This window comes from Mercurialis annua, linkage group LG4, assembly GCF_937616625.2.
Source record: "Mercurialis annua linkage group LG4, ddMerAnnu1.2, whole genome shotgun sequence".
NCBI lineage: Eukaryota > Viridiplantae > Streptophyta > Magnoliopsida > Malpighiales > Euphorbiaceae > Mercurialis > Mercurialis annua.
The window spans coordinates 34,100,587-34,172,675 of NC_065573.1; the positions used below are offsets into that span (position 1 = coordinate 34,100,587).

The 72,089-nt window shown below is 30.1% G+C and overlaps 7 protein-coding genes across 10 annotated transcripts in view; 5 read left to right on the forward strand and 2 right to left on the reverse strand.

Annotated features, from left to right (window-relative positions):
- Positions 1–1,790, forward strand: part of LOC126676128 (transcription factor TCP13-like) — a 3,292-nt gene extending 1,502 nt beyond the window's left edge. For 2 of the 3 annotated variants that reach the window (XM_050370256.2, XM_050370257.2), the window contains exon 2: positions 1–633. This exon is cut by the window's left edge. In XM_050370256.2, the coding sequence (XP_050226213.1) occupies positions 1–322 (322 nt within the window). In that variant the 3' untranslated portion in view covers positions 323–633. Of the gene's footprint in view, positions 634–1,177 lie in introns of those variants that run through there. The other variant, XR_008790628.1, reaches the window with a different exon arrangement.
- A 4,811-nt stretch (positions 1,791–6,601) lies between these two features.
- Positions 6,602–8,656, forward strand: LOC126676390 (transcription initiation factor TFIID subunit 8). The gene is made up of 2 exons (XM_050370581.2): positions 6,602–6,886; positions 7,182–8,656. Exon 2 carries the CDS (start codon positions 7,284–7,286, stop codon positions 8,424–8,426), a length of 1,143 nt encoding a protein of 380 aa, XP_050226538.1. The 5' UTR covers positions 6,602–6,886; positions 7,182–7,283; the 3' UTR covers positions 8,427–8,656.
- Positions 8,657–11,675: 3,019 nt separating this feature from the next.
- LOC126676389 (protein LONGIFOLIA 1-like) lies at positions 11,676–16,686 on the reverse strand. The gene is made up of 5 exons (XM_050370579.2): positions 15,937–16,686; positions 15,190–15,236; positions 13,109–15,097; positions 12,878–13,025; positions 11,676–12,610 (listed from the first exon to the last, which is right to left on the reverse strand). The coding sequence occupies exons 1-5, from the start codon at positions 16,091–16,093 to the stop codon at positions 11,817–11,819; spliced, it is 3,135 nt and encodes a 1,044-aa protein (XP_050226536.1). The 5' UTR covers positions 16,094–16,686; the 3' UTR covers positions 11,676–11,816.
- Positions 16,687–28,448: 11,762 nt separating this feature from the next.
- LOC126679018 (uncharacterized) lies at positions 28,449–33,201 on the reverse strand. 2 transcript variants are annotated; one of them, XM_050373954.2, is made up of 7 exons: positions 32,883–33,201; positions 30,345–30,947; positions 30,172–30,253; positions 29,939–30,005; positions 29,315–29,500; positions 29,147–29,207; positions 28,449–28,978 (listed from the first exon to the last, which is right to left on the reverse strand). In XM_050373954.2, the coding sequence occupies exons 2-7, from the start codon at positions 30,760–30,762 to the stop codon at positions 28,794–28,796; spliced, it is 999 nt and encodes a 332-aa protein (XP_050229911.1). In that variant the 5' UTR covers positions 30,763–30,947; positions 32,883–33,201; the 3' UTR covers positions 28,449–28,793. The 2 variants fall into 2 exon arrangements, with proteins under 2 accessions (XP_050229911.1, XP_050229912.1); XM_050373955.2 differs by having other exon boundaries at positions 30,639–30,947; positions 32,883–33,195.
- A 24,143-nt stretch (positions 33,202–57,344) lies between these two features.
- On the forward strand, positions 57,345–62,524 carry LOC126679053 (putative methylesterase 11, chloroplastic). Its single transcript, XM_050373988.2, has 5 exons — positions 57,345–57,962; positions 59,354–59,590; positions 60,237–60,380; positions 61,038–61,169; positions 61,862–62,524. Exons 1-5 carry the CDS (start codon positions 57,597–57,599, stop codon positions 62,141–62,143), a joined length of 1,161 nt encoding a protein of 386 aa, XP_050229945.1. The 5' UTR covers positions 57,345–57,596; the 3' UTR covers positions 62,144–62,524.
- Positions 62,525–64,917: 2,393 nt separating this feature from the next.
- Positions 64,918–66,159, forward strand: LOC126678171 (protein SPIRAL1-like 3). Its single transcript, XM_050373062.2, has 3 exons — positions 64,918–65,040; positions 65,487–65,752; positions 65,881–66,159. Exons 2-3 carry the CDS (start codon positions 65,510–65,512, stop codon positions 65,959–65,961), a joined length of 324 nt encoding a protein of 107 aa, XP_050229019.1. The 5' UTR covers positions 64,918–65,040; positions 65,487–65,509; the 3' UTR covers positions 65,962–66,159.
- Positions 66,160–70,421: 4,262 nt separating this feature from the next.
- Positions 70,422–72,089, forward strand: part of LOC126677829 (uncharacterized) — a 4,219-nt gene continuing 2,551 nt past the window's right edge. The window contains exons 1-3 of the mRNA XM_050372626.2: positions 70,422–70,661; positions 70,845–70,980; positions 71,933–72,071. Coding sequence (XP_050228583.1) covers positions 70,569–70,661; positions 70,845–70,980; positions 71,933–72,071 — 368 coding nt within the window. The 5' untranslated portion in view covers positions 70,422–70,568. The remainder of the gene's footprint in view (positions 70,662–70,844; positions 70,981–71,932; positions 72,072–72,089) is intronic.

Genomic DNA, 72,089 nt, shown 5'->3' on the forward strand with positions numbered 1-72,089 from the left:
AAATTTTCCATTTTCGCATGGATTTACAAACCAAGACAATGATCTACACAATCTAAATGCTATGCCATTGCCATCTACATTGTCTCTATCATCTGGCTCTCAAATTTTAGTAGCACCACAACCTTATTTTCCTTCAGCAGAGATTGATCCAAGACAAATGAATCATTTTCAAATGTTAGCCTCAACTACTCAAAACCTCTTCACACCAAATCCATACTCCATAAATCAATCTCCGAGACCTTTACATTTCAGCTTAGCACCAAGCCTTTTTCATTCCCTAAATAATGAAAATCATCACCCAGCAGATAATAAAGAGCAGTAGTATTTTTCCTTCTAAACAAAGACATCATCAATGGCGATACGGAGATTACAAGACAGCAGAATCAAATTAATAAGCTCCAAATTTGAGAAGGCAAAAAGGTAATGTTTGTAAACTTTTTATGTTCTTCTGTTGACAAGAATTGTGATCCTCTACTGTTTTGTTTCTTGCTTTTCTTTTCTTATTGATAACTTTGGTTTGGTTGGTTTGAAACTTAATTATAAGAGGATTTTGATATGCCATCTTTATGGTGAGTTTCTATTTACATTCATTAACCCAAATAAAAATGTAGCTATATTTATGATTGTCACTTATATTTGATGTTTAGATTGTTTAATGAGTTTTGTTTTTTTGGTTTAAAGGGATCTACTATAAGATGTCATTGACAAATCAATGTTAAATTTGAAGTTTTCAATTTCATGAAACTGGATATGATGCTCTTTCTTTAAGGAAAATAATGTTAACTATATACAACTATGAATACATGCATTAACATAAATAGTTCTAAAATGTAATCTCAATAGTCTAGTTTGTAAATTTTGCGAACATCAACAATTATATCCAATTTTTAATTAGAACGTATTTTCTTTGAAATAAATTATTTATGTGCATATTATATGTATATTGCTTATTGGGGCTCAATATGTATATTAAAACACACTTTTTTTAATTTGCACTATAGATCATCATTTGTTTACTGAAAACACTAATAATTTATTCATATGGTTTAGGAAAAAAATATGACATCTTTCTTAATCTGCACACAGAGAAATAGTGTGCATTACACTGATTGTGAAACGTGCGTGAGATTGAAAACTATTATGCATTTCTTTAATTTATTTATTTTTTATCATTGAGGGAGGGGAGAGCGCTTGTGGGAGGAATCGAACTCACAACCTAGCAGATTGCTGCCCATCGCTTATATCATTTGAACTATAGTTCATTGGTGCATTTCTTTAATTATATCTGGTCTCTCTTTAAATAGCTAGTAGCTGTTGAAGTGGGAATCCCACATTAGTTATATGTGTAAATGGACATGTATTTAAATATTGGTTGGGCACCTCCACTTAATACCAATTGGTTTTAAGATGGAATCTAACAATAGCTTCTTAAAGTCAAGAAGTAAAACCCTAGAAAGCATAAAGAGCAATAAACAAGGTAATAATACCCTTTAATTTATCTGTACAAAAAGTCTGTTGCAAGGACTAGGACAGGTCCCAGCAGCTTGAATCAGGCTAATAATTTTAAGCTTGAGGAAATTAAGAAGAGAAAGTAAAGAGGAAGAAGAAGAAGAGTGACGTGTTAAGTTGACACAAGATCCAACAAAGTAATGTATTGAAGGAATAGCAGCTTTAGATGGTCAAGAAAGACACTGATCGAAAGTTGCATCCAATTGAAAAATTAGAATCTGTGGTCCTTGGCAAACACACACACATATAAGGTAAATCGTTTATAGTTTGGATTTTGGAAATAGGTCTATGATTTCTATTCTTTATTTTTTCGGATAAAAATTTGGCTTATTTATAGATAGTTGTTTCTTTTTATCCACCATAAACTTCATTGATATATAGTTTTTTTGCCAACAGCTAATAGATGTTTTAATATTTTTAATTATTTAGACGAAATTATCTCTAATAGAATTTTTTTAATACATAAAATTATTTAAATTATTTTAAAATACTCTAATTATTTATAATTATATAAAATTATTTTACTTACTTTAAAACAACTATAATTTAATAATTTTTAAAAAAATTTATTATAAATTTATCAGAAAAATGTATAAATAAGTTTAAATTAAAAATTACTTCTTATAAAAAATAATTATTAATATTTCTATTAAATAATATATGATATAATATAACTATAATTTAATAAATAAAAATAAAAATTATGTCTTTTTTATATATAAACAGCTACAGCTAATTAAATTTCACTAAACACTTAGCTACCCGCCAATTGCTAACAGTTGTTAGCAACAGCTAACAGCCACCAGCTATAAGAAACAGCTGAACCAAACAGGTCTTAAGTTAGCTTAACAGCTAGTTGAACTTTTCAAATCTGTTGTTAAAACAACTTCGGACAAAAGCAAAACAAAAAAGATAAAGTATCTTTTATAATTTTCAAAATTTTATGACCATCAATAAGGTCATTACATTTTCATAAATTTCTAAAGTAAATGAAGAAATAATATTTTTATGCATTTTAAAAATATGCCAAATATCACTCTAACATCCTAAGAGCATCTCCAATTGGATGTTACTTTTTATGCTAAATTTAGCATGAAAAAATGGTAAAATGCTATAAATAGCATAGCATTTCAAATTTTAATCCAATGCACAAAGTTAAAAAGAAATATTATAATTATTTATTAAAATAATTATCTCTTAATTTTATTAATTGCTAATTATTTAATAATTTTTTTAATTAAATAGTTCAAACTAAAATTTATGTAATATTTTTTTAATTTTAATAATGAGCTTTTCAAAAGATATAATTAAAAAAATCGATGAATTATATAAAAATAATTTATTTAATTGTTTTATTATATTGATGTATGGTCTACTATTAAAAAATCAAATCGATGTTGTAAAATTAAATAGAAGCACAAAATTTAAAATGAAAAAAGTAAAATAAAATAAAAAAAGTAGGTTAAAATAATAGATGCAAAAAATGACCGTGGTAAAATTATAATTAATAGTGAATTGCTATTGGTTGTTGTATTTAGCATATGCTATCTGTGCTAAATTTAGCACGCGATATAGTATATGCTAAATTTAGCACAAATTATAGCACTGTATTGAAGATGCATTTTAAAATTAAATGCTAAATTATAGCATTAGCACTTCATTTTAAATTGCATTGGAGGTGCTCTAACTCTTTTGTCAGGCATATTCATGTAGATTGAACAAAATATTCAAAATCCTATTAGACTTTCTCTTGTCCATAAGTACAACTTTAATGTCCACTTTCACATAGGTAGAAAAGCAATCACGATTGATTTACACATATGTGATACGAGCAATATTTGCATACCATTTTAAAGCTCGTAGAATTGGCCTTTTTATGAGATTGTTTAATTAGTTACACCTTCTTCTTTGCCTTCTGATTTTGTTAATATCAATACCAATATTCATGCTAATAAATTCATGTTGATACAATTTGGTAAAAACATAGAAAAATACAGGAATACCAACCAAATGTTACTGATTGAGTTGCGGATTAGATCACTTCTTTTTAAGACGTTTCGCAGCTCTGCCTCTCTGATCGAAGTAGTCTGCCTATCACGTCGCCTACAAAATAAAACAGCCGATAATACGTTAAGTATTGAACTATATACTAAACGCTCGATTACATTCTTTCTTAATTCGGAAAATTTTGCTCAAGAACTTTAGTTAAAATATATTGTTCGAAGTAGTATTTTAAGAGAAAGACAAAAGTTGTATATATTGTGGTAATGAATTGAAACATAAATTATAAAATTAATGTTGTTATTCATTTGTATGACTTTAAATGCAGGAGTTACAAGAGTTACACAGTTGAAAGGTTTTCTGAATACAAATTACATGTAAAAACAAATCCTCGAACTCAACCAACCTAACCGAGCCGGTCGAAAGACGATGCGTGTGTGGTTAATTGGGAGAGAATTTAACTCTTTATTCATTCACAAAACGAGGTACTCCTTGCAGTACAAATCTAAATGGAAAATCGCGAGCTTATAAATATATTGATTGGTTTATTTCCAAGCACACTTATATTATTTTTCAATTTTCACTAATATTACAACAATTCACAGCTGCGCCACTTAGCTAATAAGTTATTTGATTTATCGTTAATGTCATATTGATATTCGGTTGCCAAGTTCAAGACTTCTTGATCGTGTTTGGAGTTTTCAAATCATAGCAGACTTATTAGAATGTAAAATGAAATTATACGCCAGAGGCGGAACTACGTATAGACTTAGGTACGCTTCAGTCCGGGCCGTCATCGGAGAGTCAGAAGTCAGTCATCATATGTAATCCGGCAAAGTATTGGTTAATTTACTGATGCCGCTGTGTAATGTCTTTTGCGTTTAGCCCTGGCTCATGCAGCGAAGAAGACCTAATTTAATTATTAGGATTATCATCTAATTTTATTTTTGTTTTATAGTTGGAAAGGCCCCCATGTTTGACCCATTTGGTTCTTTGGCCCGTTATTATTTTTTAAAGGCCTTATTTTTGTTTTAAATTAAATTTTTGCATCTTTTGTAAATTTCGATCAAATTTTTAATTTTTATAATTTTATTATATTTGAAAGTTTTTTTGTAATTATAATAAAAATTTTAAATTTTACTTTTAAAATTCAAACATTTGCATTTTGTATCGATTGCAATCAAATTTCAAAAAATAAATAAATATTACTTCTACAAAGAGTTAATATAGATATTTAGTGATAATTAATAAAAAGAACGGAAAGGTTGGAATTTGAAAAATAAATTTTTGATTATAATTGCAAAAAAGTTTTAAAATTGGACATAACTATAAAAATTAAAAGTTTGATCGTAATTGATAAAAAAAAACGCAACAATTTAAATTTTAAAAAGGCCTAATGTCTTAAAAAATTCCTGACCTTTTATTTCCTTTTCAATCCTATCCCGACGTTGTAAATCAGTCAATTTTGCCATATTTTGTATTTTTTTTATTTCAATTGTACCCTAAAGCATAAAATTAACCTTTTTTTATTTGGTAAAAATTCTCTAAATTGACCCTTTTGTATTAGATTAACTTTTTATATTAAATTGACCATTTTTGAATATTTTTTTTGAACTTTTGTCAAATAAATAAATGTCAATTTTATACTTTAAGGTTCAATTGAAAATGCAAAATAGGGTAAAATTGACAAATTTTCAATGTAAAAAGGGATGAAAGGTCGATATTTTTTTTAAGTCATTAAGCCTTTTAAAAATAGGTAGGTTTTTTTAAAATTATATGGGATTGCTGCTTAGTGTTTTATAATGATTTTTTTTTGTGAAATGTCTCTTAGTTTTTCTTATCCAATTCTTTCATTTTTTAAGTTTTTTTTTTCAATTTTCACTTATTAAAAAAAATTAATCCACAAGTACAACTTTTATTTCAAATTTTTAAATTTAATATTTTAAAGTACTTTCCAACTCTCTAATCTAATTTCTAAATTCTTTAATTTTAATTTCTTTTAAAATAAACTTTTTAACAAGTTATTAATTAATAATAATTTTTTAATGTTTTCTCTTTCGAATCAAATAACCTTTAATTTTTAATTTTTATTTTTGTATTTTATTCATATAAATTAATAAATTATAAATATCATACTGAATTTCACAATGAATTAATAGAGCATTTGTGAAGTGGAGGCAAGGCAACATAAATGTTGAATTATGCATGCGTTAATTTTAACTTTTTTTTATCATACTAGTTTCGCATTACGTGCTATGCACGTGACTCGTAACGTAACTCGTCAATGAACATATTAGTAAATTTAGTATAATTATATCAAATTTTTATTTATAATTAATATTAAATTAGTTAAAAAAAATTGTAAAAGTAAATATAACAAATTCGGTTATAATTTTTTTTTTCATATTGAATTTCTTCGATTTTATAATAATCATAATTAAATAATTAACTTAATTTTATTAATTTATATCTTTAAAAATAATAAAATAGAAATTTAAATAATAATATATTAACAAAATACAGTATTTTAATTTTGTATTTCAATCAAACTAAAAGATAGGTATTCCTACTAATTTGGAGACAATTTAGTTATTTTTTAGATACTAAATACTAAATTAGAGATAATTTAGCTACCTATTCTAATTAGGACTTTGATTACAATAGTGATTAATTAAATAACTAATTAGTTAATGACTACAAAACTTTTATTTAGTTTAAACTGAAAAGGATTATTCGGTAAATTTGTCTGTCCCCCCCATCCGTGCTTTTATACTAAATTAGAGATAATTTACCTACCTATTCTAATTAGGACTTTAATTACAATAGTGTTTAATTAAATAACTAATTAGTTAATGACTATAAAACCTTTATTTAGTTTAAACTGAAAAGGATTATTCGGTAAATTTGCGTGTCCCCCCCCCCCATCCGTGCTTTTATAGATAGATAGATAGATAGATAGATAGATAGATAGATAGATTAACTTAAATAAATTAATTTCCTCAAAAAAAAAACTTAAATAAATTAATATAATATTTAGAGTAAAATGATTGAAAAATGGAGGGACAGCTGTCAAGAAGAAAGTGGAGATTTAAGGAGACTTTGATCCTCGCATGTGTGAAACTATCTTTGCTTTGCAATTTCCCATGTTCTTCCAACGCTCCAATTCAAATTATCGAATCTATTTCTCTTCCGATTCATTTTTCATGACCCAAATTTCTAATTAGGGTTTTACTAGGGTTTTTCGTTTCTAAATTCTTAACCCTAAATCCCTAAATCCCTTCTATTCAATTCTTGTTCACCTCGCTAGGGTTTTCATTTTCTTGATCGATTACTATATTTCTCTTTCTTTTTATGGGATCATCTAGAAATGCTAACGGTAAGCGTGTTTACTTACTGATTTAATTTGAATTGCTTTGTCTAGGGTTTGCTCGAATGTGATTTGGTTTATTATATGCTTTTTGATTGATAAAATGTCTCTCTTTATTTTTTGTTTATTTTATGTGTTTCTTTCTTTACTGTTTACTTTCTGGGCATTCAATTTTGGATGCAAATTTGAATTAAAGAATGCAAATTTGAATTAAAGAATGCAAATTTAAATAAAAGAATGCAAATTTGAATTAAAGAATGCAAATTGTTAATTTTGGTTCTTCCTTTGTTGATGTTTTGTACAGTAACGGGACAATGTGGGGGTGATAGAATGGCGATTCATGGGTGAGAAAGAATGGTGTTGTCGGATGTTTTACGACTGGGTGAAGTGATATGAAGTGTTGAATATGAGCCATGGAGGCGGGGAGAGTGGAAGAGTACGTGATAATTCACAACTTGTAAAGAGAAAATCGGGTTCAAGTGGTGATGAGTTTGCCCAATCAATTGCAAAGATTGCTGTAGCACAAATATGTGAAAGTACTGGGTTTCAGGCCTTTCAGCAATCTGCTCTTGACACGCTATCTGACATTACTGTTCGGTATATACATAATCTCGGAAAGCTTGCGCATGGTAATGCTAATTTAGCGGGTAGATCTGAGGGTAATGCATTTGATATTATTCAAGCATTGGAAGAGCTGGGTTCTACCCTGGGATTTGCTGGTGCATCTGATGTTGACCATTGTATTGCCAGTTCAGGTACAGTGAGGGAACTTACTCAGTATGTTGGTACTTCAGAGGACGTTGCCTTTGCCTATTCTCTTCCTTCATTTCCTGTTTTTAGAGAAAGGAAGCCATTTCCAAGTTTTCTGCAAAGTGGTCTGGAGCCTCCCGGTGATCACATTCCAGATTGGCTGCCTGCATTTCCTGATTCTCAGACTTACCTTCAGCTGCCCACACTGAACGAAGGGACTACTGATTCTAACTTGCTGAAGAGTGAGCAAACAAGGCCATACCTAAGTACAGATAGATCTTCATTGAACTTGCAACAGCCATATGCTTCCAACGGTTCACAGGCGCCTCCTGCTGGTGCATTGGCTGGTGGTTTAGACAGAAAAATTGTAGTTGAAGGTAATCCATTTCTTGCTGCTCCTTTACAGTTCGGACAGAAAGAAGTTTCTCATGTTGCTCCTCCAGCTAAACTATCAAATGAAACTATTGTGAGGAATCCTATCGAGCGAGATCATCTTTGGGGTAACCAGGTGTCTGTGCTGGATACATTTGCTCCAGCAATTGAAGCAATGAAAAGCAGGCTATCTGATTCTTCAGAGGGCCAGGAGAAGGTTCTTTCAAATCAACGATCTGCTGTACAATTTAAGATCGGGACTAGAAAGAAGTCTTTGAGTAGAGCAGTAGAATGGAGATCACAGAAGGGTGATGAAAAGATCAGCCCATGGTCTGGAAAGGATACCGATAATGATGACAAGAAGAGGAGAGCTGGGGAAATTTTAAAACAATCTATGGAGAACCCCGAGGAATTTGCTCATTTGTAAAATAGGTTTGGTTAGAATCTGTACAATTGTTTAGAAAACTAGCAGCAGAAGCTGGTTCCAGGTAGTTAAAGTCAGAGCTTGTGATTGCCAGAATATGGCGCTAGAATGGGTTACAAACTATAAAGGGAATATTTCCCACTTTAACAAGTTTTGGAGGTATGTCGGTTAGTTTGTGATTATACATCCATGTTACTGAATGATTCTTTTTAGTGGAAATTCTAGTTTTCTTACGTTTTGCTCATTTATAATGAACTAATACATGGTTATTATTGCCATTTTCTCTAGTTCTGAACTTCTTTCAACATCATGAAGGCTAACATGCATTAAGGAAGCTGAATCTAAATCATATTATTATGGCATCTGAATTAGGAAAATTATTATTGCAGAGCTAGGTAATTTGATACACATTAAATGACTGTCATGGGATGGTTTTAAGCATATAACGTGAATATCATCTGAAATTTTTATTAGTTGTTATTTTAGTGCAATTTTACTTTAGGTGGCTATGTTGAATAGTTTAACCATTGGCTTCTTGGACTGTGCAAGCACTTGGTTACCAACTTGAAAAATGCAAATCTTATTAGATTTTTCTTAATTTCCTTATTGCTATTATGCTAAGTAAACATGTGTTATTAATTTTGCATTAAGACGTGTCTAGTTTTTTATCAATTAACTTTTTTTGTCAAATCGGAAACCAATGATAGCGATCATTGACTTTACATCTACTTTCTGCATTTGAAAGGGATTTTCTGTCTATGCTCCAGTCTAGAAGAAAATAAGTAAAGTTTTCAGTTTTCATTATATGAAATTTTAAGATCAGGAAGTTTTATTTTCTTAAGAACTATTAGAAATCGCTGTACCAGGACTGCTATTTTTTGACATTATTATATTGAAGGTAAAATAAGCTAAGTTCAGAATTTGTGTTCAACAATTCCAATATGAGGGTGTGCATGTGTTATCTTATTTGGGAATAAGCGCATACATGGGGATTTTACATTCTTAGTACAATGTTAATTTACCATGTCTTCCAGAATTATCCCTGTTACATATATCCCTTGTATCTTTCTTAAATTTTTGCTGAGGTTTTGCGCCTCTTCAAAGGGCGGTTTTGCTGATACTGTAAAACTGGGTACTGCTATAATGTAAGCTCAAAGTGGTCATTTGGGCCGGGAATAAGAGTAACAGGTTTGGTTGGTAAAAGGTATGGAGCATTGCAGTGCATACAGGCCACAATTTGTATGTAAAAAAATCATAAACTGTCACATCTGTTGTTTTTGTGGTCTCATTTTCATCTGTTCATTAAAAAACTAAATTTCAATTTTTCTGTTGTTACATTATATGTTTCTCAACATATTTGGGATTTGATGGTTAAGTTAGCTGACACTTATTCTTAGGATGATCAGAAGATCTTTCAACTGGTTCATAACTTTGATTCTTTGGTCCATTAAGAGTTATTTATCATCAGGACCTAAAATTGGTTTGGATTCTCTACAATATAATTTTTTGTGCTTGATATGGCAGTTATAGTTAATTATGGTGACATGCAAAATGGGTCGGTGAAAAGGCTGGATTTAATGCTGAACATTTTAGTAATTAACCCATGTATTAATTGCTCAAACGACTTGTGGGTGTGGTTTCTATTTTCATTGCTCAGCCATTTTTATTATTCGAATGAAGTTCTATTGTTTTGAAAATTGATTTGCCGTAATAAATATTGAGAAATAGTTATGGATTTACTCGAAGGGTATCACATCAGAAGGAAGGAAGATTATTGAAATCGCTTTAGTTGCTATACTTATATCTTGTTTAAACGGAAAATATTTACAGAATTTTTTGGACTGGTGTGTATTCATGCATGTTATGGTGTTTGTAAAGTTGAGATGTTATCTAATGGAAATGGAAGGCTTCATGGAGTTTGCTTATTTGTCAGTTTAGTCTACTACGTTTTCTTTTTAAGATGATTCCTTACCATCCTTCTGTATTTGCAGTCCTTTTACATATCTATATGAATATGCCTGTAATATCCTCCAGTTTAAGAAAATTTCTTTCGGTGTTTCCTTCTAATTAGGAAAGCCTTCATTAATTGCATGTATAATTTGATTAATGGATCTGAATCTGGAAGTTTCACTGCATAGTTTGGAAGCTTAATTTAATTATCAAATTTGTGAACAGAACCATCTAACTAGCTGTGACAGGGAACATTTCTAGGAAAGTTTCTTTTTTGACATCTGATTTATTGATTAGCATTTAGCAAGATGCCATGTGAATTGATGATGAATTTTTGTGAGTTTGAGCCTTTTATGTTCTGTATTCTGTATCTGTTATTGTACCTTTCACATCTATTTATAAATTTTTGCTCCAATTTTCACATAACTACCCATCTTTACTTTAAATTTTGCTTCCTAAGAATATTTTTGATCCCAAATATAACGTTGTAAGATAACTACCCTGAAGAATGGGCGTGCCCCTTCTTGTATACCAGAAGTGAAGAAGACTCCACAAGGGCATATCTGTACTATAACATTATGAGCTTGTCAGCATTTATGTTCCTCGGAATAGTATGTTCAGAAATATTTGCCTTTTGATTCTAATTTGTGTTTAAGATATAACTATTGTTAAATCCCCACCCAACAGCTTGAGCTTGAGCTTTTGGGTGAATTGGTTATTTGACATTGTATCAGAGTCTCTATGACCGAAAGGTCTAGAGTTCGATCCTTGGCAGCTCACGTTTGGTTAATTAATAGAAAATAATTTTGCTGGTTCGTTCACGCTTCAAGTCTAGTGAGCATGAAGCGTGCGGGGGTGTGCTAAGATATAACTATTGTTAAAGCCTCACCCTGGTTATTTGACAATTTGAATCATGCAAATGTAGTGTACTGGTGCAATGTTTCTGGCTGTTAGATACGTACTTTTAGGATGTGGTTGCACTGATGTTACAAGCAGCTTTGGGTACAGACTTTCACTGCTCGAAGCAAATGGGTGTGCTGTGATCAAGTGTCGTAAAAAAAAAGGTTCAGCTGGTTCAATCCATCCTGTATTGGCTGGGGAGAGGAATGTTCCATTTCATTTAACAAAAATATTGATAAATCATGATGTGTGTTCCAAAATGACTATTAGGTGAGCAGTTCCATGAGCTTGGTTGAACTGGCTGTAAGCAGCATCAAAGGAGGTAAGAATGCTAGATATATATTGGCTGTATTATTGTTTATTTATTTATTTGTTTTTGTCTAAGTATCAATAAGATATAAATGCTAGAGCTAATTGTTACTTGATAGATTATTTTGTTTCTATTCATAAATAAATGAAGGCTGGAACAATCCCCTCGATGGGTTCGGGGTGGGGGAGCCTGAACTGTTGTGTGCTTCTGGCGAAACAGTTCTATTAAAAGTACTACTTGAGATACAGTTGCCTGCCATGCCCAGCAGATCGCATTGGCAGACCAAGTGCTTCACCTGTAACAGTCTCGCTTATTAAGTCTTTGAATATCAAGCGCTCAATGTCCAGAACTATTCCTGGAATTTCGCTACTACAGGCTGTCCAATTCTTTGACTGATGCATCAAATCTGCCCGTAAGACGCCTATCAGACTATCTTCTTCATCATCTAAGCTACAGTTAGCAGCATTACCTTGCAATCTGTCTACTTCTGAGCACATTTCTTCCCTTAGAAGCTGTTCTCCTGGTCTTATATCTGCCAATTTGCTTGGTGGAAGTCCATGGTTGAAAGAACTTTCCTGGAGTATCTTGTGGATTAGAATTTCGTTCACAACATCAAACAGAAGTTTCCTATGGAGTTTGCTTTGAAATTTCGACTTTGAGATCTTTGTTCGACTGTCTTTGTCATTTGAAATCATAGTGCTTGCCCTGGCTTTTTCTAGAGATAGGAATATAGCATGGTCGATTGGGTAGCCTGTTTGATGGAGGTGATTGGTTGCAAAGGCAGATTCAAAATCCTTCAGTAAATCTGATGCTGATAGGATTTCCGAAATGTATTGATGGTCAGGATTTGTGCTATAGTAGAAATTTGTGATTTCAGGTGTCTCATGAGCAGATAACTTTTGTGTGATCTTCTGAATTAATAGGTTGATGCTCTCCACTTTTTTATGACTAATTGCCGAGTTGAGACTGGACTCTGTGCTGCAGGATGAGTGATTTTCATCCACTTGATTCCACTCGTCCTCATCATCTGTACCAAGAAAATTCTGTGAGAATTGATATTGATGGATTTTCATTATAGTATTACTGTAACATCTTACCCTCTTTCAACCTGCTATTATATTTCTAGTATTTATGGAAATGATCTGTGTTTTGTTCTTAACTTCTAATTTATACTGTCAGTGTATAAACTTTATCTGTGTCAATCACCAGTATGTTTTTTAATGTAATGTGGTAAGAGTAATCCAAAATAATAATCAGGTTAGACCAACTATTAGAGAGAAAATGGAATATTCACCTTTGAAGGGGATTGATCTCTTCTTGATAGGAGATGGTAATTCATCACTGTAGAATGCTGCATCAAGAACAGAAACAGGACTTGGTTGTTCTGAGGCTAACACTGGTTCTGCCACTGGTCTGTCTTTCATGGGTCCTGCTACTGGTTTCTGAATGAGAGAATGAACATGTTAAACATGTTAAGTAGATTGTATAAGTGAACGAACAGGTGAAAGAGAGGAAGAAAACATACTTTTGGTTTCTGGTGAGTGAGCTTATAAGATCTATCAAGGCTTGAGACTTCTTCATCAGCCTGTGAGGCTAAGCTCATATGACTCTCGGATTGCAGTGATAAGCCATCCCCATGGTGGCTCAAATCTCTCACATCACTGCTAACATCACTCAATTCATCATCACTTGGCTGCAAGTTGGAAACTCTTGATCTGGGATTTCTGCGAGAAGAACCTGATTCTGTCTGTTGTCTACTTGCGTGCCTCATGTTCCTGATTGAATCTGATGATGGACTTTTCGGACGAGTTTGTTTCTCCATCCCAAACTTTTTCGGTGGGTGTGTTTGGTTCAAGGTTCCTGAGCTCCTCGCTAATTTGGTACTTTCTCTAGTAGACTGTGTCTCCTTCAAAGAGTGTGGCAGTCTTGCAAATTTTGCAGCAGATTTTTTATCCATCAGAGAAGAGGATAGACTGGATTTTTCTCTATAAGCATTAGATCTAGGAGTTAGATCTTGTGCAGTTTGTTTGCCGCTTGATTCTTTTCCACCATCTGAGAAGTCGGCAGTCTGAAGCCTCTGCGGAACAAAAAAACTCTCAGTTGGGTTTACCAAGGAAGCAGAATTGCGGGTATTCTGCATGAGTTTTGCTGGTTTCATAATTACAATGGGCGATTTGAAATTGTTTGGCGAACTGCTACCCCTGGTGATGGTGGAGATTGGGCTCTCATTCTGTATGTTACACAGGTTTGATGACTTTGAGTTGTTTTGAAGGCTGCTGCTACTGTTGGTTTGAGTTTCTGATTTTGGAGTTTCGGTATTGGTCTTTAATATATCTTTAGTCTTCTGCATTGCTTCAAGTATTTGTTTAAGAGCTCTGAGATCCTTTCCAGACTGTTTGAACTCGAGTTGTGCCAATCTTTTCTCTATTTCGCCATAAACAGTGAGAGGGGTGTCTGGTACTTTTGGTTGAGCTACCCGATTCTTCAAAGCTGGTGTATGATTACTTCTGTTTCCATCCGGTTGCTTCCATGGTGCTGGTTCTAGTGGAAACCTTGAATTTGGACTAGGCTTCTTGATTGAATCAGCATTTCTTGTCCGGGGTGAGACTGGTTCCTTATGAAGATTTCTTGGAGATCCAGGAACTCGACTCTGCTTGTTATCCTCAGTGGTTTTTGGCGATCCCAGGAAGCGATGGCTTTCAACACTAGAGTGTGCTGTGATATGTCTTGTCTGATTTTCGTTGGCTGACATGGAATCTGGAAGGGCTTCTAATCCCATCAATTTGGCTACAACATTTGACAATTTTGTACGGCTTTCAGGTTCTTCTTGTTGATTTGAGAAAGTATCCGAGTTCCTATCCCTTCTTTCCAAATTTCCTAAAAGATAATTTGATTTCATTTCAGTAGTGGAGCCCTTTATTGATCCTGCTCTGCTGTCCAGTGATAATCTTGGGAGCTCCTTCAGCTTTATGGTGGTTTTGGAAGTATTTCGCGACTCCCTTCCGTCACAAGAGACCCGCCGGGCATCTTTTAGTGCAGAAGGCAAAGAAGCTCGCCTCTCTTCATTGGATTTCCGAGGAACTTCTTGAAGCTTATGAAGAACTTGAAATGATTCTCTCAGATTTGGAATTTTGGGATTGGGTGATTTTGGGTTCTGCATGGGTCTGGGGGAATCAAAGTATTTCAAGGTGTGGCCTCCTGAATCTCCTTTGGTTACCGTTTTAACCAATAAGCCACGGGCTTCTCTGTATATCGAATCTTTGACTACATCTCTAAGATCATGAGACTGCTGACTTGACCGGAAAGAAGCCTTTAGTTGGTATATGGGTGATTCTCTGTCATGGGTTTCAATGGCAGTAGTTTGGTTAAAAGAACATGGTTCTAGCTGGGATGCTCTATTATTGCATTCGAACGATGATAGACTAGAGGAACAAGAGGAAGATGAAAACGATGTTCTCGATGATTCAGTGGAGATTCTTTGTTTCTCTTTAATGGCCTTCTTCTGGTCCTTTTCCTGCAATTGTAAGTCAAAAGTTTTCTTTAACCACTTTTCATTCTTTATTAAATATGTCTCTACTTAAGAACTGATCAAGATTGATTACTTACTGTTGTTTTCTGTGATGAACTTTTGGTTTGGTTGTTGCCATTCTCACCTGGAGAAAGCTAAATGTTAGTCCTTAGGTATAACTTGTAACTTGTAAGAAACTTGGAACATACATGATAGACATAGAGAGAGCAAGTTGGAAAACTAGATAATGCAAAAACTTGACTTAATTTAAGTATCAATTTGCTCCTTGAACTTGCATGAATGGACAATTAACACCATAACTAATTTTTCATATCCGTTAGTCCCTTGAACTTCAATCTTTACCAGTTAGACCGAATTTATTAATTCTTAAAACAACTGTTAGAGGCTAAATGACCAGAAGTTTGGATTAATTGATCAAAATTTGGACTAATTAGTAAAAATTAACAAGTTCAGGGAATTAAGTAACAAAAAAAACCAGTTTGGTGTTAAATGCTCATCGTGTACAAGTTCGGGGGTCAAATTGATTTTAAAGTCCCAAAAACTTTAATAACTGTAAGGCTGTTTGATTAAAGTGATATATAGTTTTGTCTATGCAACTAACTACATTTGGAAAATGTACTGAAATGTAATAAAAGTCTATAGTTAGAAACTATAAGCATTGAAAAACATTAACCTTCTAAATTATGATAACCTTACCAATGTACTATGTAAATGCTGGAAAGTTAACTACAAAGTATCAACTGTTCATTTATTTACATACCTTTCTTATAGCCACATTATTTAAGTATATGAAAGTGATTGCATTAAACATAAAAAAAAAGTACCTGATGGCTGCTTCTTGTGGTTACTTCCGGTGATTTGCCTACGGCTACCGAGGAAATGACCGCGTTCAAAGAGTTGAAAAATTCCATTCATACATCCAATCTGCTTCTGCAGATCTGGGTTTTCATCGGATAATGTATGGATGAATTTTGCAGACATCTTTGCGTCTCTTGATATAAAACCAAAAGCAAAAGACAATCCTTTCTAAGAACACTTATTTAGCATATAATTCTCTATGCCTTTTTAGTTGCCTTTGAACATTTTACTACCTTCGAATATCTCTAACATAGTCACCCGTTTGCCGGATTTTGTTTGCATTGATTACTCACTGGATATGTAGTTATTCTAAAAGGTGTTTCTGGTTTGAAGGAATCTTGGAGAAGCAGAATGCAGAAGGGCTTATTTAAAGATGAAAAGATAGAAACAAAGAACAAATTATTATTATTATTATTTTTACAAATGTAGAATAAGATATTGATTTTCTTGGGTTTCACAGAATGAGAACAAACCAAAAATGTTGTGCCAGAAAATGAAAAGATAGGGAATAAACAGGCAAGAGTTTCAGTTGGCACTATATTATTAATATTTTGCAAGGATGAAAATGCTGCAAATGCAGAGGAAGGATAGTTGTGCAGACCCAAGAAGAGATGTTTTTAAGTTATCTTAGAGAACAAAACAATGCTTTGTCTTTTGGCCCTCTCTAGGAAATTTAAAGTGCAGCAGCTATCCCAGGACTGGAAGGATATATATGGTGGTATATTTTTAGTATTATATATATATATATCCAAAAGCCTAGCTATAGGTGAAAAAACTGTATTGGATAATTATTAAAAAGAGAGCGTATAGTCTAAATAATTATAATTATTAGATATGAGAGTTTGGGGTTCTATTTCTCATTTTATTTTATTGCTGTATATAGGTAAGAGGGATGTGAGATGTGTGGGTCAAATCTGGTGTGTGATGAGAGAGAAACAAGATAAATAATTGAGTAAACTTCATGCCTGCTACATGAATGAGCTTATAATTCTGTAGAAAATACTTATTACGAATCTATTTACCGCAACGGGTGGAATTAACGACGGAAAAATATAGGCAGACTTTGTCAACCACGTCATATGTGGACAAATTTGTTAACAAAGTTAATGTAAACTGTTAATGATGATTTGTTAATATTACATATGAATAAGTAATTACTAGGAAAAGAGGAGGTAATAATGAAAAAGTGAGAGAGAAAGAAATGTGTTATAGTATAGTGAATGAGTGGGTGAGATGTGGAATGGTGATTTTCTTGTAAATTTCATGTGGGCAATAATGGTGAGGAGGTGGGTCTGTGGAGGTTTGATTGCAAGAGCATGTGGAGTTTGTCAGTAAATGTATAACAAAGTGGATTTATGTTCTGTAAAGCCTCCATTTCTTCTATTTCCCTCTTTTTTCCTTCTCTGCCTTTGACCTCACTTATTATGCAAATTAAGAATACTCCAGGAAGATTAATTATTGGTTGTCACATCTAGTTTTCTTTTGTATTTGTTTTGGGGTAATGGGTATTAATTAGTGCTAACTCTTTGTTTAATTAATGTCTGATTACCATCCAACAAAGAAACTCTGATGCTTTCTTGATTGTTACTAATTTTTTGGCCTAATGGACCACAAAATTCTAACATTTTCGACCTTATGTAATTCTAATTAAAGTTTAAAACTTTGCAACTTTAGTTGAATTCCAAATGTTTGCGAAGATTTTAGCCAATTCGGTCAAATCAGACTAAAAAATGCAAAAAACAGAGCTTTGGTTAAAATTACAAAAGGTTTTAATAGCCGTACATAGATTATTTCTACATTGGTATGATTCTTTGACATTATGGAGGTCATGTGGGATTGAGCAGAGTCTATTAAATTGATTGGAGAGAATTAAATAAAATCGCAACAAAAGTTTGAAATTTGGCTAAAATTGCAAAGTTTTAATCTTCGATTAGAATTATAAAAAGTCAAAAAAAGTCTGAATTTTCTGATCTGTTAGGTCTAATTTTTTTTATTACAATTGAGAAGGTAAAGGTTTAAATTTAAGACTGCTGGAATATATCATCCTTGCAACTCTATAAACAAAAGCGAAATACTGAAACGCGGAACTCGACAAGTTTGTGTGCTATACGAATGCAAGAATTATGAATTTTTCTATCTTAGATTATCAATCTAACAACTTTTTTTTCTCCATAGGTTCATCACTTATATGTGAAGTTTAGCATCTTCCTAGCTTAGATGTCTCTTATTTCAACTTTTAAACGAGCAAATGAGCTTGAAATTTGGCAACATGTACGTTTATAGACACCTTTAATTGTAAGACAAGTTAGGTGACCAAGAAGGCTCTGTCTTTACCATTTCTAGGGCAAATGTGATTAAACAGTTAACTAGAATTTTAGACGGTAACGGTAAGATTGCTCCTTTTTGACAGAAAGATAACGGATTCAGTTATGCAAGGTAAAAAAAACTAAATTGGAAAATGTTAGTTTTATTTATGGAAATTTACAACCTTTTATTTTACTTTTAGTACATCTCAAATTTATTGATAATACAAAGTATACTTTGGCTATATCTGCCTTAAATTTGTAGATATAATAGAGCAGAAAATGTGGTCCTTGATATATTGGTCACTAGATTTTAGTACAAGTCACAAGTAGTACTTGTAGCAAGTGTTTTCGGATGATTAAGTACAATTAGTGTGATGAAATAGTAATATAGGACTTTGTTTTTGTTACTTTAATAGTTACCTAAGACTTGTATAGTACTTGGACATGTTATTTAGAACAAATATGATCATTAATTATTGACCTATTCATTTTAATTGGCCAAAAACATCTATTATGAACTAAAATTTGAATTCGAAATTTTATAATGGCAAGAAAAATTGGAAGAGAATTAAATTTCAATCTAGCATTTTTACTTCAAGTAAATAAACAATAATTATTGTATAATTTAAATACATTAAATAATTATTTTCATAATTGAAGTAAGCACATTCTCTGATTAGATCACATAACATCATTAGTTAACATGTTCTATGCTGCATGCACCGTTAATTGTTTAGATTATTATTTATGAATCCATTATTCTTTAAGTACTTTTGTTTTGATTTTATATTAAACAGTACTGTGGCACTTGATTAATTTTCTGATGATTACGTCTCTTAAGCCAGAGGTAGCATGTTTTGTTGTTTTTATTCTGAATTCTATGGTATAATTAAGTCCCATCAAATGTATAACATTATTGAATGGGATTTGCAATTTATTTTGAAAAAATGATTTAGATGAAACATTCACATGTTTATATTTCTTTTCTTTGATTTGGAAAATACATGTTTAAAAATGATTTATGTATTATTGCTATATTTTTTTATTTTTAAAAAAATGAAATTTTGTAAACGGAAGATATTTTATCGTCATAAAATTATTATTCAAATAAATTATAATTGTGAATTGAAGTTTAGGCGCCGAAATGGAAGAACAAAGAAGTTTAACTGCAAAAAGATTCAGTTAATTAATTGAAATTTACTCATCAACATAACTGCTATCTATTTTACTATTCTAAAAATAAAATGAAAAGATGGTGTGGTTTTAATAATTTCACTAGCACATTTTTATTATATGTTTATAGTTTCACTTTAAATGTGTTTGATCGTTGATGTAAATATATCTCAAAAGTCTATAAAATCTTAGTTAAAAATTCATAGAATTTACATTTTTTGTTTTTCTGGATACATTTGTAATTCTGTTTTATTTGAACTTTTATGAAATTAGTTATATTTGGTTCAACTTCCATCAAAATTAAGAATTTTTTAAATTAATGTGAGAAGTTGTTTGATAAAGATGTATATTTAATACTACAAAAAAATATAAATATGATACATTCAATAATTTTTCTCATTTAATAAGATATTGAGTTAACTCGCAATTCCAATAAATATATAATATTTAATTTAAAATGGATTATATACTTATGTTTTAGAATATCGGATGTAATAATTTATTTATACATAAAATTTACTTAAAAATAAATAAATGTTAAAATGGAATTGAACAAAATTCTATGTAGCTGTTCTTTAGATAGAGTTAAGAAAACAGAACAATGGGGAGCTGTTCTATATAAAGAGTTTCTGAACAATATAAAATATATATTAATTTTATGTGTAGCACTTAACTTACATTATATAATTATTTGAATAAACTATCTGATAAACAAAGCTAAGGAAGCATGTCACGTGCTTTGCTGATTAATTCCTTGTCACAGACAGGCTGCATTTTGTTTTTATTTTAATTAGTGGTCTTCAATAGGTATTTATAAAATAATTAGTATATAATATCTTTTTATTTCAAGTGGGAAAATAAATAACTTTTCAAAAAAATTCTAGCAGAAAAAAGTCAACAATGGGATCTAATATTACAGGAAAGAATTTCAGAATTTAAGTTTTAATAGAACTTTAGGAGGGGATGAATTGAAGAAAAATATGTCTTAGTATAAATAAAAGCTGGCTGATTTGATTAATTAAATTATTTAGTTTAGAATTACTTTTGATAACAAAACTAATTGAACAATATGTATATGTATAATAAAAAGGAAATAATGTTACCAACTTGGCCCCTATTATTAGTTGGCTATGTGGAAATGCACATGCAAAAATTGGGTGGTATAGACTTATATGCTAATAAAACTGGGTAGATATATCTAAGAAAGAGCATAAAATTAAGATTATTAATTTATTGAGATCCTTCGTTTTCATTTATATGTAATTGAATATGGTATTTGAGTACGAGAATTTGGAGTCATTGACAAACTTGCTTTAGAGAAATGCATTCTAGACCTATATTAAAAAAAAGGCTTAATTCCTTTAAAAAATTCCAGCTTGTATTTTTTTTCCGTTTATACCTTGACCTTATAAAAACACCATTTGTACCCAATTTTAAGTTTTTATATTTCATCTATACCCAAAAATATTTTTTTTGTACTCTTTTCATTTGAAAAAGAATTTAAAACAATCTTTTATTTTTAACTTATACACTAATTAGATATTAATGTTATTAATAGTACAAAAATACCATCTTTTTCAAAAAAAATAGAAATAATAATAATTTTTTTAAAATTTTTAAAAAATATTTCCGATTTTGTTTAAATTTTTTTAAGAAATATTTCAGACAAAAAATTAAAAATAATAATAATTTTTATTAATTTTTTTATTATTTTATAAAATTAAAAAAATTAATTAATTATTTGGATGTATTTGATTATTTTTTAAATTTAAGGATTTATGTAAAAATAGAAAAAAGTATGTTTTAAACTCTTTTTCAAATGAAAAGAGTTCTATTTAATATTTTTGGGTATGGATGAAACATAAAAGTCCAAAATTGGGTACAAATGGTGTTTTTATAAGGTCAGAGTATAAACGAAAAAAAAGTACAAGATGGAATTTTTTTTAAAGAAATTAAGCCTAAAAAAAAGTAGAATGATCACATGAAAAAATAAATACACTAAACACATATATTTGTGAGAAGTACGCATTTAAATTACTTTAGATTATCAATTAACCAGTTAAATTGCAAGTATTAATAAATTAATATAAAAATCAATTTGGAATTTATCATTCGAGCAAAATATTGTATATTTTAAATTAAACTAATAATAACATATAACTTTTTGACAAATAGTAGGGTAAATGGACTAAAAAATGCAAATATTTTTTAGTTTTTCTAATCCTAACCAAAGCTCTAAAACTTTATATTTTTAGCTTAATTTCAAATGTCACGTCGAATTGAAAAAATTAGCCTTGATCTATTTAATAATTTATGCTCAATTCCACATAGCATTACTGATATAGAATTCGTGTTTTCCTTTTTGATCTTTTGCAATTCAAATTAACATTTTAGTTTTTATAATTTTGGCTCAATTAGAGTGGATTGGCTAAAATCACTGTAAATATTTGAAATCAGGCAAGAATTTTAAAATTGTAAAGCTTTTTTTAGATTTATCAATAGTCAAATGCCAATATTGAATTAAAAAAATAGTGTTATTAATTTCATCTCTAATTTTAAATATTTCAACTGCAAAAATAAATAGAACAATGGGAAATAAAAATGTAAATAAAATAGTAGGGATTGGATTAGTATGAAGTTAAGAAATGGGAATGTGATTGGAGGGGTGATAGTGATAGTTAAATAGAAAAAGAGGGTGCAAAAGCACATGCATAAAGTGGAAGGCATGGCATGTTCATTGGGCAAGCACCAACTCACCCATCTCTATCATTCCCAAACTAAGTTCCAACAATACATTACTTCCATTAGCCCACATCATGTCTCCTTCTTATGCCCCAACAAATCACTAATTTTCATTTGTGGGGTTTCCTAAGTCAGCATGATAGATTGCATATTTTCTTCTATAGTTTTAATTAATTAATCATATAAATACTTGGTTACTCTAGTTTTGAATAAATCATGTATGAAAATCATCAATTTAAGTATTCATGTATTTTAGTTCTAAACACATTCTAAATACTTAGAGAGAAGTGGCATTTCGATATGAAAGTATCAGGTTCGATCTCTTTCATTTCATTCTAATAAAATTGAGTTTTGTGTATTTTGTTTTTAATATAACCAATGGATAAAAAATATCTTCACAATTCTATAAGTGTCATTATTTTTAAAATTTAATTAAAATTGTTTAGAATGATGGTCTTGAATTTGAACATTAAATATGAATAATTTTTATCAAGATATCTGACATTTTGACATTTCTTTTTTAGAATGCTTAATATAACTAGATTTTGCAAGAAAGAAACTAGCTCAAATAAATGATTTTTCAAAATTTGTCTTTAATCTTCATTATACATAAAAATGTATATTCATCTTCCAATATGTTTGATAAAGGTAATTCAACATTGTGTGACCATTAAACAAGGAATAGTTGCATGATAAGTATAGATATAAATTATAATAATTCAAAAGTAGGGCTAAGTCAAGATTCATACTTATCCATTTTCACATGAAAAGGGGATAGATATTTGGATCTTGAATATGCTATAATGGCAAGTGTTCCATCAATTTCAACATCATTCTTTTAAATTTTCCATATTCATCCTCCATAGTTACAAATTAAGCTTTTATTTTAGGTCAATCTTTTAGTAGTTTAAGGAAGAACATGGTAATTAATGAAAGCTGGCTTATTGCCCAAGAATGGCACCCAATTAATAATGTAGCAAACCTTGTGGAGAGTGGACCCCCCAGATGATGCATTTGAGTACGTAAAGCCATTAATATATTACAATTAACTAGTACTACAAAATACTTAATAAATTACTTGAAATTAGTGTCACGCGTCTATACAAGCGAATTTGTTGCTAAGGAATCCATTTGATTTTGAATCTAATTAAGCATATTTGATTACTTAATTGTTAATAATTTGATTGACAATCGAGTAATAAAACTCATAAAACAAACATGCAATCAAACTGCCAGTTCATTAGAATCGCAACGTATACATTTTGCACATGACAAAGTTGATCTTATAACAGGCTTAGCATATATGGTATATTTTAGCAATAAGATAGAAGCTTCAAATTTGCTACATCACAATAATTTTATCTTTGTTTAAATAAAACTTGGTAGCTTCTGTGATTTGGTTTCATAGAATATTAAGATGCTAAACTGCTAATCGATAACTAAGTTTGATTAATTCATTAGAGTTTGTATATGGTTGATTTTTGAATTACGTGACGGATTCAAATTAAAAACAAAGTCTTTTTAGATAATATCAAATTTATTGGTTAAATTTGGTTATTTAATTTGATTTGAATTGTACACATTTTAAAAATAAATTAAGTTTTTGGTTCAGTTTTCTAACTCGTACTTCTTGCAATTGAGCGCTTTTTTATAATAATTCGAGCAAGATTATCATATTTCTTATGTAATTAAGAGTATGCAAAATCAAATCAAAAATAATCCCAGTTGGGATTTAAATTTTAAATTTTTTGCTTTGATTTTGATAGTATTTAGTTTTGATATAAATTGAGCCATAGATTAAAACCGATCAAACTAAAAATATCAACTAGTTCAATTAGTTTGGTTTGATTTGGTTTGGGATTACATATTCCTGTAAAATCAATTTAAACTATAAAATTTGTGTTTGGTACCGTTCAGTTTGAACTTATGCATACTAATATGGGACAAAATCTGTATTGAATTGGTGGTCGCCGATTAATATTTCAACCGGACGGTCGTCTCGTTTTCTTTTATTTTAGTTTTTTATTTACATCTTTCATATTTGGTTGTTTTTTGCTATTTTTTGCTTCTTATTTTATGGTTGTTTTTATCTTTCCTTCTATGGAATTTTCGTAAAAATCTTTATATTGCCCTTTATGGGATTTGATGTTCCCTTTGTGGATCTTCTAATCCAGTGCAAATTTGAATCGTTTATGATCGAATTTTTATTTTTAGTTTTTCAATCAGATTCATTTAAATATATAATCCAGTTGAACAATTCAGGTTGAAACTACCAGAGATGCAGATTGTATTTTTGATAAAGTGCACTTTGAATTTAATGCCCAATTGACAAAATCTATATCAGTTGCTTACAGAAGACATTGTAATGCCTTATCAACAATTTGCAATTTTTGATTTCATATTGCTACCATTGGAAATTTTTATCTCATTGATTCGTATAAGAGGTTTGCAGTTTTTATTTATTTGTCTCTTAATGTACTCGCAAGAAGTTATATGATTGAATTGTAATACTTTTTTTGTTCCGCAATAAAGTCCACATTTTTTCTCAAAAAATTTGAATTGGTGGCTACGCCAAATAGCCAATTGGTCGATGGGGATTATCGAACCGATTCAATCGGTCAGTTTAATAGGTTTGTTAAACAGATATTGTTTTTAGGCCATATTATTTTTTAAATTAAATTTTTCTAATTTTTTTATTATCAATTACGATTAAACTTTTCAATTTTTACAACTATATACAATTTAAAAGATTTTTCTTTTTTGCAATCACAGCCAAAATTTTATTTTTATTTTTTTTTTAAAATCCAAACCTTTAATCTTTTATCAATTACGACTAAATTATCATAATAAATCTTTTTAAGAGTTGGTTATATTTGTAAAATTTCATCGTAATTGATAAACAAAATAAAGGCTTGGATTGGAAAAAAAATTCATATTGAACATGATGTAAAAATTAAAATATTTGGTCGTAATTGATAAAAAAAAAACGTAAAGATTTAGATATAAAATAGTTTGGCTTTATATTTATATTATGTTCATTTTTGAATTTTTTTTTTAAGTAAAAATAATTTTTATTAGTTTAGCGAGTCGTTCAAGTCAGTTGAACCGGTCAATTTAAAAAAAATGTAGCTAATGAGTTAAAATTTAAGCTAAATAAATTTTAAAATTATTTCAAGACATAAATTTTTAACATGTAAAACTTATTTAAAAAAACAATTCAAATCCAAATTAATACCATTTTACACAATCAAATAAAAAAAATTAACTTAAATCCGAACTCAAATCCTATGCATCAAAACATACATAGCATCATAGTCCCATAGCAGCCACACACGTCGTTTGGTGCGGTTGGGTACACAACTGACTTGGTGATGATGTTTTGGGAAAGTGGGGAGAAGACAGTTACATTACATGTCCTAATAAAATCATCATATGTATCTCCGAGCTGCCATACCATTTTACACTACCCTACAGCACTGCGCCATACCCTTCTCTAAATGGTGACCGTAGACTGTGATGTTATCTATGATTACTAAATTGTCTCTTATTCTATGTATATTCACTAACAAACTCTACACAACATTTCTTGTCGAATAGGATCAACAAGAATGGGCATTGCAATTCAAATACCTCTATTGATAGTCAATACCAAATCTTTGTGCATACAAATACTATATAATAAAAAAATTGAAGAAATAATGCGGAAAATTTTAATATTCGTCGTTTTTATCAAATGTGATCAAACTTTTTAATCTTATCGATTAAAGCATGGATTGAAGGACTCTCTTTCACTAGTATTCAAGTTCGTCCAAATAAATTAATTGTAGTATTTGGTTTTATTCAAATGATAGCTATCGATGGCGGAGTTAGAACTTTTTTTAGCTCGGACCAAAAACATGTGACTAGTCTAATTTTGACACTCGAGCAGATCGTGCTTTAACACTCTAATCTTGACTTCACTACACCATACATCATTCTCTTTAAAATTTCCAAATAGCAGTCCCAATTGGACCTATCCAAATACCTTTTGCCACTGAATGATTTCATAATATATTTATCTTTTTATATTCAAATGAGCTGATTTTTTAAAAAAATAAACTGAATAAATGTCATGTGAATATAATCATATTTAACTTATTCAATTAGATTTAGCTACAACTAAAAGGAACTTTTAAAATTTATTAGAATTTTAGATTGATAAAAACAATGACGTTAAAGTTGTTTGAGTCATTAGCCTAAGCAGATATAATAGGCAGAGTAAAATCAAGAGGTAGAATGAGCAGTCGTCGACATGACTATCAATCATTAGTTATTTCTCATCGTTTTTATATTTCATCCGATATTACAATATTCCATTAATTATCTCATTCCGTCTTATTTTAGTCATCGGACTTTTTTTTTACTGTCTCCCCCTCTCATTAATCCCGTCACGCATAACGGCAATACAGTAGTATAATGCAGTCAGCTAGTTTGTCATAATTTTTGGGGTTGGCCTTGGTGTTTAGAAATACGGATGCAATGTTACATTTATGAGTATCATGTGGGCTTATCCTGAAAGTGACACTCTATAGAAATGGGAGCAACATTTTGTTTACTCATCTCCATAATTCCTCACTTTTATCAATTTTTGTTATTATTATCTTTTTAGCTATTATTGATGCAACTTGATTTTTCATTTATTAGCATAAGAATGAAATCACAGCTTTTCTTGATTAGATTAGTGGCTAATTTTATCTTATTTTAAATGGTATATATAATATACGAGTCTCATAAACGCGTATCAAAGTTTCGAACTGCTTTTTGAATTGACTTGAAAAATACAATTGAAAAAATTAATTCTATTATTTATTATAAGGCTGTCGTTCTCATGATCTTATCAACTTCAACACAGGCATTTCAATTTTCAATGCTACATAATTTTGGGGCATTTCCCATTTACATAGTACCTAATTGTCACGCTTGGTCGACTTACAAAAGAAAATAATTAAGTGATGAATGGTTTTGTAATAATTTTTTGGTGAACAATAATCAATTTGTTTTACATTTTTGTCATGTCAATTTTGGTTTACACCAAAGAAATTGTCCTTGGATCTTATCATAATTATTCTTCCAATACTCTCATGTCAATTACATGTACCCCTCCATTAGCCATGAACTTTGCATTATGCAAGAATGTGCGAAATTGAACCAAAACCAATTAACTAAATCAAATCGAAATGATTTAATTTGATTTGATTAAAAAATACATTTTTTAATATTTTCCAATGTAATTTTAAAATATTTATTATTTTAAAATTAGTTTGTCTAATTTAAAAATAAGTAAACAATAAATTAATTATATTCAATTCGATTTGAAATGAATACCATATGTTTGGTAGATGAAAATGAAAATGGGCCCTATTTTTCATGATATTTACTCTGAATTTGATATTGCTTTTGCTACAAGAAAGTAATTGTCCTTTTGGGTATTAAGTACATGCAATGTTTTTTTCCTTTGTGATCTTTATATGGGCAACAATATCATCCATTCCTTTTTGTTAATAATTGTTCAAAGAAGGAAACTGTTGTGATTCACTCTTTCCTATGAATTATTGCACTTTTTATGACACCCATTTCATGTACTCCAAATTTAGAGCCCATAGTTATCTAATTTTGAAACTGTTTTTCAAAATTTCCATTTCGTTCTATTTTCGCTTTCGTTCGATTCATATTCTAGTTCAATATTAATTAGGTGGAGAAAGTCGGAACTGATCAAACCGTTGAAATAATAAAAAAAACTTAAAAACCGAGTTCTGAAATAGATATAATCAGCCGTTAGATTTCATCAAATAGGTCGAACGACAGCAGCAACGGAATCAAACATATCCTTATACTGCTATATAATAGTATATTATTAATAACAGCAATGACGAGGGAAATTTCTGGTGTTTTAGCAATACTCCCAAAAGGCAGAAAATCCAAGGCTTATCTGAAATTCAGAAACATTAAACTTTGTGCCTTATTCCTATTTACAACGTTGTTCTGAAACTGAACCCTACATAAGCAAAATGCCAAACCTGCATCAATCCTCGCAACTTCCTAGGACCACACACCAACTGCTAGCCTGACCAGGTTCTGAGGATTGATATCAACTTCATCAGCAACAAACAGTCAGCTTTACATGACATAGCTCCAAAAACTCTCAACTATTTCATTCACAGTGAATCAAATTACCATGCTCGACAAATGATAAAAAGAACATCAATCGGGCAGAAAGCTACTATATGGATAATAATTTCATTGATGAAAGGTCCCGTAAATTTGTGAAAATGTTGTATACATTGTAACAAGACTAAAATGTATAAAAGTTTAAACAACTTCCATAAAACTTGCTAGCAAGTTGTTGTATCGTATCACTGGATCGATACTATTTGATTCTTTAAAGTATCAAATAGTATTGATCCAATAATAAACATTTCTCGTAAGGTATGGCTTCTCCAAAATTCTAAGTTTCCAAAATCCAATATCGTAAAATTTATGAATATACCAGCAACCATTAATATGATGTACAATCAGCATCACTGATGTAGATCTATATTCCAGCCTCGCCCCGATCTCTATAGTTAAGCGGGGAGCGAAATTAAATTGTGGTCAGGACGCAATGAGCTCATAACCTTGAGATAAAAGCTCCAAGATTCACTTCTTTCATTGATTGGCTCTTGGCCGAGTGGATGTTGCTCAACAAACTTTTGTACATTATCAGCTAAAGTTAGTCTTTCCAGATAAATTCTGATATCACCCCCATCACCTGCAAAAAATATAATCGCCTTATCTTATACCATTTTCATACATAAATGACATATAACAAAAGTCGGCTCCACCATACACGTTAAGGAGACAGCAAGAATAAACATTTGGATAAATCTTGAAATCCTAAACCAAATAGAATAACAGGTTACATTAAAATGCGTCTTACCTAAAGCATCATCCTGCCTGTCCTGACATTGGTATGGATAAGGAAATATTGCAGTATGAGCCTATAAGTGAAAATTCAGCAAAGAGTGAATAAATAAATAGGATTTTCATAACATTACGAAAAGAAGTGGCTTGCGAGAAATGAGAAACAAGAAGTAGAAGAGCTTACGGGATTAATCAATGCTTTGTAAGGTGAGTCGTCTAGTAGCAATGTATTCGATTCATTGTAATATCCCTTCTCCCATGGAAGTTCAGGATCATCCTTGTCCCAGATTTTCCTCAATTCCTTAAAAATCAGAGGCTTATGCCTATTTTCAAGAGTATTGAACTGTGTCAAAGTGCAACGGGATAGATCCTGCAAATACTAGTGTTTTAATGTGGTATTGCAATCTTAGAAAATTCGTGAACGTATTAAGCGATCTATGGACCTTGATGAATAGAAAAGACAACAGTAGACATTGTAGAATGTAAAATAAAATTATTCGTGCAACTAACTCCTCCATGTAAAAAAATTAAGATGGAAAACCAATCATTTGACTTTCCACATCCACTGGATGAGGATGGATATAGCATATTTACACCAATCGATGAAAGTAAATTTTAATGCATCTTGATTTAACAACACATACATCTACGTGTATAATCGAACTTCACAAAGCATCAGGTAACACCCGGTTCCAATATAACATTTCAATAAATGAGTCCAAAAAGAAGCCTAATTTCCTCGCATGCTGTTTAACATGCAGATAATGCACAGCGACATGGAAGTTGAAGCATGCATAAATGTACCTACCCAACAAAACAGTAACTTGTGCTTCATATCCCCCATCACTAAATCAATAACTCCATCGATATTTTTCCTGAAAAAAAGTTAAATTTGTTTTTCAGTCAATAGTCAAATGCTAAAAGTCAGTTCTTACATATCAAAGGCGGGAAGAGAATGTTTTCTTAAAACCAACACTAAGAGAGAGACTAATAATATAACTAAAAAGATAGGCAACACAATAAGAAAATCAAGATTAATACTTCATTCTTGAAGACCAAATTCCCACTTCAAATCTCTCAAAGCAGAACTTCAAAAAATCATGACAGAAGGGTCTCCTAAAAACTGAAACAAGGAAACAAGCAATTAAATTTCGCCAAGCGGAGCAGAAAATAATATAGGCATGTGATGTGATGCACACAGTGTTAATTCTCACTTGATTTTCTGCTAATTTTAACATCTGCTTTACAGCCCTTAGGAGGACATAAAACTATATCTGCAAGCAATCCATTCAAATCAAGAACGAGAAGCATTTTTTTCAAATTACTAGTTGGCATTGTTATGGGTAAGGAATCCAGACATTCTGAAAGGCCATTATCCTCTATGCTATTAGCAGGTAAAACACGATCACTTTCATCCACATCTGATACAATAATGGTTTCATGTTCTTTTTTATCCAATAAGTTAAGATTTGAAATGGTATTAAAATCATCACTGTCAGGCAGGCAACCTTCCACAGCCTGCTTATCAGCTTTGTCACCAGCGTCAACATTATCGGTTCTCGTATTCCTGAATGTCGGTTCATTTTTGTTCCTAGAGCTGAATGCTGAAGGATCATCGCTACCTGTGCCCATAACTATAAAAACCGGATAGAAGAATTTGAATTTGCTAATCAAAGGATCATGTTTTCCACTCTTATTAGCTTAAAATACTTGAAATCCTCAATATTTACTGAGTAAATCAATTTCCACTGTTTTTTTTACTCTATCACTTTCTTACTTCTATACATTGATGTTGCATTCCCTCATCAAACCATTTCCTGCAAGTTTAAAAGGAAAAGAGAAAAAGAAAAGGCCTTAATAAAATGATAAAAACACGCAGAAAAAGTCGCATATATACCAAAAAATGACCAAAACCTATGCAAAATAGGAGGTCAATACCTAACATAATACAAGACTATTGACGAAAACCTGAACCTGAGATAAGTGGACAAAAGCCAGCCAAATCTAAGATTTACAGGACTTATTATACTCTTTTAGAAACAAATTGATGACTATAAGTCAACTTATGATATCTAGACATAAACTCAACTTTGATAAGGTTGGCAACAAGAAAAAGACTAATGAAATGAAACTATTTGCAAGCCCTGATTCCAATCCCAATTAAATATCACATGGTCTAGAAGATAAACCAGTAATAAGTTGAACAAAGTAAATTAGAATGCAAAGAAAAGGCTAATTACAGTCTGAGATGCAAATAAAAAAATCAGCAATTTCTTACATTAAATATAAATAATTTGCACGTGGGTAAGTATAGCGATCTTGATATATATCAGCACTCTGTGCTAATATTTCAGAAGTAGTTAAGCATTAAGAAATGAAATGAACTACCACATGTTAAAAAAAAACAGTAAGATACAAGAAAAGAAGACTTTTCCTAATCTAGATCAGAAAAACCAACAGGTGTAGATAAAGACTCTTTACAAACTTTTCTTTTTTCAAGACAGATTAATGTTGCTATCGAAAGCTCTTACATAATAGAAAACAGGAAGCTACTAAAATTTATCAACAAGAAAATTCCTTTATGATCCTTTGAAATTCATCAAAGTAAGTTAAGTAACAATGATCCTCTTTTCCTACACAAAGAAGTGTCCGATAAGAAAACCACAGGAGAACCTTAAATTATCAAAAATTATGCAACATAATTTCAAATTTCTCCGTCCTAGATTCAGTCAGAGAATATTCGGAAACTGTAACCCTTCTAAATAGTTAAGCACTTATTAAAGAAGAGTTCAAGCAACAAATATATCTTCTTCAACCTCGGAGGATATCCCTTTTCCAGGGTCTAATATATGAATCAAAAAAATAGTCCTACTTCAAGGCAAGAAATTTTAAAAGTGGTATTCCTAGATCATATTTTAAATCACGTTAACTCATTTATGTATCATCTAACCATGTCTTCTTTGTTGTTATTAGATCAGTCTAACTATCTACTACCGTGCCTCTTAACCTATAGTTATATGTTTAACATAGCCAATCAATATCAACCACACCTTCTCCAACTATAGGTATCTCAATTCTCACCACCATCTTATGAAATCAAATTCGTTCCTAAAAGAAAATTAACAATGCATAGCTCTTTGATAATTACTGCAACTACTATTTATAGTCCAGTCCAACAAAAGGAGTCGTCAAACAAAATCTAGAGCAACATATTAAAGACATTTTTTTTGAAGTATAGATATTGAAAATTAATCTGTGTATGCTCAAATAACTAGGATAATCACCCACGCCTCAGCTAAGAAAAAAATTCAAAAACGCGAGTAAACATGTAATTAAACATGTACATAGGGCCTATCAGCTTGTGTTATCCAAGAATTACATAACATCAACTGGCGTTAGATATATATAACCAACATACATAGCCTAAGTAAACATAATTGCACTACGTCAAAATTATGAATTACCTAGTAATACTTTTCAGCAAATAACATGACAAGCGATTAAAAACCAAATTCATATTCATAAACAAAACTAAAATGAGAAAGCAGCAAGAACAAGAAGAAATAAAGAACCAAGAAGTAATGACACGAAACAAGAAATTCGAGCAAAATGAATTGAAAGAATACAAATTTAAGGAAGACCCACAAAGATAGCAGATAAAAGAATGAATCTTGAATGGACATACCTATATAAGAGAATTAAAGAGATACAAAAATCAAGATTTCATAGAGGAAAAAGAAAGGTGAGGATACCTTAGGAAGAAGGGTTGAAGGCTGGTGTGGTTCGGAGATGAGCATAAAACAAAGACCAAGCAATCCAATGGATGTATGTGAATGTGAAGAAGACTTAAAGAATGAAAAGCCATCTTATATTAATATTAATATTGATATAGAGGAAGAGAGAAGGAAATGAAGAGACAAATAGCATATGATGATGCTAAAAGTCGCTTCTGATGTTGTTTTTTGATCCGACTCAGACCAAAGCTAGTGGGACAAATCATATCCACCTGGGACTTCAAACGACGCATCGTTCATGGCTTTCCGTAAATGCAACTGATGTACTTCATAATTCTTGCCTTCTACTTCTGGTATGTTACACATTAAATAGACACTGTGTATTTTTAGTACTTTGGTTTTCGTGTTTGTAGCGATTTAGATGCATTGTTTAAAATATTACATTTCACGGCCAGTTTTTTGAAGAAAAAAAAATAGCATTTTATGATATGTTTTGTTTTTAAACGATATATATTGAAGTCCAAACTGGACTCGGACTTGTTTTTAAAAAATTTAAACCTGGCCAAACCCGGTCCATAAGCATATCTTACTTACTGGTAGATGCTAGGAAGTGGGTATCCATGAGCGTTATTTATAAACTGATCCATAATATTATAATTTATAAAATTAAAAATTTAAATTAAGAATTAAAATCCGTTAACCATTTAGAATGGTTTGAATTTCCCATGATATAGAACCAAATTTTGATATTGTCCAATACAAAACTACAATTATATTCTATTTTTTACAAATAAGAGTATAAATATTTTGTGATGTTGTATGTGTTTGTCTATATTTAAAATTATAATTTATAAAAATATATGTTATTTATAAATCGGTTAATCAGAACCGCGCCAAATTCTAAATCAAAATCATTAACCATAAAAATTAAAAATTAAAATCTAAATTTAAATTTAAATATAAATTTTTTTGATCGATTAATGAGTGTTTATCTCATACAATCGTTGCGCAACGTTATTTTTATATTTAGTTAATAAGTATTAACGATAGAAAACTTTTTAATTGTTTTTTTTTATTATTTAATTTTCCACATTGCTAACGCGCAACTGGTTTGTTGTACAAATATTATGGCGCTATTGTATAATTATCCTCGATTAATAGATGCCAAGATTGTGCATCAGAAGAGACTCTGCAGTTGCTCAGTGCCACTTTCCATTGGCTAATTATGTACACTCAGAATTTGGCAAAAAAAAAATTAAGTAAACTCAGAAAGTCTTTTTCGTATGAGACTTAGAGCCCCAATGTGAATGGGCCGAGCCGAATTCAATTAATATCAGGATCAAAGCCGAGCTTAAATATGTTAAATTAGTACGTAACAAATTTAAATTGGCTAAAATTTTCAACTTTAAATTTCATATGAATTCGACATTCGACTTGGTTTTCAACAAAAATAAAAATTATTAATAAATTTAACATTATTTTACTATAAAAATATACAATTCAACTAATTAAATTAAAATTCATCTACTTTAAAATTATAAATAGTCAATACATAGTAAAAAAAAAGTATTATTATATTAAATTTATAAGAGGTTTGTTTAAACTAGCGAGCCTTACAAATTTCTTTAATTAAAATTAAAGTTTGGCTCAAAATTAATCATAAGTAACTAGTTCGAGTTTTATTTGAATTTTTCTAATCGAGTTAATCTCGAATAATTCATGACTCTATTTTAAACCCCTAATTAGAACCCTATATATCTTCACATTTCAGTCCAATTCTTCAAAAAGGGATTATAATCTGCATCAAAACTATCACCACCAGGCAGAAGTTAGGCCTTGCACCACAAGGTCCACAAGTACTACGCAATTTTGAATAAAAACCTAATACACAGTGAAAATTTACAAACTGAGCCCCTAAAATTTAAGCATACGCTAATATTTTCAAAACTAGATTATAAACTCTAACTTTTTGTAAATATTTTGGACAAAAAGTATTTTATATAATTTTCTCCTGAACTTTGCGTACGTCGCAATGATCCAAACACACATGTCAAAAATTATCCAAAATAAGAAATTAATTCTATTTAAAAAGAGTCATCAAAATGATTTTTTATAAACCTAAACTTATGGAAAATTATACGGTTATTTTTTATTATACTTTATCTATTTTACCGTTGAATAAAATTGATTATACACGTACATCATATAATAGTAACAAATAAATAATATTTACTTTGTGGAGATAAAATAATCATAAACTTATAAAGAAGCCCTTAAAAGTACAAGTTCTCATCAATTAATGTGTATGTGGTACACTATGATTGAAGCGAATTGGAAAGATTTTGATGATTGTTGCTTATTCTTTTCTTGATTGTTAATGTATAATGAGTAAAATGAGTGCTAGTCCACTTCTTGAAAACCATATGCTAAATTATGATGACTGCTTCAACCATATATATGTGGTCCTTACATTTTGATGGACCACTGATAAAAATGGCGTGTGAAGACTGTAAACTGAGTTGTTGAGTCACATTGTCTTTAAGGACATAAAGTGCTGCAAAAAGCAACATATTCATGAATCTAAAATAAGTTGAAAGTGGAGACACATTAATTCCTATACCATTTGCTTCATATGCTTCTTTTCCCTCACTAAATGGGCGTAAATAGAATAAATTGAAAGCAATTCCAACTTCAAATTAAAAGGTAGGAAGTATGGAGAACCAAGTAGTAGGGTAGGGTACTCATTTGGTAGGTTAAACTAAATTGACCGGTTTAATTGAACTCGTCGTTTGCTCACCTCATTCAAGGAGCGTGTGATAAGTTACTTTACTTCTAACCGCCATTCGTATATTTCTATGTTCTTTCTGGCATTATTCTTCTCAATTCACCTTTTTTTCTATATACTTTTTCAATTTAGTGCGGATCGTTGTGGATTTGAAGATGAATTTTTCTATTTTAATTTAGTCTATAAGTAATATTGTAGCCTCGAAATGCTTTTTAGAAGATGAAACCCTAATTCATAAGAAATTGAAAGCATCGATATATCCTTTGTGGTTTTGTTGGGTATAATTTTGGTGTTGCATGTGCTAGCTAATGCTATATCTAAAGTAAAGCAAAGCTAAAATATGATGTGACTATGATGTATGGAATATGATTTATCTTTTGATACTATGATTTTGCAATAATTAATCTAAACATGATTGATTCTCTAGCTAGCTACTAGTGATACAACACATGACATCTTATGATTAATTCCCCTGCTGCATTCTTTGCAGGTAGCAATGTTGTTGTTGTTTTTTTGATGAATAAGGTAGCAATGGTTAGTTCATGGCACAGAAAATAAGTGGTCCTAAATCCTAAAAATCGACCTCAGTTTCCTAAATAAAATTTGACGGATCAAGTTATTAAATCAATATAATTCACCTAAACCCTAAACTGTATTAAAAAGCTAATTGATCAATCATTATATAATTCTGAATTTCAAAGGAACATATCCCATCTATTTGTAATACTCATCACTAATTCTAATTGCTATTTGGACAAAAAAAAATGAGCTACCATATTGTTGTGCGAGCTAACATGATGAATGTGTAAAGAGCTATTAGCAGACATCAAATTTTTTGTAATCAGAACTCCAAAACTCAAATCATCACAAGACATTAATTTGATTGAAGATATCATTAAAACTTTTGAATTACTCGATATTAAGGGAGTACCGTCTTTTTAATTTTCTTCTCTAGTTACCCATATTATACATTTATTAATGTGTATTTTTATCATTTAATATGAGAATATAGGCATAAAGATGCGACATAAAGTAAATATTTTCCTCATTCAACCAATCCGTTGAAGTATAATTAATTGAGAGGCATAGAGTGGGTAAAGTCAATAAGTGAGAATGGGTGGCCAATTGAAGTTGAAACTAGATCTCTAGTCGACCACCCAAAAGTCATTCGCTCATTAAAGAATTTTCACTCTCACCACCTCTTATAGCTGCTTCCACCGGACTTGTAGCTACCTACCCGACTCCCATTATTAGTAGTACCCTGTCCATAAAAAAATAGACTATTTTTATATTGGCCTAATTACTTAAAAACCACCCACCTTAATTTTTTTTTCCGTTTATACCCTAATTTAGAAAAAAATTCATTTATATCCTGACGTATGTGTTTATGTTTCATCTCTACCCCGAGACACTAAATTAACCTCTTTTCATTTATAAAAAAGTTTAAAATAGTCCTTCATTTAGAAAAAAATTCATTTATAATTAAACTCTAATTAGCTTAGGTTAAAAATGAAGAACTATTTTAAATTTTTTTTTAATGAAAAGAGGTTAATTTAGTGCCTCGGGGTAGAGGTGAAACATAAATACATACGTCAGGGTATAAATGAATTTTTTCCTAGGTCAGGGTATAAACGAAAAAAAAGTTCAAGGTGAGTGGTTTTTAAGTAATTAAGCCTTTTATATTTTGTGTGTCCTAAATTAGTACTATATTTTTTTAATTTTTTGAAATTGATCAATTAAATAAATACTATATAAATTATTCTCTATTGAATTAGTTATAATCAGCTAAATTAAATTGATTGTGACTTTAATAACAATAGTAATTAATGATTTTGGGAATTTCAATACTAAAAATATTCTTATATGTATTTTATGAGTTATTTTGAATTATTATTCAATAAAAAAACATTAGAAATATGAAAATATTAATTAATTTATATGAATATTATAGGTAGTCAATATCTTTTTCAATATGTTTATAAGTTAAACAAAACTATCTTTTATGGATGGATGAAGTACAATTTATATACAGACACATATCAACAACCACGAAATAAAAATGAAAAACACACTACGACATAACATTATACTATTTTTAAAAAATACTATATAAAAAATGCTAAAAATTACATCTAATAATAATAAATTGTGTCAGTGATTTTAAATTAAATTATAATATATTCATAAAAAAGTTAAGATTTTAAAATAAGAATAATAAAATATCTTATTTAAATAGAAAAATATAAATAAGAAAAAGGAGAAAAATAAAAGAACTTATTTACGTATGAAAAAAGCCTTATTTTTATAAATAAAAATAACTATCTTTTTATAAAAAATTTATTACAATATTATTTTTGAAGAAGTTTGTGAAATTTATTTTAAGATTTAAAGAATTTTGATTATTTTAAAAATTCCCGCATGACAGAATAGTAGCTATTTTGAAATTTTCATTCTTTCTATATATGTTATCCGAGCACATGTATTTTTCAAGCACTATACTAATTATCTATCTATGATAATAGATTGATGGTACGGTTGTAAAATTATACAATCACTAGTCGTAACCCCGCGCATTTGCGCGATATCAAATTTATATATAATGTAAAATAGGATTAAATTTAAAATAGTAATGTTTATAATTTATTAAAAATAAAACTTATAATCTATGAATTAATAAAACAAAAAATATTAAAATCTACTCTAATAATCCTAGTATGAATTATTTTAAAATAATAAATATCTACGATATATTTTTCACATTTTATATTTTTACAAATTTGCATGCAGCTACTTCTTCTAATGAAATGTGGATCGGATATCATGTTTCTTAATATTTTGATATATTCGGCGAATCTTTTTGTGTGACTTGATTCTTTTGTAATTGATGTTCCTTTTGTATTATAAAACGCATGTTGAATTATTGCAAAAACAAAAGATGCATAGTTGTTTTCTCTTTTTAGAAGACTGCTTTAGATTATGGGGTCTCTGCATTAATTTTTTTACAAAAAAATATATGAAAATATATTTATGCAGAATCAAAATAATATGTAATCTAAATAATCATTTTATTAAAAAAGTAATATCAAAACAATCCATCCGTTTTTTATTTTCTTTATATTTTTATACAAAATTTTCTTGCAATCCATGTTGCAGGAAAGTTCTACTATTATAACCATGGTAGCTGCTATAGATTATCTATTGAATACATATAAAATTAGATAAAAGTATGACTTTATTCTTCATATCTAATAATAAATTCTATTTCTATGACGAATGAAAAAATAAATTAATATAATAGAATTTATTTTATATTTTAATAATAAAAAAGGTACTATCTTGACAACCACTTAACTATTGATTGATATGAAATAATGTATTAAATATTTAAGAATAAAAATTAACACTCTTTTCAAAATTAATTAACTAATTCAATACTATTTTTAATTTTATTTAATTGATCTCTTCATTATGTAGAAATCAATAAAATTTACTTATTTATCAAAAAATAGTTAATAAAATTATCTATAAGAAAGATTAAAATAAAATGCAAGGTTTACAATAATAATATAAGTAAATTTTATTATATATAATATTTTTCTCCTCATAGGAGATGATTTATAAATTTATATATAGTCCCTTTGAAAAAATAATTACTTTAGAAATAAATAAATAAAAACTAAAACTAAAACATAATCTATAGCATAATATAAAAAAATTAGAGAAGAAAATTTCAGATTGCATTTTTTAAAATAGACAACATATAAAATATAAAAAGCAAAATATAGTCTATATAATCAAAATAACTTATTATAAAATAAAATTATAATTTTTAATCGAATTTGATATATTAAGATGGAACTGTAGGAGTACAATTGCTATGTTTGTAATAAGTTTGTAATTCATTGTTTATATAACATATTGTCAAAAACTTCAAGCACAACCATATATAAATAAAAATAAAAGTTTTCACAGTAATAGGATTAAGTATTTGAGATAAATATAATCTCTAACTTATCAAATTTAGAGATTAGTAAATAAAAAATTAATAAAATTATCTATTAATTATAATTTTGATAAAATAGATAAGTAAATAGTTTATTCAAATGAAAAACTCATGATAATGCTTTATTTGAAAATCAATTTCGATATTCTTTTTTTGCTGAAAAAATTGGCCAATTTGAGCTGATCACCTCTACAAATTCCAAATTCTCACCCTAACTAAATGGTTAAAGTGATGAGAAATAATCAATTTGTAACCTAACACATCCAACACAAAATCATAATTTTTTTTTCTTCTTTTTTTCCCCCATTTTTTTTTCTTTCAATTTCATAATAAATTTATCATACAATAACAATAAGAATAACAAATGTTATACGTAATTGACAATAATTAAATTAAAATACAACAGAATTTTTTATTATATGTCAAGAAAAATTGGAGTATATGTTAAGAATCCAATTCTTACTTATGATGTTAGTAGGTGCAATTAATGTAAAGGTTAGTGATAGAATTAATGGAGTGCCAAGAAAAGTAATTGTAACCGAAAAATAAAAATATCAACATAGAAAAGTAAAATTATAAATTGCTATAGATTTGTTAGTCACTAACCAATTTGAAATCTATTTGATGTATATCCCCACTGGTTGAAAATTGATGCATCTCTGGGAATTTTCGATGGTCCGGCGTTATCAACAGAGTACAAACATGCTTGATGTTGTTATTGAGTTAATATATAATTAAAAATAAGAGTTTGCATAGCAATAGAATTAAGTGTTTGAAATGAATATAATCTCTAACTTATTAAATATAGAGATAATCTAATAAATTAAAAATTATCTATTAATAATAAATTTAATAAATAAGTAGTTTATTTAAATGGGGAACTCGTGTGGATGCTCTATTTGGTGAGAATGAATGAGAGGGCTCCGTTGGTCCTCTCAATTATATAATATATAGATAGATATAGATATAGATAGATAGATTAGAAGAAACGACCAATTTTTATGGTTAATTTTGAAATTATAGTAGCTAAGCTTAGTTTTATTTTCCTTAATTTCATTACTTTCATCTTAATTATTTGCCTTCTCTTTTGTTTTCTTAATCATTTTGCCTCCTCTTTTTTCACTGAAAAGAAAATGTGGGTATGGTACAAAATTGAATTTAGAACCGTGAATCATGTGTGTTCAGCTTGGGATAACACATAGATTATAGATTTCCTTTTTCGCACCAAAGACATGTTAAATCTATGATTTTCATTAATAGGTTAATCTGCTTTAGTAACGCCTCACCATACCTCATTTTTAAACTTATTTTTGCAAGATGTTCTCTTTTTTATTTTAACTTTTTATATTCTTAACTAAATTTTATTATTTTTCTTAACGTTTCTACTCTTGATAAATGATTTTCACTCTCAAAGATTTTCAATCTAATTTTATTCTTTCCATCTTACATAAAATTCTCTCTATTTTCATGATTTGTCATATACTAAAACTTAACTGAAAGTTAAATGATACTTAATTGAAATTTAACAAGATTCAAATAATCTATATATCTATATATCTAGTATAAAAGTGAACCTTTTGGTTTAATACATTATTTAATCCCTAAACTTTATCACTTTATTCCATATGATTTCTAAACTAATTTTTTATTCTATTGAGCCTATTAACTATTTTCATTGTTCTATTGAACCCCTAAATTTTACCATTTTATTCTTTATGATCTTTGAACTAATTTCGTATTCCATTAGACCTTTTAACTATTTTTTTAGTTATATTTAACCCCTTAATTATTCTTTTTGCCTATTGCACATTTAAATTTTTAATTTTTACCCCTTTAACCTCCTAAAAAATACAACTTTTCCAACCATATTATATTTAGAATAAATTCTTAAAAACATATAAATTTGTTATATTTAACCCCTTAACTATTCTATTTGCCTATTGCACATTTAAATTTTTAATTTTTACCCATTTAACCTCCTAAAAATACAACTTTTTCAACCATATTATATTTAGAATAAATACTTAAAAGCATATAAATTAATTTATATACAATCATAGTATAAAGGGCTTAATACATTACTTAATCCCTAAACTTTACCACTTTATTCCATACGACCTCTAAATAAATTTTTTATTCTATTGAGCCTTTTAACTGTTTTCATTGTTCTATTTAACCCCTAAATTTTACCATTTTGTTCTTTATGACCTTTGAACTAATTTCGTATTCCATTAGACCTTTTAACTATTTTTTTGTTATATTTAACCCCTTAACTATTCTTTTTGCCTATTGCACATTTAAATTTTTAATTTTTACCCATTTAACCTCCTAAAAAATACAACTTTTTCAACCATATTATATTTAGAATAAATATTTAAAAGCATATAAATTAATTTATATACAATGACATGTGATTTTTTTTAAAATATATCATTTTAATAATATTTTCGTAAACTGTTGACGACAGTATAAATTAAAAAGAAAATGGTAGAAATAAATAAAAAAATTAAAGTTGATCAAATAATTAAATGATATTACTTCTTGAACATGTAAATATTTTTTTACATTTCAACAATGATAAAAGGAGTTTGTATCTTTTGCTTAACGATATTTATAAAATACATAAATTTATTATACTTTGATAATATTAAATAAATATTTAATTGTTTAAAAAAAACTATAAATTTTAGTGTGATTCGTAAATATAACTTGAATTTCTAATTTTAGAAATTTTAAAATACCAACTTTTAATTTTTTGCAATTTCAAACTTTTCAAATCAATTACGAATCTTCTAAGTTTGTGTTTAAATTGTAAAACACGCTAAAATATATGATTTTAAAGCAATTAATTCTTAAATAGATTTTTAAAAAATTTATAAAATATATCGCTCTTTAGTTTAAATGTAGGAAATATATTTAATTTTTTTTTAAAATTAATACATTGTGTGAGAGGTTAAATGAGTAAAAAAGTAGTTTAGATATTAATTGCGGAAAACATTTAGTTGAGGGGTTAAATAGAACAAATAGTATAGTTTGAGGTGTCAAATAGAAAAAATAATAATTAAGAGGTCCAATGGAATAAAAAAATAGTTTAGAGGTCGCATTGAACAAAATGGTAAAGTTTAGGGTTAAATAGAACAAAAAAATAGTTAAAAGGTCCAATGAAACAAAAATTTAGTTTATAGGTCACATGAAACAAAGTTTTAAAATTTAGGGGTTAAATAATATATTAAGTCAACCCAAAATCACTGTTCATTGAACAGTGTTTTTGGGCTCAATTTTATTTAAACACAACTCTTTCCTATTATTATAAGATTATTAACAACAAATGTATTTTTTTTTCCTTATAGTAACTTCCTCATATTAATGTTAGAAAGACCCATGTTCTATTATTAAATTTCAATAAAGCCATTGTATTTTAAAATTTATTTTTCTATTTTATGTCATCACATGGAAATCTTTAACTCTTCTTTTGTTGTTACACTTGAGGGTATTATATTAGTTAAACATTTTTTTCTTGATTTTAAAGAATCCATATTAGACTTCTTATGTCACGACCCAATCTCAGAGCCGAGACCGGCGCTAGGGAATGGGAGTGGTTGCTCCGAAACCCGTAGCAAGCCTAAAAACGTAAAATCATTTTTCGCAAAACACAAACGTCATGCATGACATAAGCAATCACGTGTCATGCAGAAGCACACATGCCAGGTACACATATCCTCTGGCAATCACAATATATATAACGCAGCAAGCGTAAAACGTTTAGAACTTTAAAACGTTAAAGTTATATTTACAGAAAACTATACATACAAGCTGACTTACAAAACACTTATCTACTGCAGCTCTAAGAGTAAAGTACTATTTCTTTACATACTCAAAAATACAGACTTCTGGAAGTAGGATAGAAGTCCGTTGCGTCAAAGCGTCTTTATCCTGAAAGGAAATCTGTGAGGGGTCAGTATATGGGAATATACTGAGTGAGTTCATACATTTACTGATAAGTATTCAAATAAAACATAAAGTCGTAATCAATCATATGCAGCCAAGTACAAGATCCGATTGAAACCCTAATCCTCAAATATGTTAACCGTATATACTCAGAGGAAGACTTATCCAATAGTCCGACCCGGGAGTATTCACACTCTACCACGTCAGTCGCGACACTTCTCTTAATCCCAGTGGTGGGTTTAACCCACTAGATACGGGGCTCAGGTTACACTGTAACCGAGTTCACTCTCGTATCACAATCATACATCTACCTTCAGAATTCATGTACTTAATCATATTCACAGCTGTATCAAATCAAAACTGGTGATCACACAGTCCTATTGCCGCTCAATAGGTAGCACGTTCCATCGGATCAATACTGGTTTCAAATCAAGCATATGTGCAACTCACTTAAAGATTTAATATATAAATCATGCAATTCAAATATAAAGCAATATAAAATAATTGCTTAATTAAATACTTTAAAAGCAAATCGTATAAACTCACAGAAAACGCTTATCCAAAAATACGTCGGGGCTTTAGAAACGTCAAGCTTCCCGAGCTCCTGGTCCAGCTCCTTCTTGCCTTGCTGGATCTAAAACAATTTCAAAACATTTGACTCACATCAGAATCCTATTCTAAGATTGACTCTAGACTCGAGACACGACAAGACACAAAACATAAGCCGTCGTGCTTCAAACGTAATCTTTTCCGATAAACGAATCATTCTTCTCTCATTTCTTACTACTTCTCAATTCAATTCTCAATAGAGAATATAGGTTTTCTCAATGAAACCAATTGATATCCATAAACTAACTTATCCCAAACAACTAGTCATAATTTACTCGTTTTACGTCCGAATCTCGCATTTTCGGAGTCCGGGAGTCGATATCGGGATGGGGAATCGTCAAATTAGGTTTTTAGGGTCATTCCCTTCAAAAGAGGGGTGGTGCACGTCGTGCACCCCCCTTGTGCACGTCGTGCACCTTGGGTGCACGTCGTGCACCTCACTGGTGCACGTCGTGCCCCTGCACGACGTGCACTGATGTTGTGCACGTCGTGCACCTTCGTGGGCACGACCCTGACCGCTGAAAAAGGCCCTCCCGACGTGCTAAAACATTCCCGAGCCATTAGATTCATCAAAACATCAATCAAGCTAGTCGAAAACGCAAGAAAAACGCTTAAAACGAATCGAATACGTAATCGCGATTCGGTTTCGCCGTAACCTATCGTTTAAATCGTTTTTCCATCAAATATACTCAAATAAACGGAGAAACGACTTGCTTACCGTGATTGCCCTTCGGAATACGATCGATTCGAGTTATAGAACGTCGAAAACGGACGAGAAACGGAGATCGTACGAAGGAAACGGTGAGAAACGGCGATGAACGAAAAAGGGTCTGATGATGCGTTCTGTATCATTCCTTCATCTGAAGGAAACTTATATATATAATGGTCAATTTGCAACTTGATCCTTGAAACTTTTCAAAAGTTGCAATTTAGCCCAAAACCTATCCGCGTCCAAATTTTAAGCATTCTCCGATTGACTCGAAACTTTTATCACTAATACTATAAATTATTTCGCGGACTTTGGCGAAATAATTTCCGTCACGGGATTTATAATATATTTTATATTAATTTCTGAAGTTAAATCCTCAAATCCCGCTAATTAACTCATTAAAATTTATTCTAAATTCCCGATATAATTAAATTAAATTCTCCTTAATTTAATTTATCGGAAATCACGACACGTGGCACGACGTAATTATCTTAAAATATTTTGGGATATTACATCTTATTTACAGTATAGCCATCATACTCCTTGGATTAGTGCCAGATTTTTTTAGCTGAAAATTTTATTTTTTACCATAATTAAATTAAATAAAAAAATTTCTTCTCCAAGAAACAATGTAGCCTCCAAGGAATATTTCTTTCTTTAATTTTTTAAATTCTTTTTTACTTCTTAAAGAAGCAATGTAAGCAAATTGCTTGGAGGCTACTCATCTCCTTCCCTATATATAAAAAGAAGGCTAAAGGGTTAAAAAGCATATAAAAATATTTTGAGATACAAATCGGTGAATAGAGTGAATTTAACTAAAAAACGACATGCTTTCTCAAGATATCAAATTAAATAATGTTATTTTGTTGATTGGAATTTCTAAACATTCATCACGTTTTGGGTTCGTTGGCTTTGACTTTATCGTGTGTAAAATGCCTAAACATAAAATTGATCGTGTATAAAATCATCAAGTTGCAACCTTAATTTAATTGAACAAACTATTTTTTATCCTCATGTTATGTTTAATTTTTATGTGACTTATTAATTTAGTTCAGTTGGCGAAAAGAAAATACATTACAGGGTATTGATATTCGGCTGACAACAATGTAAAGAATAATTTAAACTAGATTCAAGATTTTGAATAGAAAAAACAAAAATAATAATTAATGATTTAATTTAAAATGTCAAGACCATCTCTATAATAAAATAAACCCTCTTAAATAATGCATCAAATAAATTTTTTATATAAATTTTTAATAAATTGTTAATTTTTAAAATGTATCAAATTTATGAACTTTAAAATTTGAATCATTGAATTTAGCTAAAAACAGGTTGACATCTTTTGCTAATTTTTTTAATTATCAATTTATTTATGTTAACCTAAATCTGTAAGACATCTAAAATTTACAGTTTAAAAATTTATAACAGTACAAAACTAAAAATAATTAAATTTTGCACAACGCATTGATATTTAGTTAATTATTTGAAATGTTTTACTACAACATCATAAGGCTTTTAAATAAATTTTTTTATATTATTAATTTATTTTATTACAAAACTTGTGGACACTTAATATATTTTAAAAAATTTAATTTTTATACAGTTAATATCAATTTTAATATTAAAATAAACTTATAACGTGCGTACATACAATTTTAAATATCGAAACGACCATGATATTTTTAAACAATTAGCATGTATATAATTTATATTTTTGAATTTAAATTTATATTTTAAATTAAACTGATCCAACTCTGAAGCGAAGCAAGGGTACCTCACTAGTATAGTATAAAAGTGGACCTTTTGGCTAAATACATTATTTAATCCCTAAACTTTATCATTTTATTCCATACGATTTCTAAACTAATTTTTTATTCTATTGAGCCTATTAACTATTTTCATTGTTCTATTGAACCCCTAAAATTTACCATTTTTTCTTTATGACCTTTCAACTAATTTCGTGTTCCATTAGACCTTTTAACTATTTTTTTGGTTATATTTAACCCCTTAACTATTCTTTTTGCCTATTGCACGTTTAAATTTTTAATTTTTACCCATTTAACCTCCTAAAAAATACAACTTTTCCAACCATGTTATATTTAGAATAAATGCTTAAAAGCATATAAATTTGTTATATTTAACCCCTTAACTATTTTTTTTGCCTATTGCACATTTAAATTTTTAATTCTTACCCATTTAACCTCCTAAAAATACAACTTTTTCGACCATATTATATTTAGAATAAATGCTTAAAAGCATATAAATTAATTTATATACAATCATAGTATAAAGGGCTTAATACATTATTAACCCCTAAACTTTACCACTTTATTCCATACGACCTCTAAACTAATTTTTTGTTCTATTGAGCCTTTTAACTATTTTCATTGTTCTATTTAACCCCTAAATTTTACCATTTTGTTCTTTATGACCTTTGAACTAATTTCGTGCCCCATTAGACCTTCTAACTATTTTTTTGTTATATTTAACCCCTTAATTATTCTTTTTGTGTCACGACCCAATCTCAGAGCCGAGACCGGCGCTAGGGAATGGGAGTGGTTGCTCCGAAACCCGTAGCAAGCCTAAAAACGTAAAATAATTTTTCGCGAAATGTAAACGTCATGCATGACATAAGTAAACACGTGTCATGCAGAAGCACTCATGCCAGGCACACATATCCTCTGACAGTCACAGAATAAATAACGCAGCAAGCGTAAAACGTTTAAAACTTTAAAACGTTAAAGTTATATTTACAGAAAACTATATATTACAGCTGACTCACAAGGTACTTATCTACTGCAGCTCTAAGAGTAAAGTACTGTTTCTTTACATACTCAAAAATACAGACTTCTGGAAGTAGGATAGAAGTCCGTTGCTTCAAAGCGTCTTTATCCTGAAAGGAAATCTGTGAGAGGTCAGTATATTGGGATATACTGAGTGAGTTCATACATTTACTAATAAGTATTCAAATAAAACATAAAATCGTAATCAATCATATGCAGCCAAGTACAGGATCCGATTGAAACCTTAATCCTCAAACATACTAATAATCAATCGATCAACCCAATCATAAATATCAATCGCGAGTCCAACTCGCTGGTGGCCCAGCCACTAGATACGGGGACTTCCAGGCTACACCGTAGCCGAGTTCACTCTGCGTATCTAAATCATAACCCAATCGTAAATCTCATATTCATCATCAGCTCCCAGCTGAGTCATATCAAAACTGGTGATCACACAGTCCTATTGTCGCCCAATAGGTAGCACGTTCCATCGGATCAATACCGGTTTCAAATCAAACATATGCGCAATTCATAAAAGCGTTTCGCATATAAAACATGCAATTCCAATATAAAGCAATATAAAATAGTTGCTTTGATAAATACTTTAAAAGCAAATCGTATAAACTCACAGAAAACGCTTATCCAAAAATACGTCGGGGCTTTAGAAACGTCAAGCTTCCCGAACTCCTGGTCCAGCTCCTTCTTGCCTCGCTGGATCTAAAACAATTTCAAAACATTTGACTCACATCAGAATCCTATTCTAAGATTGACTCTAGACTCAAGACTCGACACATTTCACTTTCATTAATCGTCGTGCTTCTCACGCATATCCCACTAAACGATATCAAACTCGTTTATGGATCGTAAATTACTCCCAATTCAATCTTCTTATAACCTCATTAGGTTAACTACTACTCGATTTCCGATTCAATACGTGAATTCCATTAATTCAGTCGAGGTACGAAGATTCAGGGTGCGAGAATCGAAGGGTGCACGCTCGTGCAGGGAGGTACACGTTCGTGTACCTTGGTACACGTTCGTGTACCATATGATGGTACACGTTCGTGTACTTTAGTACACGTTCGTGTACCATTGATGGTACACGTTCGTGTACCTCAAGTACACGTTCGTGTACCACGGTACACGATCGTGTACAGTCGTGCACGATCCCCCGGAATCGATTTCCGGGGTTCCCGACCTGCTATAAACGTAAAAACGCTCCAAACTCAACCAAAACGCGTATTCTAAGCTCAAAACGTTATATATCAATCCTAAACTCGATAAAACGATAAAATCGTTTCGTGGCCTAAAACTTTGAATCGATATAACTTAAAATATAATCAACGAAACGGTAAAACGTCAAGCTTACCGTGATTCGCCTCGAGAGTACGATCAATTCGAGCTATTACACGTCGAAAATGGACGAGAAACGGAATCGAGCGATGGAACCGTATGAAACGAGCGAGAGAATGAAAGAAGTGAAGGAAGAGAGAATGAAGTATCTGGATCCTTCATCTGAAGGAAATGTTATATATATAACGGCTAATTTGCACTTTGGTCCTTGAAACTTTTCAAAAGTTTCAATTTAGTCCAAAACCTATTCAATTAATCTTTCTATTAATTCAACTACGTATTATTTATATCCGAATAAATAATACTAACTCAAAAATACATATTTCCATCGAAAATCCTCAAATTTCTATTTTCGGGCTTAATTGGCTAATTTGCACTTTAGCCCCTAAACTTTTCAAAATTTACAATTTAGCCCCAAAATGTATCCACATCCAAATTGTCAAAATTAATTCCTTTAATCCCGCTAATTGACTCATTAAATTTTTATTCTAAATTTCCGATATAATCAAATTAAATTCTCCTTAATTTAATTTATCGGAAATCTCGACACGTGGCACGACTTAATTATCTTAAAATATTTTGGGGTATTACATTTTGCCTATTCCACATTTAAATTTTTAATTATTACCCATTTAACCTCTTAAAAAATACAACTTTTTCAACCATATTATATTTAGAATAAATGCTTAAAAGCATATAAATTATAATTTATATACAATGACATGTGATTTAAAAAAAATATCATTTTAATAATATTTTCGTAAATAGTTGACGACAGTATAAATTAAAAAGAAAATGGTAGAAATAAATAAAAAAATTAAAGTTGATCGAATAATTAAATGATATTACTTCTTGAACATGTAAATATTTTTTTACATTTCAACAATGATAAAAGGAGTTTGTATCTTTTGCTTAACGATATTTATAAAATATATAAATTTATTATACTTTGATAATATTAAATAAATATTTAATTGTTTAAAAAAACTATAAATTTTAGTGTGATTCGCAAATATAACTTGAATTTCTAATTTTAAAAATTTTAAAATACCAACTTTTAATTTTTTGCAATTTCAAACTTTTCAAATCAATTACGAATCTTCTAAGTTTGTGTTTAAATTGCAAAACACGCTAAAATATGTGATATTAATGCAATTAATTCTTCAATAGATTTTTAAAAAATTTATAAAATATATCGCTCTTTAGTTTAAATGTAGGAAATATTATTTAATTTTTTTTAAAATTAATACATTGTGTGAGAGGTTAAATGAGTAAAAAAGTAGTTTAGATATTAATTGCGGAAAACATTTAATTGAGGGGTTAAATAGAACAAATAGTATTGTTTGAGGGGTCAAATAGAAAAAAAAAATAGTTAAGAGGTCCAATGGAACAAAAAAATAATTTAGAGGTCGCATTGAATAAAATGATAAAGTTTAGGGGTTAAATAGAACAAAAATAGTTAAAATATCCAATGAAACAAAACTTTAGTTTATAGGTAACATGAAATAAAGTTGTAAAATTTAGAGGTTAAATAATGTATTAAGCCAACCCAAAATCACTGTTCATTAAACAGTGTTTTTGGGCTCAATTTTATTTAAACACAACTCTTTCCCATTATTACAAGATTACTAACAACAAATGTATACTTCTTTTGTCCTTTATAGTAATTTCCTCATGTTAATATTAGAAAGACTCATATTCTATTATTAAATTTCAATAAAGCCATTGTATTTTGAATTTTTTTTCCTATTTTATGTTATCACATGGAAATCATTAACTCTTTCTTTCGTTGTTACACTTGAGGGTATTATATTAGTTAAATATTTTTTTCTTGATTTTAAAGAATCCATATTAGACTTATTATTTACAGTAGACCAATCATACTCATTGGATTAGTGCCAGATATTTTTTAAAAATTTAGCTGGAAAAATTATTTTTCACCACAATTAAATTAAATAGAAAATTTACTTCTCCAAGAAACAATGTAGCCTCCAAAAAATATTTCTTTCTTATGCTAAATTATTTAAATTCTTTTTTACTTCTTAAAGAAGCAGTGTAAGCAAATTGCTTGAAGGCTACTCATCTCCTTCCCTATATATAAAAAAAGCATAAAGGGTTAAAAAGTACATAAAAATATTTTGAGATAAAAATCGGTGAATAGAGTGAATTTAACTAAAAACCGACATGCTTTCTCAAGATATCAAATTAAATAATGTTATTTTGTTGATTGCAATTTCTAAACATTCATCACGTTTTTGGTTCGTTGGCTTTGAATTTATCGTGTGTAAAATGCGTAAACATAAAATTGATCGTGTATAAAATCATCAAGTTGCAACCTTAATTTAATTGAACGAACTATTCTTTTATCTTCATGTTATGTTTAATTTTTATGTGACTTATTAATTTAGTTCAGTTGGCGAAAAAGAAATACATTACAGAGTATTGATATTCGGCTGACAACAATACAAAAAATAATTTGAACTATATTTAAGATTTTGAATAAAAAAAACAAAAATAATAATTAATGATTTAATTGAAAGTGTCAATACCATCTCTATAATAAAATAAACCCTCTTAAACAATGCATCATATAAAATTTCTATGCAAATTTTTAATAAATTGTTAATTTTTAAAATGTATCAAATTTATGAACTTTAAAATTTGAATCATTGAATTTAGCTAAAAACAAGTTGACATCTTTTGCTAATTTTTTTAATTATCAATTTGTTTATCTTAACCTAAATCTGTAAGACATCTAAAATTTACAGTTTAAAAATTTATAACAGTAAAAAACTAAAAATAATTGAATTGCACAACGCATTGATATTTAGTTAATTATTTGAAATGTTTTACTACAATATCATAAGGCTTTCAAATAATTTTTTTATATTATTAATTTATTTTATTACAAAACTTGTGGACACTTAATATATTTTACAAAATTTAATTTTTATACAGTCAATATCAATTTTAATATTAAAATAAACTTAAATCGTGCGTACATTCAATTTTAAATATCGAAACAACAATGATATTTTTAAACAATTAGTATGTATATAATTTATATTTTTGAATTTAAATTTATATTTTAAATTAAACTGATCCAATCCCGAAGCGAAGCAAGGGTACCTCACTAGTATTTTATTAAAACCTAACTGATACTTATTAAATATTTAATTAAAATTTATTGAAACTGAAATTATATTTATTAAAATTTTATTATTATTAATAGGGATAAAATATAAAAAAATATGAAATAATAAAAATAATAAATATTTTTTTTTAATTTAATTTGTATGTGAAAGTAAATGAAAATTTTAAAATATAATGGAGGGAGTGTTTATTTCTGAAAATTTTCATTTGCACGCGAAACAATTTATGAAAGTGCATGAATAGTGCACATTTAATGATAAACTTTACAAAGCTTTAAACATGCATTAATTAAAGAAAGGAATTATACCAAAATGTGCATTTAGCGATGAAAAACTGCTTCAATTAATTCATAAATTAATTAATACTAGAATCTCCCTAAGTCATAATTAAGTCAATTCACCTATATAGAGTCTTTCGAATTGAAACAAAGAAATAACATAACTATAAATTCATAGTACTCTTTAAATTTATAATTGCATAACTTGAGATATTGATTCTATAACTGGGGTGATTCTGGATGAGGTAAACATGATCTAAACAACGTAACCCGAATCTGAGTGACGTAACCCAAATTGTGAATGACGTTACCGCCGTTCGATTTAACTAACAGTATTAATCTGGGAATCCGGAGATTCAGGCGAGATTAATGTCAATTATACTCCTAAACTAAGATTTAATCCGGAGATCGAGGATAAAAAATCTGAACTTTAATTTTTGATTGATAATGAGTTGATAAAAAATAATAATACAATGATTCTATCTATCTATAGGAAACAAACTCTAGTCAAAAGTCCTATTCCTAATCAGATTCAATCTCTTATTTAAGAAATAAATAAATAAAAAAATTAAAATAAATATAGCTCATATTAGGTTGAAATTTCAGATGAGCCCACTCGGCTGTTTTTACTAAATTATGGGTTGTGTCATTTTTTGAGTCGTTTCACCAAGTCATCGACTGTGTCACTCTTTGAGTATTTTCACAAAGTCATAGGCTGTGTCACTTTTTGAGTCTTTTCACCGTCTCTTTGATTTCGTCATATTTTGAGTCGACCAATCTATCTTTTTGGCTGGTGTAAACAGAAACTAATGAGTTTTGTACAAAATTAATAAAATATAATACTCCTTATATTCCACAATAGATAACGTTTGAAAGATGCACACAAAAATTGAGTAATTAATACATGTATACAAGATTATAATAACTCTCTCTTCCACATATTAAGCCTCGCTTGGTTCGTAATTATACACTTTTCGGAAAATAATTTTTCGGAAAGTTAATTATTTAGGAACTTAATTACTAGGGAAGTAAGAAATATTATACTTGGTTTGTTTTTCAACTTTCTAGGGAAGTCATTTTTTATTTTTAAGCATTAAATGATAAAGATAATAAAATCCTTGATAAATAATTAAAACAATTAAATATAAGGACATTATTATATTTTACGTCTATTTACCTAGGGAAGTATAACTTACCTATATTTTGCTAAGAAAATTACTTCTATATTCAAGGGGAAATTTGACTATAAGCAAGACATATTACATATAAAATAAACCAAGCAAATGGAGTATCTTTTATCTCTTTCCAGAAAGTTCTATTTTTCTAGTTAACTTACATCCACCCAAGCGAGACCTTAAATTAGCATATTTCTAAAAGTAGTAAGTAATAAATGAGGATAAAATAGAAAAAAAATGTATTACTTAAATGCCATGTTAATTGGAAATGTCAATTAAATTAGAAAAAAAACACCTAAAACGTCAGTTAATATGAAATGGAGGGAGTATTAATATTTTATTTTATTTTATATACCCCAATTAGTTAGTAGAATCTCATCTAATGCTAATAGACTAAACGTATTGCAAAATTATATTTAATGCATATTGAAATAATTAAAAAGATAGAAATAGAAGTTTAATAGTATATAAATTGACAGGAAAAATATGATATGAACTTTTTAGATATAACATATAAAAGTGGGATATATCCTTTTTTAAACGGGACAGAGGAAGTATGTGGGTTTTTGATATTTGGGTGCCTCAAAGGCACCCAAATTTCCAGTTCTGTGCCTCTTCTGGAATTAATTTCAGAAGAGTGCCTGGGACCACCAGTTCCGCATTCTAGGAATGCGGAACTGGAGGTGTTCCGCATTCCTAGAATGCGGAACACCTTAAGCAGCTGATTAATTCTTAATCAGCTGCTTAAAGCACGTTCCGCATTCAAGGAATGCGGAACGTGCTTCCCCAATGATTGGGGAGACAGTTTTGTCTCCCCAATCATTGGGACAGCAATGATTGGGCACTAAAATGCCCAATCATTGCTGATTGTTAATTTTTTAAAAACAAAAAATTATTTAAATAATTATAAACTAAAAATAATATAAAATAATTTTATTAAACGATATATTAAGAAACGATTTAAATATTTTTTTTAACTACTGAATTTAACAAACGCTTATAAATAAACGACAAAATTTAACAGACGATATAAATATTTATTTTATTTAACTAATGATTTTAACAGACACTGATAAAAAAAATAACAATTATAACACACGAATATAATATACATAATATAGTAAACATACAACATATACTAAAATACAAAAATCGATAAATAAAGAAAAATATGAAATCTAATCCTCATATCTACGAGTCCTCGGTCTCTGTATCCTCAAACCGTGAGTCTCTCGTCGGTGCCGCGAGCTGTCTGTGATCGAGTGAAACTGTCTGGGTACCGGAGGGCTCTCGCCGCTGTCGTGGGCGTCCTCGTCCTGAGCTGAATGCTGAACGTCTGCTGCTGGTGGTGCAGTACCGGTCTCCTCCTGTGTGGGCGGTAGGAGTCTAAAAGATGGAGGTGTGAGATCCGGTCGTGATAAAAGCTCTTCGTACGCCTCTGAACCTATCTCCGGACCGAATAACCATGACTCTGACAGTGTAAAATGTAGCTGTGATGGATCCTGGGCCTGGTGAGAAGAAGATGGCCGCGAATGTGACGTCGACGGCTGATCATCCGAAGGCATCGTGGGACGGTAACACTGATCGAAAGACGTGAACGGTTGAGGATCTGTATATGGCGCTGGACGGTAATACTGATCTGATGCAGCAAACGGCGGTGGTGTGGTCTGCTGAAACGGAGACGCCGGTGGTGTGGCCTGCCGGAACTGAGACACCGGCGGTGTGGCCTGCTGGAACTGAGACGCCGGTGGCGTGCCCAGAATGCGGAACGCATTTAATTTACCGTTGGGAGCTGGTCTCCCAACGGTAATGTGTCAGTGTTCCGCATTCTAGGAATGCGGAACTCTGCTAATCAGATTAATTAATCTGATTAGCATGTTCCGCATTCCTAAAATGCGGAACTACACATAATGCGGAACATGTGGGTCCTGGCACTCTTTTGGAATTAATTCCAGAAGAGGCACAGAACTGGATTTTTGGGTGCCTATGAGGCACCCAAATATCAAAAACCCGAAGTATGTGTTAACGTAAAATAACTATGTTATATCAGATATTAAATTAAATTTTTATTTTTTATTTTTTATAAATATAATTATTTTAAATTTGATTTAATAAAATTTAACAAGTTAAAAAAACCACAAATTTATTTGAATTGGATCAGCTTGTCTTGTGATATAATAAGATCACAAAATTCATTAGAAAACATGTGTTGACTAACAAATTAAAGATTCAAATACTGACAAATACAAACTTATGAAATTGATGTAATAGTTAATCATACCGTTTGGATTGAGGGTTTTTAAAATCTATGGATTTTAGCAAAATCGATGGATTTTAAATCGATGGAATTTAAATTCATAGATTTTAAAAATCCATCGTTTGGATTGAATATAAAATTAATGGATTTTTAATATTATTTATGGAAAATAATAAATAGTATAACAATCCATCATCTATAAAAAATGGTGGATTTGAACTTTCCCACCTAGTAGGTGGGAAATCAAAACCATTAAAAATGATGGATTGTAGAAAATGAGGGAATTTATAAAGTCATGGATTCTATTAATTTTTTTTCTAGGCAAATGGTAGATTTTGTCCAAATCCATGGATTGTTAAGAATCCATCGTTTAGAATCCATCAATCCAAACGGTATGGTTAACTATTACATCAATTTCATAGCTTCTTTATCAAACAAAGAAATAAACTACAATTTCATAAGTATTAAAAAATTGAGACTTTTTTTGATAATTAAAGAAGGAACGTGCTTATAGCAAAGCTAATAAATAATTATTTTATCTATCCATCAAAAAAAATATTTTATCTAAATTTTTAGGATATATTTATTATTTATAGGCCAAATCCATTTTGTAGCTCATGCATTTTTATTATTTTATTTATCTAATCATTTTTTAAAGTTTTGTATTCATTATATTTCTATACTTCACGAATTCGATTTATTAGGTCATTTTTTGAACAGAGTTGCTATGCGTCTGTTCATTAGATTTCTGTTCTTGCAAATTTTTATTTATTTGATCTTTATATTTTTAAATATTTATTTATCTAGTCATTTTTCTAGTTCGACCTCACATGTGTTTTTCATGGCAAATGTAGTATACGCTCCATTTCCATTCAAAAGAGACGTAAAAATTTAAAATAAATTTAAAATATAGAATTAAAAAAAACAGATAAATAAAAGAATAAAGGGTCAACGCGCTTCCTGAACTTGTGACACGGGATCATCTAACTCAATTTATATTTATTTGAGTAACTAACCCCAGAACTCTTCAATTTTGGGTCAAATAACCCATAATTATATTTGTAAAACGTGTAAAATACAAATTGGAGGCGAGGAATGCAAAAAAGTAATTAGATAATCCCCTAATTGTTGCAATATAATTATGCTAAATCTATTTTTTAAAATAAAAATATAAATTATGGGGTTATTTGACCCAAAAATGAAGGGTTTTGTGGTTAGTTGCTTAAAAAAGTATAAATTGGGTTAGATGATCCCGTGTCATAAGTTCAGATGGCGCGTTGACCCTTTATTCATAAATAAAATAATAAAAATATAGGGATTTCAAGATGAGTTTGACCTTCTTTATAATAAAATAAAGAAGAAAAAAATAAAAAATAAAAATATTTCCCATAAAAAAATATTTAAGTAAAGAAAACATAGAGCTCGCGATACTCGACAACTATATAGCAGCTTCGTGCAATGGAAAAGCAAAAACAAGACCCTTCCTATAAACTCTTTCTCACCAGTCCCCTTCCAGCCGCCGCCTCCTCCGCCACCACCGCCACCTGAATTCCCACTTCCTCCATATCTGACTTTCCCAACAACAAATTCAACTAACAACTGTAAATATTTTCACACGAATAAAAATAGTTCATTTTTTCAACATTGTAACAGCTTGTACTACATGAACAACAACAAACCATGGGCAATCTCTGCACTTGTTTCGCGCCCAAAAAACCTGTAAAAAAGAGAAAACCTACTAAGCGTGTACCCGGAAATAACCCGCAAACTTTGCCCAATTCAAGTAATCGGTGGACCCGGATCCGATCACAACGTAAAGACAGTACCGATTCCTTAATTCAAGAACAAGCTTTAGCTGCTGCTATTCTTTTCAGTCAACACCAGAGTCAAAACGGGTCGGGTTCATTACCCTTTGATCGGTCCGCTTCTTTGCGTTACCCGAATAATATTTCCGGGTCAAAGAAAAGCCAGTTGCCTCGGAGCTCCAGTTCTAGAGCCCGCTCACTCACTGACCCGTTGTTGCAGCCTCACCAGCTTGTTAATCAGGTTCAGCTCTTGTTCTGTTCATTTTATGTGTTTTCCATTTGATGGTCATGTTTTCTTGGCTTTGTCTAGCTTAAAAATGGTAGCTTTAAATTATCAAAAAGAAAAGAAAATGGTAGCTTTAAGAAAAAGATAGAGGCTTTAAAAAAAGATGGAAACTTTTTTGAAATGAGAAGGCTTGTATGCTTATTGACTTTATAATGTTGGTTAAGGGAATGTGAAAAAATTTGTAATATTTGTGGTTCGAGTTAATTTTTGCTAATGAAAGGTGAATTAGAGGATTGTTATTTATTGTTTTCAAGATTAATGCAATGATTTAATGAGACTCAAATTGGTTTATGATTTTGATTATTTGTGTGTGTTAATGGCCCCGGATGTTATAATTGCAGTTTACATGATAAAGTGTTCTTTTCTATTGTGTAGTTATTAGTTATTGTTTGGATGCCTAAATTGGTTAAATCATAAATGAGTTAGATTAATAATGTGGTTGCTTGGATTTGCTATTGCAGATTGCCAATTTTGATCTTTAATGTTTTATTTTTTATAGTAATCAAATGATTACATTTATGCTCTTATTCTTTTATAGAAAAAGAGTTTTGGAAAGCTTTTTTTCTTGTGATGATTACTTTTGGTATTGTAGTGTTTGATGAGGAAATTCGTAACTTGATTACATTGTTGATTATGCCTCTCTGCTATGTCTAACTGGAAGATGCTCGTTTATGAGTATCTTCTTTGTTTTATTTAATTTTCCTTTAAAAAATGTTGGTTGAATGGATCATCTTATAATATAAGCAGCTGAAGGAAATTTTATCGATGTCTCCCTCATTGTAGGCAGTCCAAACTGTTTAAGGTAGTCCTTCCAAATGCGGCCAGAGTGGTAATTGATAGTTTTAAAAATAGGCTGTGGTTTTGATTCTCAAATAAAGACAACATAGTAAACTTAAACTGAAATGCAAGTGAACAATCAAGAATTAACTAGTGATTTAGCAGATCCAAGAAGATCGCTATTTGGTTATGATGAACGTTGTAGTTATTTTGCAATTAACAAATTCAGAAAAGAACCATATATCAATTTAGAATCATTGGTGTACTTAGCAATTAGCATGAAACATGATAGCTAGTCAGATGATAGTCATCCTTGACCACGGTTCTTTGGAAAGTAATTGTTATATTTTTTTTCTTCCAAGTGACCATCTACTTATTTGCGAGTATATGCATGATGTGACTTTGAATTTTTCTTTTGCATCACCATGTAATAAGATTACATAATCATTAATGATTAAACAGTTGGCAAGGTTATATCGGATATAAGTATTTGGGCTGTATTAGGCTTCAATTTTATGCAGTTCTTGCTATCAAATTATTTCTTGCCTAAGTACAAATTGTATTAACAGGATATCAAGCTTGATGATCTTGAGACGAATCATTTCATCCTTGTCCATGGAGGAGGCTTTGGCGCCTGGTGTTGGTACAAAACAATAGCACTTCTAGAAGAGGGTGGTTTTAAAGTTACTGCCATAGATTTAACTGGCTCGGGGATTCATTCTTTTGATTCCAATGCCATTACCAGCCTTTCTCAATATGTGAAACCCCTTACTGATTTTCTTGAGAAACTTCCAGATGGAGAGAAGGTTATTTTCCTGTTCTTCTGTTTTTTTATCTCTTTCCTTATAAATGTACTAGATGTCTGCTTGCAGTAGGATTCAAAGAATTTAATATTGAAAATTTTAAGTATTAAAAAACATATAAATATATATACACTGTTAATAGTTAATGTTAAGCTTTTCATTTATTGGAGCAGTTTGGACTTGATTAAAATTGACATTTTGTCGCTATGCAAAGCAGATGGTTTGTATCCATGCTGCTTAGGCATGGGCAAAGTTTTCTTCATTCAAAACCTTAAAGGCTCAGTTTTCTATTATGTTGACATAATTTTACCTTAAAGGTTCGACTTTCTATTTATTTGGCCTTCTGCTGTGTATTGAATACTTACGAGAAATTGCGCAAAACTATGAGCAGGAGTTTTATATCTTTAATTGCTTTCAAAACACAAAAAAGCATTATTTGTTTTTACTAATTTCAAAGGAGCATCTCTATCTCAGTAGGCGCACATCTGTCTTTCCTTGAACATTAAAGTAAATATATTTCTTCTTTGCTTTTGGATGGATTTCAGCAGGAAGCTTTAAGGCTTCAATTTTGAGTTTTTTTCATTGTATTTTTAAAATAAAGCGAGCATTGCAAGTATTTTTAGATTTTTCATTCTGTTATATTATACAGGTGATTTTGGTCGGGCATGATTTTGGTGGTGCTTGCATATCCTATGCAATGGAGTTGTTTCCTTATAAAATTTCAAAGGCTGTTTATGTTGCTGCAACAATGCTGACTAATGGACAAAGCACTCTTGATATGTTCTCACAACAGGTTTGCCTTTCTTTATCTCGGTTGATCTCAATCCAATTATTGATTTTAATATATGTGTTCTGTAATTTCTTGACGTGTGTAACTGATAGCAAAATTTAAGATTTAGGTAATGTGGCCTTTTTATCTACAATTTTGGTACCTTAAAAAACAATGCTGATATAGAATTTGGATTTCTTTTACTTTCCTATTGAACTAAAATAGTATTAATTAGCTATACTAAATTCTTAACCTCCATTGCGATGCCTGCACATGCATACATGCAGACATATCACATCTTGGGGTAAAACAAAACTTTGACTTTTGAGAATTGGTCCAGCCATACTCAATATCAATGTTCCTCCATTTTTCTGAGGATGCAAATGCTTGTTTTAAGCAAAAGATCCTTTGCATTTGTGGAAGTTCTGTCGCCATTTTTGGCCGAGTGTGTGACTTCTAGTTGTGATTAATTGTGAGAAAATATGTTTGGCCTCAGGATTAATATCTGTCTGGCTTCTTGATATGTTCAAATGCCAGTTCAGAAGTTTATTAGTTCAGGCATACTATATCCATCTCATCTTTCCAGAATATTTCTGTTTATGTTCTTGCTGGATGAGTAGAAATTTGCAGGTTTTCTTTTGAACCCTCTTCCCCTTCTTACTATTCAAACATTTGTTGCAGGCAAATTCAAATGGTCTGATGCAACAGGCTCAGGTTTTTGTGTATGCAAATGGAAATGGTCATCCTCCCACTGCTATTGAGCTGGACAAGGCACTTTTAAGAGAGTTGCTATTCAACCAGAGCCCTGGCAAGGTATGGTTGCACTCACATATATTTGTTTATTCTTCGGTTGCTTGTTGAGTATGTCAGTTAATTTCCGAATAAATCAACTTGGGTGTTGTGATCTAGTAGTTTCATTATCTCTGGCTGAAGTGCCTGAGAGTGTTGAAGTCCAGAGGTTGAATTTTCAATCCAACAATCCCTACAAGTTAGAAGCCATCGTTTCAAGTCATATAGCGATGAGAGTTATTATTCTGAATAAATATTTATCTTTTGCTATTGGGAAGAGGCGCACTAGGATTCCCATCTTAGATCTAACCCATAACACTAGTGCCTGATGGGTCTAAATAATTTCTTTATTAGTCAGCATTTTGGAACTCTAGTCTAGCCTTTTAATTTGATATCCCAGCTACGGTATTGTGCACAATAACTAAAATAAATAATTAGCATCAGTTAAAGTTTCACAAACCTTCTAGTAAAGCATAAAATGAGGTATCTGGACATATTAATTCGAATGATAATTCAACATTCATTGAATAATTTGCTTGATACCATAATTATGATGGTTTGAACTAACCATCTTGAAGTTCTTAACTTGCACTGCATTTTCAAATATTCCTTGAGATTTTTCTTCAAAATTTCGACGTAATAGCATTTTCTTGATGTGCATATATGTTCTGTGCTTGTTTTTCTCATTCTAATATTTGTCTGTTTCTTTTCGTTAGGATGTTGCATTAGCATCTGTTTCAATGAGACCGGTTCCCTTCGCACCAGTTTTGGAGAAGCTCTCTCTTTCAGGCACAAAATACGGAACAGTTAGAAGGTTTTATATAGAAACTCCGGAAGATAATTGCGTACCAATCACAATACAGGAAAGCATGATCAACTCGAGCCCTCCTGAAAAAGTTTTCCGATTAAAAGGCGCTGATCATTCACCTTTTTTCTCAAAGCCTCAAGCACTTCACAAGATATTGGTAGAGATTTCAAAGTTGCCTTTGACTTGCTAATTCGGTAATCAAACTATCTCATGCTGTCCACATTGAGCTTCATTGACATGTTATAAATTAAAATCATTACCTCCACTGGATTTTGTTCTCTGACATTCATTAGAAGAGGGTATTTGTGTGCTTGTGTAAATGCATATCATAGGAAAAGCCGCTTTTTTTTAGAGCAAAGAAGACGGGATGTTCGTTGTTTCATTTTTCGCTCCGATAAAAAAGTTATTTTTCCTTTTGATTATTTGTAGCTAAGCTGTAGCTATAATCTGGAAAAGGAAAAAACTAGGAGTCGAGTGTAACCGAGGCTATTTTTCTTGGATTTTTCGTTGTTCGATTGTCGATGGAGATGTGAATGCAGCATCAGATTTCTTGGAAATATTTAATTTTCTATGGCTGAGATTCATTTTTGTTTTCAGTTAGAATTTAGTTTTCATTATTGTTACCAAACGATACAGTTAGGTATTTGTGAATGGCAAACGATGCAATGCATGCCCTTCTCTATACCTAACTGTTTTGAGTAGAAAAAAGATATGGTTGAGACTTGAGAGCGGAGGTAGTTGCTGTAACAATTGAATGCAACCCTCTAATTCTCATCTGTCCACTTCAAATTATATACTTTATAGAATTTAGGCCAAATGTACCAATTGGACCATCTCGTTTGGTATGGTTTTGAATTTGGACCCAAATGAACTATTTTTTCAATGGAGGTGCTTAACGTTATAAAAAAATTCATATCGGACCCTCCAAACCTAAGATACTACATGTCTGTTAGTAACTGGCCAACTGAGTGTTGACGTATTAGGTTCGATGGTTCACATCGGCCACTTACTAACGGATATATGATATTCTAGGTTTGGAGTGTCCAATGTGAAATGTTTCTATAACGTTAAGTATCTCCATCGAAAAAAAGTTCATGAAAGTCCAAATTCAAAATTGAACTAAACGTGAGGATCCGATATGTATATTTATCCTAGAAAGCAGTTTGGTTAAAATAGAACTAAAGTACCCACATCGAATTATCTTAGTTTTATAATTGAATCGACCGAATTAGTCAAATTAATTGATTGATTCTGCTAAATTAATTGGTTAATTCGGTTAAACTGATAAAAATATAAAGAATAATTATAATAAATAAAAATATTCAGTTAATTTGGTTAATTGAATTTTTAATCCTTTGAACTGTAACTCGAACCATTTTTCATAAATTGAACCAAATTGACCGAATTGTTGAATCAAGTGATCAACCAACTGAAAAAGAATAGTTAATTCGAATTTGGTTAGTATTTGTTCACCTATAAAGGTCGTGATTTTTGATATAATTAATCCTATTAAGGATTAATTACACCAAAAATCACGACCTTTACACCTTTTCACGAAAATAACATGACCTTTAAAACGTGGCAAACAAAGGCATCATCTTTTATTTTGTTACAAATTCAACATTAGGGGCGTTTTTGCCGACGTGGCAGGACACGCGGCACACCCATCAAGTGTCCAAGTCAGCGAAATTCCACCGAAAAATGTGCCAATGTTGAATTTGAACATAAACGAAAGGTTGTGCCTTTGTTTGCCACGTTTGAAAGGTCATGTTATTTTCGTGAAAAGGTGTAAAGGTCGTGATTTTTGATGTAATTAATCCTATTAATTACACATTAACATATTTTTTGGTCAATCACCAAAAAATATACAGTAACATAGTATATAAAATCGGTTCTAATTTTAAGGCTAATGCCTTAAAAAAGATCCCACCTTATAGCCCCTTTTCGATCCTACCCTGACGTTGAAAATTTGTCAATTTTACTCTGTTTCGTATTTTATCGTTTCAATTGTACCGAGAAAACTGAATTTTAAACTACAAATAGCCGATTACAAAAAGATTCATAATCAGTGACTATTTGATAACCATTTGGCGGCATGAATGGTTGCCATTATTTGTACATCAAGCATCAAAGTCTTTTCCTTTCTTTCATTTGATAACGAGTAATTACAATACTAGAAATTAACAAATTAGCGATGGATAAACCCGTTGCTAATTAAAATTATTAGGGACATTTTACAATGGATTAATGACATGAATTCAAAAAAAAAAAAAGAACTCGGTAAAGTTTACAACATGTTGGAGATAAATTCATTGACAACTTTTTCATCCAAAAAAAAAATGTTGACAAATCTACCGACAAATTACTATATAGAGACGGGAACTTTTTGTCGCTTGTTTATTGCTGATTAATTTAGCAACACTAGAATCTGGCCTTTTAGCGATAAAAATCTGTTTAATAGTAGTATTACTGATGAACTTATATCAGCTTGATGGAAAATTCAGCAGGACCTAAAAGTTTCCCGTAACAATTGATGGAGTATCTATTCTAAACCAATAACAATAATGAAATTGGTTTTTCTACTTATGGTTTAGATGTTTTTAATGTTGATTTAAGGAATATGAATCTCGTTTATTAGCGTTATCGAAAAGTATCTATGAATTTGAGTGTCTATTTAATTCAGTTGGATTATTTAAGAAAATACTTTATATTTCACTTTAAATATTTTTATTTTAGGCCTGCATTGGTCTAAACATAAAATTATTTTTGTAATAGAGTTAAAAATAGAAGAAGCAATTGGATTATTTTTTTAATTTGGCTTGATAATGTATTTTCTTTGAATTCTGTTTAACAAGTCCATAAAACATTAGTTATTTTGAATTAGAAGCTATGCTTAGATTTATTTTTAAGCATAAATAGTTGAGTTGGTTGGTTCTTTTGACTTGGAATTACCTATTATTATCATTATTAGATTTTTTATATGTTCTCTTTTCTCTCTATATATTTTCATTTATTGCCATTGTTAGCTTCTCATTCTTTTTCTCTGCATTTGCTTCAATTTTTTTTCTTTCTTTCAAAAATAAAAAGGTAACGCTTTATCAAATCTGCAATAATATTTGTTTTAGATTGATTTCTTTGATTATTCTTTGTATGACATTATAAATTTTTATGCAGTGTTGCTTCGATTTCATTTTTTGTTGGTAAATTTATATTCTTTTGATTTATTGCAAAATTTCTATGTTTTATTGTGCAATTTTTTTGGGGGTGTTAAGCATTTTGGATATAATGTGTTCTTAATTTGCTTAATACGTTGTCTTTTGTGAGAATTAGAAAAAACTTGAAGTATAATTTGCCCCATGAATGAATGCAGCTCATGGACAATTAGGTCCAAAATTAACTCCTTCAATTTGTCATTTTCGATCAATTAGCCCAGATTTGTTAATTTTGAAACAAGCTGAGGGATCTAATTGACAAAAAATAAGTCCGACTGCATTATTGTTGTCAAATTTGTTAACCAATTTAGCTGTGTACAGGTACATCATTTCGTATTCACAAAATGGGCCGTGGAGTTAGTGCTGGTGGAGGACAAAGTTCTTTGGGATACCTATTTGGCAATGGGGAGACTGCTCCCCCTTCTCCAGCTCCTAAAACTATGGGACAACCTGCAGAGGCTAGCCCTTCTCCGAACCCCGCCGTTACTTCACCGACAATAAATAAGGAAACTCCGGCAGGCGTCCAGGGAGACCGAACAAACAATTATCAACGGTCGGATGGGCAGAACTGTGGCAACTTCATCACGGTATGACCTATTTGTTGTCATTTGTGGTTGGATGACATTGTCCAAATTTTCGCGATAGAGCCAATAAAATTATAACACGTTATTAAATGATTTTGATAATTTAATTGTAACGTGTGTTACGGATGCAGGATCGTCCATCTACCAAAGTTCATGCTGCACCGGGTGGCGGATCTTCTCTTGGCTACCTCTTTGGTGGGAGTGAGAACTAATCTGTGCAGTCCCTGAGAATGTATTAATTATATAGTGTTAGCATATATACTATCTTAGGAAATGAATATTTGTGTGTTGGGTATTCTGAATTAATCCATGTGCATTCTGAAGTTTATTGTATATTGCTGGGACATTTAACCTATAATTTACAAATTAGAGTTCGTTCACTTTATTTATTGAATTTGTCAATCTGTGTATATTTTGTTGTTACATATAATGGTTACTCACAACATTCATGTAAACTACTTTATGAATGCCAATAATAAAAGCCATTTTCAAACGATCTAATCAATAAGTTACATATATATCTCGTAAGTTATGATGTGTGTCGTAAGAAAATGGAAATGGTGTGAAACGAAAAAATATTTAAATAAGAAATGGTGAAACAATGTTTTTACCAAAGTAGATTAATTTCAAGAACAAAATGCTAAATAATATAAAACTCGGCAGGTTCGAGAGGTTATTAGAATATAGCGATGCATATCTATCATGCAAGTAATCAAATGGTGATTATTATCATTTATTAAGGTTAAACTTATTTTGGGTTTCTAAAGTATACGATTTTTATTCATCAGATCCCTCAATTTTTATTTGACTTTCTCAAGTCCCAAAATTTTCATTTTTCGATTTATTAGATTCTTATATTTTTTTTTTTTGGTTCATTGGGTCCTTGAACTTCCGTTTTTTGGTTCATCGGATCCTTAATCGAAGATAACTTTCATTTTCGGTTAGTATTCATTTAAGCACCCAATGAACCAAAAAAACAAAAATTTAAGGACCCAATGAAACAAAAAAACGAAAGTTTAAGGACCTTAGGAAGTCAAATAGATGTTGGAGGATCTGATTAACCAAAATTGTATAGTTTAGGGACTTTAAAATGAATTTAGCCATTTATTAATTGTCAAAGTAAAACTATGATTATTTAAAACACCCGTAATTAATTATTTAGTCTTCTTAGTGAAAAAAAATTCAAACCTATGATTTGTTACAATTTAATTTGGGATTGGGATCCTTCAAATTCATTTTAAACTGAGGGTGTCAGATCTACACCGTTTATTATAAAATAAACGGTGTAAATCAAAAAAGTACAATGCTAATCAAATTAATTTACACCGTTCATTTTACAATAAATGGTGTAGATCGTGAACATGATCCCCTCAAGTTGAAATGAACCTGAAGGAATCCCAATCCTTTAATTTGAACTGTTTAATTTTTATTATAATAGCAAAATTTTATTTTCCATTGCAATAGCCTAATAGACAAATTGAAGATAATAAGTTATAAATGCAAAATAATCTTTTATTGATTCTTTTTTATAAATTTATTCAACTCAATTATAAATTAAATTCTAAATATCAAAAATCCTCGAAGTGATTCTTGTTTAAAAATTATAAACTTTCAAAAAGAGCATGCATGTCCATATAATAATTATATATCTATATTTTTATAGTCACATATAGTGTAGTTATAAATTATAGGCTAAATTCATTTTAAGATCCTTAAACTTTCATTTTTTAGTTCATCAAGTCCTTTAATTTTTATTTGGCTTTCTCAAATCTTTAAACTTTCATTTTTTGGTTCATCAGGTCCCTCAACTTCTATTTGACATTCTCAGGTCCTTAAACTTTTATTTGTTGGTTCATTAGGTCTTTAAACGAAGATCCATTTAAGAACGCAATGAATCAAAATGTAAACAATTAGGCACTTGGAAAAGGCAAATAAAAGTTGAAGGACGTGATGAACCAAAAAATGAAAATTTAAGGACCTGAAAAAATTAAATAGAAATTAAAAGATCTAATAAACTAAAAATAATAGTTTAAGGACCTCAAAATAGGTTTAGCCTAAATTATAAACATACACTCTAGTTTTTCTATAAATTTTGTTTTTTCATAGATTTTGTATTTTACAATTTCAATAAATATAAGGTAATTGTCAACGAAGAGAGTAAGAAGTTTCACTTCACCATAATTCCATTTTTGTTCCAATACTTTTAAAAGTTTGCATAAAAAAAAAGAGTATTTATTGGCAGTAAACCAAACTAGCGGCTGTCCATCAAAAACTCTGGAACAACAACATGGTGGAGTAGAACTTATCGAGTAAGTTACCTACTAGGATAATTTGATGGAGGAGACAATTTCATCATCCAGGGGAATTGAATTTTGAGGCACTGCAGTGCCGTCAACCATGGCAAAGCAATTTAATGGCGATGAAGAGATAATTGCAACTGACGCCTTTCTCCTTTGCGGTGCACAGGTTTTTCATTTTTGTTTTCTTTATTCATTTATTTGTTAATTTAATGTGTGGTAACATATTGTTAAGAGATCATGCCATTTTTGTGAGTTTTGATAAGTAGGAAAATCCAGAATTTTTTAGATATGGCTATGAAAATGTTTAGTAGCCGTTTTTTTCTTGCTTTTTACTAAAATAACTACTTTTTTTTTTCATTATTACTTTACTTTCCTTCAATTTTTTAATTTTTTATTTACTTTTCATGCTTCAGAGTTTCAATTACAATTTTTACAGAATTAGCATTTTAATTGATTCATTTGCTTCTAAAAATAATAAATATTCAAAATTTAATTGTTTACTTCACTTTCTTGTAATTCATTAAATCACATTATAATTTTTATTTCTATCATAGAGATTATAACATTGAATTTTGCAAAATTTTAAATATTGAATTTTTTGTCATGCGTACATAGTTTGCCATTTGTTATCGACAAAAGTATTCCAATATCATTTACATAATTGCTAAAAATATTTAATTTTTTATAGTCCCCCCTTTCTTGAGTTTGTTTTATTTTTGTTTCTTTATAAAGATTATTTGTGGCTTATCTTTTCATAAAAATGAAAATGATCACATTCTTGTCATTTTTAACCTTTTATAAAAGTAATAATTTTTATCACTATTATTATATTGGCGTGATTTCATATCATTATTTTGGCCTAAGAATCACGGATACTAAAAAACACAAATATTTCAATATTTTTTAAATTTTCTATTTCGGAAACTGAAAACAATTGAAAACTCATTTGAAATCTAATCCATTATTATAAAATGTATTTTTTTAAATTACTTATTAGATATTTCATGTTTAAATATTTGTAGAATTACATATTTTTTAACTCATTTGAGATCTCATCTATTATACATAAAGTGTATCATTCAAATTACCTACAAGATATTTCATATTTAAATAGTTATAGAATTACATATATTTTTGTAACATATATAAAATATTAACTTCAATTTTTTAATAAAATTTATTTTTTATTTTTTATGAACTTAAATTTTAGATATATTTTAATGCCATATTTCAATAATTATCGTAAATATATAAACTAAATTTAGTATATATAAAATTTGTAACTTTTAATATTTATAAATATTCCTTATATTTTTATTATTAACACATTTTTTTTCATATGTCGTGTCTTTTGATTTTTTTTATTTTTTATTTTAAATGTCATTTGACCATACCCGTTTTATGTTTTTTTTGGTATCCGTGCTGCCTAGTTTTTGGCGTGATTTTTCTTTATTATTTTAGTGTGATTTTATATTCATTATTTTGACACTATTTTTACATGATGAAGTTACTATTTTTTAACAATTATATTATATATTTTTCTTTTAAAACATTAACGACAACGATAATTTACAATCAAATGGAATGCATTGGTTTAAAATTATACTATCTCTATTGTATATCGAACTAAAAGGACGACAAATCAATATCTTATGGCTATTATATAGTTATTTTTATGGAAAGTGGATAATGTAACTATTATTTTTTTTTACTAAAACACATGTTACTTATATATAATTATTTAATAGTTTATTAAATTATCAATAAGTATTAAAATTAAATAAGTTTTTTTGGCAACAGTTTACTTGTACATATTTATTGGCTTTTCTATAGGTACTTTATTTTTGTTTATTTTATCTATGCTGCTGTTAGATGAAAATGATTTCATCTAACGGTGAAAAATGGATAAAATAAATTTTAAATTTGTTAAAATTAATAAAATAACTATAGAAGATGTATTGGCAAATTGACAGAATTTTCTTTTATCTTGGCAGGAGTTTGGCTTTTTCAATTGTGGCCGAAGCATTGAGATTTCAAACGTTGATGGAGGAGTTATTATTCGTAGTCTATCATCATTTCATGATATTGGAAGTTCTTCTTTTAATGATGATAGAATTATTTGGGTAATAGCTTTTCTTAATATGTTGTTACTATAATTGGGTGGTCCATTCGGTGGCCAAAAAAGCCTTTGTCGACGACTGCATTTGCAGCTCTCATCATTTAATTTTGAAATGACTGACTCGATAGTGTTGAGGAGTGGTTTCATTAATGTATCTTTTCATATTTCATTTAATGAAATTTAATCTATGACAAAATAAATAAATAAATATAAGGTAAAAGTAATTAAAAGACTCAAATAATAACCTACAAAGAAAAAACAATAAACCGAAAAAGCATCCAAATAAAAGATCAACTTAGCTAGGGTTTTTCACTTTTTTTCGCACTCTCGCTGTCCGCAGCGAATCAAAAATTGACCTTTAATTTACAGTCGGCCGTCGCAGCACATAGCCCCTTAAGCAATGACGACCGTCGTACCCACCTCCGAAGAAGATCCAGCTCTGGCCGTCGTCCGCTTCACCTCTGAGCTTGCCTGGTCCGACGCCGGTCCCGAGGTATAGCTTGGTCTTTTCTTATATAAATATTTAGTTTAAAACTGTTAGGGCTTTTAATGAATGGGTGGTCGCCCAATTTTAATCTACCTGAAATTTTGCATATGTAATTATGAACAGTAAAATTTAGAGATTTAATTTATTAGTGGTGATTAAGGTGGTGAATATTTATTCGTGTGTGTTCAGGTAGCGGAGCAACAAGTGACCAGGCTATTGGTGGAAGCGCAAGAATGTATGGCGATGGGGAGGTGGTTGGATTTGGCTTCTTTAATTCTCACTTCTGCTGATGTTATCTTCTCAAACCCCAAGGTCTCTGATAAAGGTATCCTCTTGGTTTTATGGCTGTTGAAATTTAACTAAGCATATGATGCGTTTCTTGTTTGAAATTAAACGGAATTGGGTAAATATAACATTAAACAGATAAAGTTTGTGGGGAAGTCAATAGTCGTACTGATTTGATCAAATATTGCGTTAGTCCATTAGTAAGGAGGAGTAGAAATAGTAGGGTGCACACCAAATATGCTAAAGTTTTTTTTCCCCTTTTGGGTGATTTTAATTTAGTAGATCAAATTACAATCAGTAGTAGTTGTTCTTGATGCCACAATAGCTGCTAATTTTTCTAGTATCTGGGGTAGGGTTTGGTTTATGCTATATTGGAGTATTGGTGGTTCGTTTAATGAAAGTAATAGTGATAGTGTTCGAATTGAAAGTAAAAAACATGTTGAAAGTGAAAAAACATCTTGGGTAGGTTTTGGTTTATGCTATATTGGAGTATTGGTACTTATTTATTCATACTTCTGGGGTTGTAAGGTGTTTATTTCTTGGTTTCACATAAGAGAGCAGATTCTTGCCTTTTTACTTCTCACTTTTCTATCTTTGTAACTATTTTGAGTGAGGTAAACAAGCTAAGAGCTTTTTTTGGCTAGGGAGAATAAAGGCAGGCTTGTGTTAGTAGGCTTCTGCCAGTGCTGCATGTAGGCAGGACTATGCAAGCAGTCCCATCATGATATTAGTTATGCTCCAGCAACTTAGATTTGCTTTTGAAGTTCTACTTCATTCTTAATAATGCTGGAATAATATTATTTTATTTTAGAAACTAATCCTGTTAACATAATGCACCAAATTTAAAATTGCCTCGAGTGGGAGTTTGGGACTTAGCCAATCAATAACAATGTTGCTAAAAAACAACATAAGGAAGATCTGATTAAAAAATATATATATTTTGAGACTGGCAGCTGCTTGTTTTAGTTCTTACTTGCTATTTCTGCTGCCAGATCTTGAGTGTATCTTCACTGTGATCTGTAATCTTGTCTCCAAGACCGAGAGTCCTGATGAAGCTCTTGAGATAGCAAAACTCATTTGTGGAAAAATTGTTCAGCAGCCAACTGACAAGCCCGCATTGCGATTAAAGATGTAATGTGAAATCGGAAA

Coding starts and splice junctions, on each gene's coding strand:
- LOC126676390 (XM_050370581.2), top strand. CDS start 7,284: ATGAGCCATGGAGGCGGGGAGAGTGGAAGAGTACGTGATAATTCACAA.
- LOC126676389 (XM_050370579.2), bottom strand. CDS start 16,093: ATGTCTGCAAAATTCATCCATACATTATCCGATGAAAACCCAGATCTG. Junction 15,237..15,936: donor CCACAAGAAGCAGCCATCAG/GTACTTTTTTTT, acceptor AGCTTTCTCCAG/GTGAGAATGGCAACAACCAA. Junction 15,098..15,189: donor GTTCATCACAGAAAACAACA/GTAAGTAATCAA, acceptor TTACAATTGCAG/GAAAAGGACCAGAAGAAGGC.
- LOC126679018 (XM_050373954.2), bottom strand. CDS start 30,762: ATGGGCACAGGTAGCGATGATCCTTCAGCATTCAGCTCTAGGAACAAA. Junction 30,006..30,171: donor ATTTGGTCTTCAAGAATGAA/GTATTAATCTTG, acceptor ACTTTTTTTCAG/GAAAAATATCGATGGAGTTA. Junction 28,979..29,146: donor CAGGCAGGATGATGCTTTAG/GTAAGACGCATT, acceptor TATTTTTTGCAG/GTGATGGGGGTGATATCAGA.
- LOC126679053 (XM_050373988.2), top strand. CDS start 57,597: ATGGGCAATCTCTGCACTTGTTTCGCGCCCAAAAAACCTGTAAAAAAG. Junction 59,591..60,236: donor AACTTCCAGATGGAGAGAAG/GTTATTTTCCTG, acceptor TATATTATACAG/GTGATTTTGGTCGGGCATGA. Junction 60,381..61,037: donor TTGATATGTTCTCACAACAG/GTTTGCCTTTCT, acceptor CATTTGTTGCAG/GCAAATTCAAATGGTCTGAT.
- LOC126678171 (XM_050373062.2), top strand. CDS start 65,510: ATGGGCCGTGGAGTTAGTGCTGGTGGAGGACAAAGTTCTTTGGGATAC. Junction 65,753..65,880: donor ACTGTGGCAACTTCATCACG/GTATGACCTATT, acceptor TTACGGATGCAG/GATCGTCCATCTACCAAAGT.